A 72,089-nucleotide genomic window follows, 5' to 3' on the forward strand; every position below is an offset into this window, starting at 1 on the left:
CTCCATCCCGATAAACAATTATCCACCACTACTCTCTGGCATCTCCCATCTAGCCACTGTTGAATCCATTTTATTACTCCAGCACTAATACCTAACGACTGAACCTTCTTAACTAACCTTCCATGTGGAACTTTGTCAAAGGCCTTGCTGAAGTCCATATAGACTACATCCACTGCCTTACCCTCGTCAACATTCCTCGTAACTACTTCAAAAAATTCAATAAGGTTTGTCAAACATGACCTTCCACGCACAAATCCATGCTGGCTACTCCTAATCAGATCCTGTCTATCCAGATAATTATAAATACTATCTCTAAGAATACTTTCCATTAATTTACCCACCACTGATGTCAAACTGACAGGTCTATAATTGCCAGGCTTACTTCTAGAACCCTTTTTAAACAATGGAACCACATGAGCAATACGCCAATCCTCCGGCACAATCCCTGTTTCTAATGACATCTGAAAGATCTCCGTCAGAGCTCCTGCTATCTCTACACAAACTTCCCTCAAGGTCCTGGGGAATATCCGGTCAGGACCCGGAGATTTATCCACTTTTAAATTTCTTAAAAGCGCCAGTACTTCCACCTCTTTAATTGTCATAGGTTCCATAACTTCCTTACTTGTTTCCCACACCTTACACCATTCGATATCCTTCTCCTTAGTGAATACCGAAGAGAAGAAATCGTTCAAAATCTCTCCCATCTCCCTCGGCTCCACACATAGCTGACCACCCTGATTCTCTAAGGGACCAATTTTATCCCTCACTATCCTCTTTTTCAGAACTTGTTCTAATTTCCAGAACTTGACAAACTTTTCCTTTTATTCTTGACTAAGTTCTTCACTTCTGTGGGCATGCAAGTTTCTTTTCTATTCCATCTCTGTCCTTCTTAGATACATTACTCTGTGCAAGTAATCTTTTAACACTCTCCCTATATCTGATGTGGATTTACCAAAATAAAAGTTCTTTCCGTTTAACACTTCTTAGTTCCTGCCTAATTCCCTCCTAATTTGCCCTTCTCCTATTTAATGAGACAAATCCTTATCTATAGCTATCTTGAAAGTGAAGGAGTTGTGGTCTCTGTCGCCTAGCTGTTTACCAACTGAGTGGGCAATTACGTGAATAGACTCATTACCCAACACCAGGTAGTAGTACAATCCCATTCGTTTGATAGCACACTTCCTGCTCTACAGTTTTCTTCAAGTGTACTCATTGTCAGAACTCTCCACTGTATCTCCCCGTGTGTAGCTGTCAAAATTTCCCTGAGTAATAGTCCAAGTTATACCACTTTTACCTCCTTCTCTAGCATTTAAACAACTTCAAAAGTCTAGTTGATTAATCACGCGTCCCTGCCCATTTCTCAACCAAGTCTCTGTAGTTTCATGTACTGATCCATGTTTTGTGTTCATCACCTTTACCCATAATATTCCTGACATTCAAATACACACCATTCAAACCATATGTCTCATCATTCCTGTTAATTTGCTTTTACTCTCCATACTTTCAGTGATGTCTATCTTCGTGTTTAATCCTTCACTTACTGACCTGGTGTTCCGATTCCCCGCCCCTTGAAAGACGAGTTTAGACCCTCCTGAGTAGCATTATCAAACCTCCTGGCACCATAATACTTCCACTCCAGTTCAGGTGCATCAGGTTTCTCTTCAAAAGGTCACCCCTTGCCCAGGAAAAAGTTCCAGTAATCCAAGCTTGAAACCCAGCCCCTACACAATCTCCTCTGTCACTCATTCATTTGTGTTATCATCCTATTCCTACATGCACAAGTCCATGGCACCGGGAGTAATCTGGAAAATACTAGCTTGGAGGTCCTTCTCTTCATCCTATATCCTAACTCTATATACTCAGCCTGCAGTACCTCTTCTAATTTTTTTTTTCACAATTACATTGGTGCTAATATGCCTGACGAACTCTGGCTGTTCACTCTTCCCCTTGAGGATATCCTGCAGACAATCCGTTACAGCTGGACCCAAGCACCCGGGAGGCCACACAGAATCCTGGAGTCTCTTTTGCGGCCACAGTATCTCCTGTTTGTACCGCTAACTATCAAGTCACCTATCACTCACGTACTGCCTGACTTTACCCTTCCCTGCCACAGGGGAACCACGTTGGTTTCTTCATCTCATTTTGAACTTCAAGAAATTAACGGAATCAGGTGCAGGCAAAAGTTACCAAAAGTGTTTGTGGACTCGGTCTGACTGCCGAATAGAAAGTGACCATACCGGGTTTCTTCCAGAGACCAAAGGCGAGCTGGATGGTGCATTCGCTGGCCGTGAGATTGTCCTTAGTGTATATGGGAGACAGGAGGAAAGAGGCGATATGAAACAGGGGAGTTGCCGTGACAGACATGTCCTGCAGAGACTCAGTCCAAGTTTGGTCTAGGATGAGGAGCAGCTAGAGACAGTGCCTGATTCCCGGAACAAATCTCAGCGATCCCAGGACCAGTGGAGTTGTCAAATTGTGGCTGAGTCGGAATATCTTACTGGTAAAATAATTATACTCACAAATTGCGGTACTGTCATTGTGTTCTGTCCAAGGTCTGGGAAGGAACTGAGTGGAGCTGGAATTATACCTTACTTATAATTGAACCGATATCCTTTCAGTGAACAATGCAAGTTGGATGGTGTGTTCATGAACCACAAAAGACAGACCGATGTGTACATGGATGACAAAAGGAAAAAAGGCCTCTTTCCGAACTCTATACACTCAATATGTAGGATCTCATCTCTTTTTGTGACAATGACATTGGTGCCAATTTGCACCAGGAACTCTGGATTTTCACTCTTGCCCTTGACAATATACTGCAGCTGCACCTATGCACCCTGGATGAAAGCACCCGTGAGGGAAAACACGATCCTTGTGTCTCTTCTGTGGCCACAGTATCTCCTGCCTGTCTCCACTAACTAGTGAGTAAACTGTCACTTCACACAGTCTGAATTACCCTTCCCTGTAACAGGGGAACCGCCAGGGATTCCTCATCTCATTTTGAAATCCGTAGAATCAGGTATAGGCCAAAGTATCCAAAAGTTTTTTTGTGGACTTAGGCTGACTGCCTGAGAACCTCGTTTAAAAACTGCTACGCTCTAGAAATTGAAGATCACAGAGATCAGGCCCAGTGGCCAAGTCTTGGCTGGTGTAAATGGAAGGTGACCGCACCGGTATCCTTCCAGTGTCCAAAGGCGAGCAGAATGGTGCGTTCACTGGCTGTAAGATACTGTCCGTTGTGTACATGAATAACCGAAGAAAAGAGACGATGTGAGACAGGGGAGTTACAACGGTCTGAGTCAGGGCCATATCCATGATACTTATATCCTTCCCAGAGAGAGCCCGAGTCATGGTCATGGTCTGAATTTCATTGCAAAGACACAGGAATCATTTAGAAATCACCTGAAAGCACGTACCACGGGGCTTAATGACAACCTTTATCGCATTGTTATGAGACTGGCACTATATGATGAATTATTGGCCTCACAGTCTGCCACATAATGATCTTGCTCTTTACTATTTATCTTTCTCTGCAGATGTTGTACATTGTTCTGCATTTTGTTAGTGTTTCCAATTGTACTACCACAATACCCTGCATTATTTTTGACCCAGCATACTAATACACCAACGAGGGAAGGCCTGTCCAGATCTGATATTCTGTAACATTCAAGGGACAATTTTGAGCACGGACTTCGTTGAGTCTTCAGGAACAAGTGATCATAACATTTTTAGTCTCCAAGTACTTTCGGGGAGTATATCAGTAAAAACGACAGCCCTTAGATTGAATTTCCAAAGACGAAGTTTGTGCAGATATGGCAATGACCTCAGAAGGTAAACTGGAAGAAACTGATTGTGATTGTGTCAATTGAGGGACAATGGCATCTATTTAAATAGGTAATATATGTAGTGCAGGAAATGTTCATTCCCAAGGCAAGGAGATGCGAAAGAAAACAATAGATCAACTACATGGCTAAGCAAAGATTTATAAAATATTGAAGAAAAGACAATTAAGTGAGGAATACAGAACAAAATAGTAATACTTTTTAACCATAGGGCATATGCAAATATGTGAAACAAAGTCAAGTGGGGAATTCAGATTGCTGAATTTGCTCAGAAGGATATTTATGATAATATTAAGATTGACAGAGAGATATTGTCAATGCATCATTCACAAAATAAATGTTAAGTTGAAAGTTAAGTGTATTAGGAATGACAGTGGGGTGTGCAATTATGCAGAGGAGGACATAGTGGATACGCTTAACCCTTATTTTCCGAAAGTTTTCACACGCAAACATGTTAAAAATAAAGTTGCTTAAAATGATTCAGAGATCTTAGTAGGTAAGGTCCTGCTTCAGCTGAAAAGGTTGAAAATTAATAAATCTCAGTGTCGGACAACATATGTATACCCAAGGGTACTTAATGAAGTCTATGATTGAAAATACAAACAAACAAAAACAAGGATTTTTCAAAACTCTGTGAAGATTTATGAAATCCTTAAGTACTTGAAATGGGCTTACATTTTCCTGGTATATAGATTTGATGACTGCACTGACCAATTTAACTACTTACCAGTAAGCTGAACGTGCATCGTGGGTAAGATAAGAGAAACATTTATAAACACCGAGTTGTAAAAGCATCTGATGAGAACAGTGTTGCAACAAATGGGAATAAAAGGATCCTTGTCTGGATGATGACAGTGACTTGTGGTGTTCCGCAGGGATTGGTGTTGGGACCATTACTTTTTGTTGTATATAATTGAAATAGATGATGAAATAGATGGATTTGTTGCCAAGCTTTCGATGATCTCAAGAATGGTGGTGGGGCAGGTAGTGTTGAGGAAACAGGTAAGATGCAGAAGCACTCAGACAGATTAGGAGAAATGGCAAGGAATTCGCAAATGAAATATAATATTGGAAAATCGATTGTCATGCCTTTAGGTGGTGGTGATAAATGTGCATACTATTTTCTAAATAAGAAGAAAATCAAAAAATCTCAGAGGCAAAAAGACTTTGGAGTCTTTGTGCGCAACACTCTAAAGGTTAACTTAGAGGATAAGTTGGTGGTGAGGAAGGCAAATGCAATGTGAGCATTCATTTCAGAGGTCTACATTATTAGAGCAGGGATGTGATGCTGAGGCCTCACCTTCAGTACTGTGTACAGTTTTGTGTTCCTCATGTCACAGGATCACATGACAAGACAAAAGAGCAGAAGTGGGCTATTCGGCCCATCGAGTCTGCTCCTCCACTCCACCATGAGCTAAACTATTTTTCCATCTAGTTCCAATTTCCGGCTTTTTTCCCATATCCCTTGATACCCTGACTAATTATATACCTAACAATCTCCTCTTTAAACACCCTCAATGATCGGACCTATACAGTTGTATGTGGCAACGAATTCTATAAATCCACGACCATCTGGATAAAAAAAAACCCATCTTATCTCTGTTTTAAATCGGCACCCTCTAATTCTAAGACTGTGGCCTCTTGTCCTGGACTCACCCACCAACGAAACAGCCTTTCCACATCTATTCAGTCCAACCATTTCAACATTCGAAATGTTTCTATGAGAACCCCTCTCATTCTTCTTTATTCTAATGAATACAGTACAAGAGCCGACAAACGCTCCTCATATGTTAGCCCCTGCATTACAAGAATCATCCTCGAAAATCTTCTCTGAACTCTCTCCAAAATCAGCACATCCCTTCTAAGATAGGGGGCCAAAAACTGCATACAGTCTTCCAAATGAGGTCTCACCAGTGCCCCATAGAGCGTCACCAACAGCTCCTTATCTTATACACAATTCCTCTTGAAATGAATGTCTAGCATTTGCTTCCCTTACTGCCGCACCAACCTGGTGGTTAACCTTCAGGTATCCTGCACGAAGACCCCCAAGTCCCTTTGCATTTCCAATTTTAGATTTTTCTCCCCGTCTAAATAATAATCTGCCTAATTGTTTCTTCTTCCAAAATGTATAACCGCACATTTCTCAACATTGTATCTCATCTGCCATTTCGTTGCCCTCTCTCCTAACTGACCAAGTCTCACTTCAACCGTTCCGTTTTTTCAACACTTCCTGCTCCTCCACCTTTCTTAGTGTCATCCGCAAACTTAGCCACAAAACCATTTAATCCATAATCTAAATCATATACAGTGTAGAAAGAAGCCACCCCAACACCGACCCCTTCGGAACACCGCTAGTAACCGACAACCAAACAGAGCAGGAACCTTTTATGCCCACCCTTTTCTTTCTGCCTATTAGGCAATGCTCCACCCATTCCAATATCTTTCCTGTAATTCCATGGGCTCTCATCTTATTAAGCAACCTGTTATGCGGCACCTAATCGAAGACATTTTGAAAATCCCAATACACAACCTCCACAGCCTCTACCTAATCAATCATATTTGAGATTACCTCAAAAATTTCCAATAGGTTGGTGAGGCAGGATCTTCCCTTCATGAAACCATGCTGGCTTGGGCCTATATTGTCATGCACCTCGAGGCATTTCATAACCTTATCGCTGAGGGTTGACTCCAATAACGTTCCAACTACCGATGTCAGACTAATAAGTCTGTAATTTTATTTTTGCTGCCTCCTTCCTATCTTAAACAGCGGAACTACATTTGCGACCTTCCAGTCATTCAGGACCGTGCCAGAGTATATAGATTCCTAGAAGATCATTTCCATTGCCTCCACAATCTCCAAAGCCACATCTTTCAGAAGGATTTGAGTCTCCTGGAAGACATCACTATCAACATCTAGACAATGCGTTGAAGCCATTACGATGCTAATATAATGTTGGACTATTTCATGCGCTCAGAGCAATATAGAGGTAGAGACATCTCCTTAAGCTGTTTCATTCACTGAGACCACGCCTTGAGAACTGTGTACGATTTTGATATCCATATTTTGTAAGGGATGTGAAGGCATTGGAAAGAGATCAGGGAAGGGCGACTACGCTCATTGCAGGACTGCAGGGTATCATGTATGCATAAAGATTGAAAGAAGTAAATCTATTTGGTCTAAGTTGACATATAATGAGAGGAGATATGATAAAAGAGTTCAGAATTATTAAGGGTTGAGGTAAGTAGGATGCCAACTGCTACTTCAAAATTAATCCATCACCAAAGAAACGTGAAGACTGGTTAAAGGGAGATTTCAGACTAACGTCAGAAAGCAATTCTTTACAGAGTGATTTGCCAGATGCACAATAAACTGAACAACCTCACACAGAAACATAGACTGACAGATAAGGAATGAAACCCACTCTCACACTGTATCGGAGACTGACAGGTACAGAATGAAGCCCACACTCTCAGAATCAGAATTCGAATTAGGTTTATTTTCACCGGCATGTGACGTGCAATGTGTTATCTTTGTAGCAGCAGTTCAATGCAATGCAAAACGGAGAAGAGAGAAATAATAATAATAATAATATAAAGATTATAAAAATAATAATAATGACACCAAATAAAAAGGTAAATCAATTACTGTATAAGTATACTGAATGATTTTTCTTTAAAGTGCAAATCAGAAATACCGTATATTAGAAATAAAGTGAGGTATTGTCGAAAGATATAATGTCCGTTTTAGGAATCGAATGGCAGAGGGGAAGAAGCTGTCCCTCAGGCACTGAATGTGTGACTTCAGGCTTCTGTACCTCCCACCTGATGGGAACAGTCAGAAAGGGGCATGCCATGGGTGCTGGAGGTCCTTAATAATGGACGTTGCCTTTCTGAAACAACACTCCCTAAAGAATTCTTGGGTACTCTGTAGGCTAGTACTCAAGATAGAGCTAACAGGATTCACAGTTTTCTTCCCTCCTTTCAGTCCGGCGCAGTATCACATTGCATCATAGACTGACAGGTACAGTGTGAACCGCACACTCTCACACTGTACCTGACACGAGAACACGAGAAGATACAGGAGGAACACCACAATCCTGAAATCTATACATCAGTTTCTGGCTGTCTTTCTGCCTGCTTGAAGTATCTATTTGCTATTTTTCAGTTTTCCTATCGGCCTCTCTCTCTCTCTCTCTCTCTCTCTCTCTCTCTCTCTCTCTCTCTCTCTCTCTCTCTCTCTCCACCTCCCTAACAATTTACCTCAGGCTTGTCTTTCTCTTGTTCATTTCCAGCCGCCATGCACCTGTTCAACTGCCAATTTTCAGTATAGTATTGTATTATTTAGAAGTCTGCCCATTCCTTTGCAGACTGATATATTTACTCTCGATTTCTTTTGACTTTTGACAGATTTGAGATATCTATTAAAGACAGTAACATCAGCAACATGACACACAAAATGCTGGAGGAACTCAGCAGAGTTCCTTGTGTTGCCCTGCATTGCCAACATCTTCAGATATTCTCGTGTGTGTACATTAGCAACGGGCTCATTTTACCGCTTCCATCCCGATCTCGGTCTCTCTATTGTATCTGTGTTTGTGTATTTCGAATTGTATTGACTTCATTACTTACATCCTTCATATATGTGAGAAGTAAAACTCCTGACGTTATGTCTCTGACTAAATTTGCACTGTACAATTTTTAGTAACTTATAAAAAATAGTATATATAACAGGGCAATCACGACAACATAGAAATATATTTGTGCAATTGTTTCTGTGTGCGTGTGTATGTGTGAGTGTGACTGTCACCAGGAAGAAGCTGAAGGACTGAAAGACAGTTCAAAATGGAAAAACTGCAGGGACAGAGGTAGGGATCGGTCAGTGTAGCTGGTCTCCGTTCAGAGATGAATAATTAGCCAACTAAAAGATTAAATCTGTAAGTGCAGCTGCTCCGTGACAATGCTCAATCTTTGAAGGTAAAACTACCGGCCTATTTCCACCAGGGACGCTGCTGAGGTAATGCCAAAGAATTTTGATTTATTTGTCTCCAATCGCACCAATATTTACAATAGAGACGATGGTATTGAATTAAAGTGTTTGTTCAAGCAACTGTAACTAAGAAAGTTAGTGAAGTGTATAACCGTCTCTCTGGAGACAGATCCTCTGAATAAAGCAGGGCCGCTTTGAATGCATCAGCTGTCTGCTGGAGCTGTGAATACAGGAGCAACAGAAATCACAGATTCTCACTGAAATGGTGTATCCAGTCATCTGGCGGTTTGAAGACGTTTACTATCCTTTTCTTTCAGCCTTTGGAATTCCCGGTAAGCCGCAGTTTCAGCTGTCGTGGGTGGATGTTGAAGTTTAATCCCAGTGTTGTGATTGATTCTGCCGTGGGTTTAAACAATCATATTCCAGTCCCAGAATTCTGCATTTCAGGAATGGAGTGGAAACACCGGGACTCTAGATGCTGGGATTTCTATCCAAAAACAAACCTCTGCAGGAGTTCAGCGCATCGGCCAATTTCAGTGGAACTGAACGGGTCAGATAGCGTTTTTCCAGCAGTTTCTGATTAATAATGAAACTTTCGGCTCTATGCTTTTGGTACTGTAGTAGCTGCACTGCATATGCAGATACTGTGTTTATACAGCACGCGTAACTTACACCAATTGGTCGCTTGCATTTGACATTTGATGGTCTGCATCTGAATGTGAGTGATTGTCTACTTAGGAGCAATAATCAAACCAGCGACTAAGGTAACACTTCAGCAAATGTGAGTAGTTCCGTGATGTAACACGAAACTTGTTAATTTTTAATAAATGTCTGCGATATGACTGAATATAAAGCAGATGATGGACAACACAATGAGTTCGATGCTGAGTCAATTAACACAACCGACGTGGTTCTTCATAGTTATCAATACTGTGAAATGTTTTATATTATATACATCTGACACTGTTACAGACATCTGACTATGGCACCGAGTTTGAATTCCTCTCCCCTGCCTCCCTGTGATGGATTCAGTGGGAGGCGTCATGTCTGTCTGTGAGGTTGTGTCAGACTGCGCAGCATCTGTTGGAATTAGTCGATGTTCTGTTGTAAAGTCAGTGAGGAGCAAATGCTGGAGTAGGAAACAAACTCGGGGAATGCTGGAAACACCGAGAAGCAAGCAGCTTGTATGGAAAGAGAAACCTGTTAACACTCGTGTCAGGGGTCTCTCTGAAACATTTCTGAGGAGAGATACTTTAACTGTTTTCCCACATAATCTGTTTTGCGCGCATGAGCGTTTCCAACATTTCCTGTTTTTGGTCCGTCCTTCGCCTGTTATGACGCTGGCAGGGATCGCCTTGGAAGTTGATGATTGTCTATTGGAAGAATCCCGCCATCAGCATCCGGATTTATTCATTTCATCCAGACGAGACGCGGAAGTTACCGGTAGAAAATGTTCCATCCAGTATTGACTCTGAGGAGGTAGTTATCCAGTTTTAGCTTTCTGCTGCCACTTCACATTTCAGTCATCAGTAAGGAATCCGTATTCAGATCATATTGACTTTATTTTACTATGTAAACTCCTTTTCTGTCTCCGCCAGCTCTGCGCCCTCTCTCGAACCTCCACCGCTAATTACAACAATAAAGTGGAAATATTACAGGATCCACAAAAACTGCTGCATTGGCTTCTACTCAGTATTTTCTCAACTTGCTGTTCCCTGTCTCTCTTCCAGTGAACTTGGTGGCGATTGTGATCCTGTCCCGGGGAAAGTGCGGTCTCTCCAAATGTGTCACTCGTTACCTGGTGGTACGATCTCCTGGTCGTTATCTCCGATCCGCTGCTCAGGGTGACTGCTCTGATTTATTTTCCCCAATCATTCCTGTTCATCACTCCCGTGTGCAGACTCGGTCAATGGTTGGTTTCTGCGAGCACTGTGACCTCAGTCTGGCTGACTGTCGCTTTCACCGTCGATCGGTTTGTGGCTATTTGCTGTGAGAAGCTGAAAACAAAATATTGCACCGAGAGAACGGCGGCTGTGGTTATCGGGACAGTGAGTGTGTTGGCCTGTTTGGAGACTGTCCCATGGAGTTTTGCATTCAGGTCTAGAGAAATAAAGGATGGTATAGCCTGGGGTTGTGTTGCTACAACGAGCTTTACAAGCTCTCCCTCATGGGCGGCATATGAGTTGTTTGACCGCATTTTAACCCCTTGTGTCCCATTCTTTCTGATGTTGCTGTTCAATATTCTGACTGTCAGGCGGATTCTAGCCGCCAGTCGAGCCCGCAGGGGGCTCCGAGGACAAAAGAGTGGAGAGAATGACAAGGACCGGGAGATGGAGAACCGACGCAAATCCATCGTTTTGCTCTTCAGCATAACCGGAAGTTTCATATTGCTGTGGGGACTACTAGTGTTATTTCCTCTCTATCAACGGATTTCAATGAGTTATGTTTTTGATTCTTTTACGGATCCCCTTTACATCACAAATCACACATCGCTAATGCTGCAGAGTCTCAGTTCCTGCACCAACACGTGTATTTACGCCATGACTCAGAGCAAATTCCGAGAGGAGCTAAAGAATGCGGTGAAATATCCACTGAATCGGATTTTGAAACTCATTAAACATTAAAGATAAATGCTGTAACGTATTACAATTCAGCTACCTTCATGCTCCCTATTCTATACCCCCACATCTGAGTAAATGGAAATAATGTGATGAATATAGTTACAATACAGTCACGAGAAAATCTGCATTGGCTCGAGATACAAAACAACACACACAAAATCAGATCCTGATGAAGGGTCTCGGCCAGAAACGTCGACTGATAACTCTTTTCCTCACACAAAATACTGGAGGAACTCAGCAGGTCTGGCAGTATCTATGGAAAAGATTAGACTGTCGACGTTTCGGGCCGAAAACCGTCATCAGAGTCCTTTTAACTGTTTACTCTTTTCCGTTTTGTGTGTGTTACCTTAGAGTTACAAAACAGCTGTTTACAGCTGAACCCGGTATCATCACCGGCTTCACCTTCCCGGAAACTTTGCATTCAATGGGGTTCACTCAGGCCGGCTGGTGGCGCAACCTCAGGAGCGAAGGTTCCCGAGTTCGAAACCAAGTCGGGCCACTCCCGAGCACGCTTTCCATCCGTGCTGGGTTGAGCGTCGAGCTAGGCACTCGGCCTCGTAAAAAGTACAACGGTCGAGTCAGGAACATTCATATCGTGACACGGTTAATACGAAAGGAGACCAATCCCGACACCACGCCCCAGTCAAGAATGGCTGACTATCTGGTGCAACACGCTAAAAAATAGCTATGGAGAATGACATGGAGGACAGCGTGATTAGAAGGGAGGTATGATGAAAGTCTGTAGCGCGTTGATACTAAAGAGGAGGTACTTTTGGGTCTCTCAGACTATTTTGATGGGTAAATCTTTTGGGTTATTTAGTCCTTTGTAATGCGCAGACCATATGCATTTAAATATGATGTTTGAACTGCTGGCACCGGACTGTAAGGACAAAGTTCTTAACAACATCTGACCCATTCTGCAAGCGGAAGGGGAGCGTCTGTCTCTGGTATAAACATGCCCTGCATATGTGACCGCTCAAACAGGTCAGCAGTTGAATACAGGGACAGTGAACTCTACAATATCTAGACCTTCAATAGAGGACACTGACGTATAAATCTCACTGTAGTGTGCAATGAACTCACGGTCCTGTACACACCCAGCACTGCACTCCAACGTTAAACACTTGCACAACAACAATATTTGAAGGATAGAGACCTGTGCAACCCTGATAATGAACTGCTATTCATATCCTCTCCCTCTCACTGGAAATCTCTCAGGATGTAAAAGAGAGTTGATAAAGGAGAACCCTGAGTTATATGTGCTTCAGTTTCTAAAGTTTTTGAAATGGCACCGGCAGAAAGAGGAAAATGAATGCAGACAGCTAACGGAAAGTTGTAAAAGCAACAGAGTAGTGTGTGACTGTAACTTCCCCAATCTTGAATGAGATTATTTTAGTGTTGAGACTCAGATGTGCGGAATTTGTTCGCATCCCACAAAGATTTACCAGCATTTGCGGTGTATACCATGTAAGTTTGTGCAGTCTGAGCATTTCATCTAAAACTTTGATAATGTTAGAAACATAGAAATCTTACAGCAAAATGTAGGCCATTCGGCCCATAAAGATTTGCCGAAAATGTCCTTACCTTAGAACTACCTAGGCTTGCCCATAGCCCTCTATATTTCTAAGATCCATGTGTCCATCCAAGTGTCTCTTAATAGACCATTTCGCTTTCACCACCCCACGGCTGCCGGCAGCCCACTCCATGCACTCACCACACTCTGCGTAAAAAATAAAACGTAACTCTGACATCTCCTCTGACCTACTTTCAAACACGTTCAAACTATGCCCTCTCGTCCTAGCCATTACAGCCCCGAGAAAAAAAACCTCTGAATATCCGCACAATCAATGCCCCTCATTAGCCTGTACACTTCCACCAGGTCTCCTCTCATCCTCCGTCGCTCCAGAAGAAAAGGCCGAGTTCACTCAACCTATGCTCATAACGTATGCCCCCCAGTCCAGGCAACATCCTTGTAAATCTCCTCTACACCTTTTCTACGAGGGGTGATTGATAGGTTTGTGGCCTAAGATAGAAGGAGACAATTTTAGAAAACCTAGCACATTTATTTTTCAACATAATCTACTCCTACCTTAACACACTTAGTCCAGCAATCGTGGAACATACGGATCTTGGACCTCCAGGAAGTTTCCACAGCAGGGATCATTGATAAGTTCTTGGTCTAAGGTAGAAGGAGATGAGTTATTAACTTAAAACATTCTCCATAATCAGTCAAAGAGTTGACCTGCATGTGCATGCAACGAGAGGAACTCAGCAGGTGAGCAGCATCCGTGGAAACGAGCAGTCAACGTTTCGGACCGAAACCCTTCGTCAGCACTGAAGAGAGAGGGGGAAGGGGCCCTATAAAGAAGGTGGCGGAGGGTGGGAAGGAGAAGGCTGGTAGGTGCCAGGTGAAAAACCAGCAACAGGAAATATCAAGGAGTGGGGGAGGGGAAGCATGGAGGGGATAAGCAGGAAAGGTGAAGAAGGAATGTAAGGGGAAAACACTATGGGTAGTAGAAGAATGCGGAATGATTAGAAAGGGGAATAGGCAGCAGGAGGAGCAGGCAGAGTGAAACTGGGATGGAGGAAGGGAGGGGGATAGAATTACCGGAAGTTGGAGAAGTCAATGTTCATGCCAAGGGGCTGGAGTCTAACCAAACGGTATATGAGATGTTGCTCCTCCAACCTGAGTTTGGCATCATCATGGCTGTAGAGGAGGCCGTGCATGGGCATATCCGAATGGGAATGTGACGTAGAGTTGAAGTCGGTGGCAACCGGGAGATGATCCTGTCTGTTGTGGAAGACAGACTTGTCTGTAGGTGCTCGTCGAAGCGGTCCCCCAATCTGCGTCGATCTTCACCGATGAAGATGAAGTACATAGAAGTACCGACTAGAGATGGGGCAGTGTTGGATCTCCTGTTAGGGAATGCGATAGGTCAGCTGACAGATGTATGTGTTGGGGAGCACTTCGGGTCCAGTGATCACAATAGCATTAGCTTCAATATAATTATGGAGAAGGACAGGACTGGACCTAGAGTTGAGATTTTTGATTGGAGAAAGGCTAACTTTGAGGAGATGCGCAGGGATTTAGAGAGAGTGGAATGGGTCAAGTTGTTTTATGGGAAGGATGTAATAGAGAAATGGAGGTCATTTAAGGGTGAAATTATGAGGGTACAGAATCTTTATGTTCCTGTTCGGTTGAAAGGAAAGATTAAAGGTTTGAAAGCGCCATGGTTTTCAAGGGATATTAGAAACTTGGTTCGAAAAAAGAGGGATGTCTACAATAGATATAGGCAGCATGGAGTAAAGGAATTGCTCGAGGAATATAAAGAATGTAAAAGGAAACTTAAGAAAGAGATTAGAAAAGCTAAAAGAAGTTACGAGTTTGGTTTGGCAAATAAGGTGGAAGTAAATCCGAAAGGCTTCTACAGTTATATTAAAAGCAAGAGGATAGTGAGGGATAAAATTGGTCCCTTAGAGAATCAGGGTGGTCAGCTATGTGTGGAGCCGAGGGAGATGGGAGAGATTTTGAACGATTTCTTCTCTTCGGTATTCACTAAGGAGAAGGATATCGAATGGTGTAAGGTGTGGGAAACAAGTAAGGAAGTTATGGAACCTATGACAATTAAAGAGGTGGAAGTACTGGCGCTTTTAAGAAATTTAAAAGTGGATAAATCTCCGGGTCCTGACCGGATATTCCCCAGGACCTTGAGGGAAGTTTGTGTAGAGATAGCAGGAGCTCTGACGGAGATCTTTCAGATGTCATTAGAAACAGGGATTGTGCCGGAGGATTGGCGTATTGCTCATGTGGTTCCATTGTTTAAAAAGGGTTCTAGAAGTAAGCCTGGCAATTATAGACCTGTCAGTTTGACATCAGTGGTGGGTAAATTAATGGAAAGTATTCTTAGAGATAGTATTTATAATTATCTGGATAGACAAGATCTGATTAGGAGTAGCCAGCATGGATTTGTGCGTGGAAGGTCATGTTTGACAAACCTTATTGAATTTTTTGAAGTAGTTACGAGGAATGTTGACGAGGGTAAGGCAGTGGATGTAGTCTATATGGACTTCAGCAAGGCCTTTGACAAAGTTCCACATGGAAGGTTAGTTAAGAAGGTTCAGTCGTTAGGTATTAGTGCTGGAGTAATAAAATGGATTCAACAGTGGCTAGATGGGAGATGCCAGAGAGTAGTGGTGGATAATTGTTTATCGGGATGGAGGCCGGTGACTAGCGGGGTGCCTCAGGGATCTGTTTTGGGCCCAATGTTGTTTGTAATATACATAAATGATCTGGATGATGGGGTGGTAAATTGGATTAGTAAGTATGCTGATGATACTAAGGTAGGAGGTGTTGTGGATAATGAGGTGGGTTTTCAAAGCTTGCAGGGAGATTTATGCCGGTTAGAAGAATGGGCTGAACGTTGGCAGATGGAGTTTAATGCTGAGAAGTGTGAGGTTCTACATTTTGGCAGGAATAATCCAAATAGAACATACAGGGTAAATGGTAGGGCATTGAGGAATGCAGTGGAACAGAGAGATCTAGGAATAACAGTGCATAGTTCCCTGAAGGTGGAGTCTCATGTAGATAGGGTGGTGAAGAAGGCTTTTGGAACGCTGGCCTTTATAAATCAGAGCATTGAGTACAGAAGTTGGGATGTAATGTTAAAATTGTACAAGGCATTGGTAAGGCCAAATTTGGAATATTGTGTACAGTTCTGGTCACCGAATTATAGGAAAGATATCAATAAATTAGAGAGAGTGCAGAGACGATTTACTAGGATGTTACCAGGGTTTCAGCACTTAAGTTACAGAGAAAGGTTGAACAAGTTAGGTCTCTATTCATTGGAGCGTAGAAGGTTGAGGGGGGATTTGATCGAGGTATTTAAAATGTTGAGAGGGATAGATAGAGTTGACGTGAATAGGCTGTTTCCATTGAGAGTAGGGGAGATTCAAACGAGAGGACATGATTTGAGAGTTAGGGGGCAAAAGTTTAAGGGAAACACGAGGGGGTATTTCTTTACTCAGAGAGTGATAGCTGTGTGGAATGAGCTTCCTGTAGAAGTAGTAGAGGCCAGATCAGTTGTGTCATTTAAGGTAAAATTGGATAGGTATATGGATAGGAAAGGAGTGGAGGGTTATGGGCTGAGTGCGGGTAGGTGGGACTAGGTGAGATTAAGAGTTCGGCACGGACTAGGAGGGCCGGAATGGCCTGTTTCCGTGCTGTGATTGTTATATGGTTATATATGTAGAGGAGACCGCACCGGGAGCACCGGGTGCAATAGATGACCCCCAACAGACTCACAAGTGAAGTGGTGCCTCACTTCCCACCCATCCCCCAAATTCTCTGTAGGGTCTCCTTCCCACCTTCTCTCCAACGTGTTGTTTTGACCCCAGCATCTGCAGTGCACTTTGCGCATGTAACGAGAGCTGTATAGCTCATCTCCTTCTACCTTGGATCACGAACTTATCAATCAACCATCTGGGGACCCCTACTGAAGGTCCATGATCCGTAGGCTCCACGACCGCTTGACTAAGTGTATAAATGTAGGAGGGGACTATGTTCAAAAATAAATGTGCCTGGTTTTCTAAAATTGACTCATTCTACCTTAGGCACCAAATTTATCAATCATCCCACGTATGCTATGCACGTCCTTCCTGTAGTGAGGTGACCACAATTGAACACAGCACTCAAAATAGGGTCCGACCAGGGTCGTGTGACGCTGCAACATTACCTCTTGGCACAAACTCAGTACCACGAATGATGAATAACAATGCACTGCATGCCTTCTTAACCACAGAGTCAATCTACAGAGCAATGTTACGGGTCCTAAGGACATGGACCCCAGGATCCCTCTGATTCCCGACACTGCCTAGAGTCTTGCCATTAATACTATACGTATTCTGCCATCATACTTAACCTACCAAAATAAACCACTTTACAGTTATCTGCGTTGAACTACATCTGCTACTTCTCAGCCCAGCTTGGCATTCTATTAATGTGCCGCTGACAGCCTTCCACACTATCCACAACAGGTCCAATCTTTGCATCATCAGCAAATTTACTAACCCATCGCTCCACTTCCTCATTGAAGACACTTAGACAAGACAAGGGAAAGCGGCCAGTGAGTGAGTGGGCCAGTGAAGTAGTGGAGAATTGAGGCTTTGACTCGAGAGATTCTGGCAGGTTTGGCAGTTGGACTGTGCAATCAAGTCAATCAAGATTTGAATAGCTCAGCAGAAAGCCGTTGATGAGACTATCAAGGTTTGAATAGCTCAGACTCAGCAGAAAGCAGCTGATTGGGCAATCAAGGTCAGCTGACCAAGCAGTTTGAAAAGCTGAAACAAATAAATAGAGGGGTAGCTCAAGCGGAGCGGCCTGTGGAAAGCGACCAGTGAGTGAGTGGGCCAGTGAAAGAGTGGCGATTTGAGGCTTTGACTCGAGAGGCTGCGACGAGAAGAAGCGGAGGACGAGCTTGCTCCCAGTTAGTCTTTACAATGCCTCCTGAGGAAGTAATAGGCCTCTCCTGTGAGATGCTGCAGTCTTGGGTTAACTCCCCTCTCCCGCAGAGTCACATCTGCCAGAAGTGCTTGCGGCTGGCGATCTGGAAGACCGTGTGCGGAATCTGGAGCAGCAGCTGGATGACCTTCGACTCATAAGGAAAAATGGTGGCAGGGCCTCTGGCACTGAGTCTGACCCTGTGGTACAGAAGGATGGGACGGAGAAGAGGAGAGCTGTCGTCATTGGAGACTCTATAGTCAGGGGAGCAGACAGGACATTTAGTGGACGTGGGAAGGATACCCGCATGGTTTGTTGCCTCCCGGGTGCCAGCGTCCGGGATGTCTCTGACCGGGTGCATGACATCCTGTTACGGGAGGGAAAGCAACCAGAAGTCGTGATACATGTTTGTACCAACGACATAGGCAGGAAGAGGGATGAGGTCCTGAAGTGTGAGTTTCGGGAACTGGGCAGAAGGCTGAAGAACAGGACCTCAAGGGTGGCGTTCTCAGGATTGCTGCCAGTACTACGTGTTAGTGACGGTAAGAATCGGAGGAGATGACAGTTGAATGCGTGGCTGAGGAGTTGGCGCAGGGGGCAGGGTTTTATATTTTTGGATCATTCGTATCTCTTCTGGGGAAGGTGGGACCTGTACAGATTGGATGGGTTGCACCGGAACGCGAGGAGGAGCAATATCCTTGCTGGCAGGTTTGCTAGCATGGTTCGGGAGTGTTTAAACTAATTTTCAAGGGTGGTGGGACCCGGAGCGATAGAGCAATGAAAGAAGTGTATGGAGTAAAGCTGGATCTAACATATAGAGAGGCTTTGAGGAAAGAGAAGCAGAATAAAGGGTGTAAAGGTAGTAAGGCAGAAGGACTAAAGTGTGTGTACTTAAATGCAAGAAGCATCAGAAACAAAGGTGATGAACTGAGAACTTGGATACATACATGGAATTATGATGTAGTGGCCATTACGGAGACTTGGCTGGCACCAGGGCAGGAATGGATTCTCAATATTCCTGGATTTCAGTGCTTTAAAAGGGATAGCGAGGGAGGGGGGAAAGGGGTGGAAGTTTGGCATTATGGTCAGGGATACTATTACTGCTGCAAAAAAGGTGGGTAATGTAGCAGGATCCTCTTTTGAGTCAGTATGGGTGGAAGTCAGGAACGGGAAGGGAGCAGTTATTCTACTGGGGGTATTCTATTGGACCCTGGTAGCAGCAGAGATACCGAGGAGCAGATTGGGAGGCAGATTTTGGAAAGGTGCACAAATAACAGGGTTGTTATCATGGGTGACTTTAACTTCTCTAATATTGATTGGCACTTGATTAGTTCCAAGGGTTTAGATGGGGCAGAGTTTGTTAAGTGTGTCCAGGATGGATTCCTGTCACAGTATGTTGACAGGCCGACTGGGGGGAATGCCATACTAGATCTAGTATGAACACAAACGAACCAGGTCAGGTCACAGATCTGTCAGTGGGTCTGCATCTGGGGGACAGTGATCACCGCTCCCTGACATTTAGCATTATCATGGAAAAGGATAGAATCAGAGAGGTCAGGAATTTTTTTAATTGGGCAAGGGCAAATGATGAGGCTATAAGGCAAGAACTTGCGGGTATGAATTGCGATGATGTTTTTGCAGGGAAATGTTCTATGGACATGTGGTCGATGTTTAAGGATCAGGATGTTAGGGATAAATTTGTCCTGGTGAAGAAGATAAAGAATTGTGGGGTGAAGGAACCATGGATGACAAGTGAATTGGAAAATTTAGCCAGGTGGAAGACGACAGCATACATGAAGTTTAGGAACCAAGGATCAGATGGGTCTATTGAGGAATATAAGGTAGCAACAAAGGAGCTTAAGAAGGAGTTGAGAAGAGCAAGAAGGGGTCAGGAGAAAGCCTTGGCGAGTAGGGTAAAGGAAAACCCCAAAGCATTCTTCAATTATGTGAATAACAAAAGGATGACAGCAGTAAAGTTAGGACCGATTAGAGATAAAAGTTGGAAGATCTGCCTGGAGACTGTGGAAGTGAGCGATGTCCTCAATGAATACATCTCTTCGGTATTCACCAATGAGAGGGAACATGATGACGGAGAGGCCAATATGAGTGAGGTTGATGTTCTGGAGCATGTTGATATTAATAGAAAGGATGTGTTGGAGTTGTTAAAATACATTAGGACGGATATGTCCCTGGGGCCTGATGGTATATTCCCCAGGTTGCTCCACGAGGCGAGGGAAGAGATTGCTAAGCCTCTGGCTAGGATCTTTATGTCCTCGTTGTCCACGGGAATGGTACCAAAGGATTGGAGGGAAGCGAATGTTGTCCCCTTGTTCCAAAAAGATAGTACGGATAGTCCAGGTAATTCCAACAAAGCTGTAGGAAAAGATTCTTAGAGATAGGATCTATGGGCATTTAGAGAATCATGATCTGATCAGGGACAGTCAGCATGGCTTCGTGAAGGGAACATCGTGCCTAACAAGCCTGATAGAGTTCGTGAAGGAGGTGACCAGGCATAAAGATGAGGGTAGTGCAGTGGATGTGATCTACATGGATTTTAGTAAGGCATTTAACATGGTTCCACACAGTAGGCTTATTCAGGAAGTCAGAAGGCATGGGATCCAGGGAGGTTTGGCCAGCTGGATTCAGAATTGGTTTGCTTGCAGAAGGCAGAGGGTTGTGGTGGAGGGAGCACATTCAGATTGGAGGGTTGTGACTAGTGGTGTCCCTCAATGATCTGTTCTGGGACCACTACTTTTCGTGATTTTTATTAACGACCTGGATGTGGGGGTAGAAGGGTGGTTTGGCAAGTGTGCAGATGACACAAAGGTCGGTTGTGTTTGTGCATAGTGTGGAGGATTGTCGAAGATTGCAGAGAGACATTGATAGGATGCAGAATTAGGCTGAGAAGTGGTAGATGGAATTCAACCCGGAAAACTGTGAGGTGGTACACTTTGGAAGGACAAACTCCAAGGCAGAGTACAAAGTAAATGGCAGGATACTTAGTAGTGTGGAGGAGCAGAGGGATCTGGGGGTACATGTCAACATATCCCTGAAAGTTGCCTCACAGGGACATAGGGTAGTTAAGAAAGCTTATGGAATGTTAGCTTTCATAAGTCGAGGGATAGAATTTAAGAGACGCGATGTAATGATGCAGCTCTATAAAACTCTAGTTAGGCCACACTTGGAGTAATGTGTCCAGTTCTGGTCGCCTCACTATAGGAAGGATGTGGAAGCAGTGGAGAGGGTACAGAGGAGATTTACCAGGATACTGCCTGGTTTAAAGAGTGTGGATTATGATCAGAGATTAAGGGAGCTAGGGCTTTATTCCTTGGAGAGAAGGAGGATGAGAGCAGACATGATAGAGGTGTACAAGATATTAAGAGTGGACAGCCAGCGCCTCTTCTCCAGGGCACCACGGGTCAGTACAACAGGACATGACTTTAAGGTAAGGGGAGGGTATTTTAAAGGGGATATTAGAGCAAGGGTTTTCACTCAGAGTGGTTGGTGTGTGGAATGTACTGCCTGTGTCAGTGGTGGAGGCAAATATACTAGTGAATTTTAAGAGACTACTAGACAGGTATATGGAGGAATTTAAGGTGGGGGTTATATGGGAGGCAGGGTTTGAGGGTCGGCACAACATTGTGGGCCGAAGGGCCTGCAATGTGCTGTACTATTCTATGTTCTATGTTCTACTTATAAAAAAAAATCAGAAAGAGTAGGGGTCCCAGAACAGAGGTGTGAGACACACCACCGGTCAACGGCCTCCTTGCAGAACATGGCCGGTCTACAACCACACTTGGCCTTCTATGGGCAAGCCAATTCTGTATCGACAAAGCAATGTGCTCTTGGATTCCGTGCCTCCTTACTTTCTCAGTAAGCCTTGAATGAACCTTAACAAATGCCTTGCTAAAATCCATATACGCTGCATCGACGTCTGTACCTTCATCAAAGTGTTTTTTCACATGCTCAAAAATTTCAATCCTATTGGTAAGGCACTACCTGCCTTTGACAAAGCCAGGCTGACTATTCCTAATCATATTATGCCTCTCAAAAGGTTCATAAGTCCTGCCTTTTAGGATATTCTCCATCAACTTACCAACCACTGAAGTAAGACTCACTGGTTTATAATTTCCTGGGCTATCTCTACCCCCTTTCTTGAATAAGGGATCAACGTCTGCAAACCTCCAATCCTCCAGAACAGCTCCTGTCTTCATTGATAATGCAAAGATCATCGCAGATGCTCAACAATCTCCACCCTCCCTTGCCACGTAGCCTGAGGTACATCCCGTGCAGTCCCGGTGACTTATCGAACGTGAAGTTTTCTAAAAGCTCCAGCACATTCTTTTCATTAATATCAACATACTCAAGTTTTTAGTCCGCTACAAGTAATCCCAACAATCGCCAGGACCATTTTCCGTACTGAATACAGAAGTAAAGTATCCATTAGGTACTTCTGCCTTCTCCTCCGGTTTCATACTCACGTTTCCACTCTCATACTTGGTTGGTCCTATTGTCTGACGTCTTAGCCTCTTGCTCTTCACATGCTTCTATAAAGCCTTGGGGTTTTCTTTAACCCTGTTCTCCAAGGACTTCACATGGCCCCTTCTGGCTCTGCTAATTTCATTGTTTAGTTCCTTCCTCCTACCGTTAAAATGATACAGATCTCCATCAATACCTAGTTTTAATGAATCTTTCTTAAATCTCCATAGATCTATAGCCCGACGGGTCTGGTTTGGAAGCACCAATGCTCCTGAAAGGAACAACAATTGAAAAGGTGTGGATGCATATATTCCATCTCAGGTAAACCCTTCCCCAGAAATGAGCAAATCTACAACGAGCGTTGTCACAGGAAAGCAGCATCCATCCTCAAGGACCCATTAACCAGGTGTTGCTCGTTTCTCGATGGTATAGCCATGAGGGAGTTGTAGGAAAATCAGGTGTCAAAGCATCATGTACAGAAATACCTATAACCCTTCAAAGATCAGGCCTAGGAATAGATAATTGCACTCAACAGAACAGTAGAACGGTGGACTTCATGGAGGGATTGTCTACAGAGTCTCTGTGGGTAGATATTAGGAACAGGAAGAGGTCAATAACTATATTGTGTGTTGTTTGTAAGTCACCCAATAGTAACAGAGATTTAGAGCAGAAGATATGGAAACAGATCCTGGAAATGTGTAGCAATAACAGAGTTGTCGCGATGGGAGATTTTAATTGCCCAAATATAGATTGGCATCTCCCTAGAGCAAAGGGTTTAGATTCTGAAAAGGGGATGAGTTTTACGGATGTTTGTAGCCATTAGTTGGTTCTTGTAGTTGAATAACAACGGTAGTTTTTCAGATTAAAGGTCTTAGTTAAAGTCTAAGTAGGAATAATGACATATGTAATGTTGATTTTAATAGTAAGTTTTATTTTAGGTTTAGTAGATGTAGCATCAAATCCTTCTCCTTATTTTGCTCCATTAGGGTTAGTAGTTTCTGGTGGGGTAGGTTGTGGTTTGTTGGTTGAATTTGTGAGTACTTTTTTATCTTTAGTTTTGTTTTTGATTTATTTAGGTGGGATGATAGTTGTGCAGCTGAGCCCTATCCTGAGTCGTGGGGAGATTGATCTGTCTTAGTTTATGTGGTTGGGTATTTTGGTATTCTTTTTTGGGTGGGAGCAAATTTTGTGGTTGATTGAAGCTGAGGGGGCTGAGTGGGTGGTGAAGAGTCCATGGAAATAAATATAGTTCGTGGTGATTTTAGTGGGGTGGCGTTATTGTATTCTTGGGGAGGTGGAATGTTAGTTTTGGGGGGTTGAATATTACTTTTAACTTTGTTTGTGGTGTTGGAGTTAACACGGGGGATATCTTGAGGGGCCTTGCGTACAGTTTAGTATAAGAATAAAGTAAGTTTGGTTGATAGGGCGAGAGTTAGGAGGAATAAGATGAGGAATGTTTCATGACACAATATGTAGATAAGTCTACAAGAGAAGAGGCTGTACTTGGTTTGGTATTGGGAAAGGAACCTGGTCAGGTGTCAGATCTCTCAGTGGGAGATCATTTTGGAGATAGTGATCATAATTCTGTCTCCTTTACCATATCATTGGAGAGAGATAGGAACAGACAAGTTAGAAAGGCTTTTAATTGGAGTAACGGGAATTATGAGTCTATCAGGCAGGAAATTGGAAGCTTAAATTGGAAACAGATGTTCTCAAGGAAAAGTACGGAAGAAATCTGGCAAATGTTCAGGAAATATTTTTGTGAAGTTCTGCAATAGCTCCGTTACAAAGAGACAGGTATGTTATGGTAGGGTGCAGGACCCGTGCACCCAAAGCCTGTATTAAATCTGGTCAAGAAGAAAAGAAAAGCCTACAAAAGGTCAGATAAACTAGGTAATGTTAGAGATCTAAGAGATTATAAGGCTAACAGGAAGCAGCTTAAGAAGGAAATTAAGAGAGCCAGAAGGAACCGTGAGAAGGCCTTGCCGGGCAGGATTAAGGAAAACCCCAAGGCATTGCACAAGGATGTGCAGAGCAGGAGGATAAGACGTCAAAGAATTGGACCTATCAAATGTGACAGTTGGTAATGTGTATGGAACCGGAGGAAATAGCACAGGTACTTCATGAATACTTTCTTCAGTATTCACTGTGGAAATGGCTCTTGGTGATAATAGTGACGATTTGCAGCAGATTGAAAAGCTTCAGCATGTAGATAATAAGAAAGTGGATGTGCTGGAGTTTTTGGAAAGCATTAAGTTGGATAAGTTGCCGGGCCTGGATGAGATGTACCCCAGGCTACTGTGGGAGAGAGGGAGGAGATTTCTGAGCCTCTGGTGATGATCTTTGCATCATCAATAGGGACGGGAGGGGATCCAGAGGATTGAAAGGGTGCGAATGTTTTTCCTTTTTTCAAGAAAGGGAGAAGATATAGACCAGAAAATTATAGACCAGTGAGCCTTACCTCAGTGGTTGATAAGTTCATAGAGAAGATCCTGAGAAGAAGGATTTATGAACATTTCAAGGGGGAGAATATGTTTAGGAATAGTCAACATGGCTTTGTCAAGGGCAGGTCGTGGCTTACGAGCCTGTCTGAATTTTTTGAGGATGTGATTACACATATTGGTGAAGGAAGACCAGTAGATGTAGTGCAGATGTAGCAAGGCCTTTGATCAGGTACCCCATTCAAGGTTTATTGCGAAAGTAAAGAGGCATGTGATCCAAGGGGACATGGCTCTGTGGATCCAGAATTGGCTTGCCCACAGAAGGCAAAATGTGTCTGCAGACGGGTCATATTCTACATGGATGTCGGTCACGACAGGAGTGCCTCAGGGTTCCGTTCTGGGATCCTTACTCTTAATGACTTTATATCAATGTCATGGATTAGGAAATGGAGAGTTGGGTTACTAAGTTTGCTGATGACACTAAGGTTGGAGGTGTTGTGGATAGTGTGGAGGGCTGTCAAAGGATACAGCATGACATTGATAGGTTGCAAAATTGGGTTGAGAAGTGGCAGATGTAGTTCAACGAAGATGTGTGAAATGGTTCGTTTTGGAAGGTCAAATATGATGGGAGAATACAGTATTAATGGTAAGAATCTTGACAGTATGGAGGATCAGAGGGAGCCTGGGGTCCGAGTCCATAGGACGCTCAAAACAGCTGTGCCGGTTGACTCAGTGATTAAGAAGGCGTACGGTGTATTGTCTTTCATCAATCGTGGAATTTAATTTAAGAGCCGAGAGGTTATGTGGCAGCTATATAGACCCTGGTCAGACCCCACGTGGAGTACAGTGCTCAGTTTTGGTCACCTCACTACAGGAGGGATGTGGAAGCCATAGACAGAGTGCACCGGAGACCTACAAGGATGTTGCCTGGATTGGGGAGCTTGCCGTATGCAACATCTAACACTTGTCCAAGTGAACATCGATTTGCTTTTCCTTGGCCGACTTCCCCAGTTCATCTCGATCCCACTGTAATCTCACATAATATTCACTGTCCACTCTCCCACTAATGTTGCTGTCATCTGCAGACTCATTAAGACTACCAACAACAATGTCAGAGAAATTCTTAACGTGGATGACAATCGACAATGCCAGCAATTGTTCCCTGTGACCGCCAATGGTCAGAGGCCTCCAACCTGAATAATCAACTATAACTACCAGCTTCTGCCTCCTGCCACCAAACTAACTTTGTGGCGCTGATGTTAGGCAGTATTCATGGACTGTTTGGAAATTTGATAATAGAGAGGAAGAAGTTGTTCTTAAAACATTGAGTGTGCGTTCAGATTCCTGTACATCTTTTCCAATGGTAGTAATTAAAAGACGGCATATCCTGGAAGTTCTATGGGGCGGAGCAGATATGGACCTGACATGGGAGTTTGGAAAGGGAAAGAGAAACCTAACCTATTTAATGCACTGGTGAAGCAGGAGGACTTGGAGATTTGATCAACGGGGGATACGGTCACTCAGAGGAGAACAGGAGCAGCAGTAGCGATGTCTGTGACTGTGATTTACAACGGGAGGAGGGGGGTGGAGACAACGAGAGCTGTAATAACTGGATTACTCCTGATGACACGTGCTGGTGACGACAGGAACAGGAGGACAGCGAAGAAGGATGTGATGGTGAGGAGCTGGTACTCCAGGAAGCGTTCAGGTTTCAAACCACTGAGATCTCTGCGGACAGGCTGCACCTGATTCATACGGGTGAAATATCCCCACGGAAAAAAAATTGATAAAGCAATACAAGAGGATTGAAATGAATGTATTGGTAGGTTGGGATCCAAAGTAAATGGAGAAGCGGTGCCAAACACAAATGTTAAACTGCGCAAGAAAAGCTAACTGGCGAGGCAAAGGGTGCGGAACATCTATGAGATCAGCTGCATTTATTTTATTTATTTTAAGGCTAAAAGCCATACTGTCTATCTATAGATCCATTTAATCCATACATCCACTCATCTATCTTTTGTAACATTATATATTTTTTAAAAACTGCGCTGTACAGCTGCCAGAAAGCAGTACAGTTTACCAGATAAGTTAATTAGAACAAAACTGATTCTAATTCTGGACTGACCTCTCTGTATCTGATGTTTCTCCCTTGATATGAAATCTTCCATAATGAGATGTAGTTTGTTTGCTCTCATGGCCTGTACTGTGCTGTACTGTTCTATGTTCTATTATGGGAGGCAAGGTTTAAGTGTCGGCACAACATAGTGGGCCGAAGGGCCTGCACTGTTCTGTATTGTTCTATGCTCTATATTCTATCTGATTATTTCCATGAATTTCAGTCTAGTGTCAGGAATGTTCAGGTCTCTGAACTTGAATTGCTGTATTTGCACTGGTTATTAACGGTAGAGTGTAGTTTTGGATGTGCACAGATCTATTTTTGCACTAAACAGTGCTGAAAATTTTATAATCTGCATCCTTAAGTTGATGGATTTGGTGATGTAATGTTCACTGTCCTTCTGGACCACTGCTGAAGGTTTCTGATCAGTGCAGTGTGGGGATCGTCTTTGATTCCCTCCAGGGACCCTGCCTCACTGTGCTGCTCAGCTAACAGTGCAGAGGGGTATTGTTGTTTTCTCTCAGTCCATTATAGGGATGTAGGGAAAGTGAGCAGGAGATAGATAGCAGATGCAAGGAGATAGTCACGCTAAGGCTGTAGGAGCTAAATAAGTGGGAAACTGTCAGGGAAGGGATGGGAAGAGCTTAGTTAGTACACAGCACCCTTGTGGCCAACATCCTCAGTAAACGTTATTTCCTTTTGAATGCTATTGAGGCGGGTGACCTGACAAAGAACGACCACGGCGACCGGGTCTCTGGCACTGATTCTGGTTCCGTAGTGCAGAAGGGAGAGAAAAAGATAAGGAATGAGGTAGTCATAGGGAATTCCATAGTGAGGAGAACAAAAAAAGTTGGTTCTGTCAGCCTGATAGAAATACCGGCATGGTGTGTTCCCTCCCGGGTGCCAGGGTACAGAAGATCTCGGATCGTGTGCAGAATGTTCTGAAAATACAGTGCGAACATCCAGGTGTCTTCCTACTCGTTAGTACCAATGACATAGGTAGAAAAAGGCTGGAGCTCCTGAAGAGAGTATTCAGGGAGCTGGGTAGGAAGCTAAAAAGCACGAACACCACGATAGTAATCTCAGGATTGCTGCCTGTGAGACGTGCTAATGAGCGCAGGAATAGCATGATCAGGCATATTAATGCATGGCTGAGAGACTGGTATAGCGGGCAGGGCTTCGGGATCCTGGGTCAACTGGGGCCTATTCTGGGGGGCAGATGCAACATTTATTAAAAGGAAATATTACACCTGAACCAAAAGCAGTCCAATATCCTAGCAGGCAGGTTTAATATAGTTGTTAGGTCGGGTTTAAACTATTTTGGCGGAGGTGGGGGTGAGAGCAGGAGTGATAGGGCTGAGGAAGGAGAAAACAGAAATAGATCAAAGACAGATTGCATCAGAGATTATAGCAAGGACAGGCAGGAGATGAGGCATAATCACAGCAAGTGGGATCAGTTAAGGGCAATAGAGGCGTGGTGCAGTTAAAGCAGAAAGCAAAAATTACTGGACTGAAAGTGTTATATTTGAATGCACCCAGCATTAGAAATAAACTGGACGATCTTGACATTCAGCTAGAGATTGGCAATCATGAGGTTGTGGCTATCTCTGAAACCTGGCTCAAGTATGGCTGCCAACTGGGAGCTGTACGTCCAATGATATACGGCGTATCAGAAAGACAGGTTAGTAGGCAGAGGGAGTGGAATGGCCTTGGGTATAAGCAATAATATTAAATCATTCGAAAGTGATAACATAGATCAGAAGGTGTAGACTCTCTAGGGGTTGAGTTAAGAAATGGCTAAGTTGAACTGACCATAATGGCAGTTGTGTACGGGCCTTCAAACAGCAGCGGGGATGTGGATGACAAATTACAGCAGGGGATAGAAAAGGCCTGTCAGAAGGGCGATGTCATGATAATCTTTGGGGATTTTAATATTAAATTCGATTGGGAAAACGAGGTCAGCAATGGACATCAAGAGAGAGAATTTGTGGAATGTCTAAGAGATGGCTTTTTAGAACAGCCTGTTGTTGAGCCCACTAGAGGATCATCTGTGCTGGATTAGGTGTTGTACAGGGATCCAGAGGTGATAAGAAATTTAGGTTAAGAAACCGTTAGGGAACAGTGATCACAATATGAAAGAATTCATTTTTAAATTTGAGAAGGAGGAACAAAATTTCAATGTGTCGGTAGGTAAGTGGAGTAAAGGAAATGCCTCCGCAATCCCTCCAGCTCCTGACTTCAGATTCAGGTGTTTTGATGTCTATTCGACTAGTTTCCATACCCCACTGCGGTCTGGCACGAACACTCCCCCTAGCCCAAAGGACGAGGCGTTTACTAAGATCTTGATTGGTTTTGTTCAAGTCAAGGAACGACAGTGTTGATGGAGAAATAGTTCTACTGTAAACGATGAGGATGACTTCTCAAAATCTGGACAGAACTCTACCAGCTGGTTTATCATGCGAAGGAAATCAGAGATCGCTAATACATTCATAGGTTATTCAGTATTTCGAAATATTGCCAGGTTGTCGGAGTCTGGTTGCGCTCCATCTGAGGACAGCTGACGGGCAACGAACCTAAGCTCCAAATTTACAAATTGGCATTTATTTCTGTTCAGGGTGAATCCAGCATGTTTCAGTTTCTCCAAGGCAGCTGCCACTTTTTTTTGACATGTTCCTCACTTGAACCTTCAAAGGTGAGTCTATTATCCACGTGGGAAACTACTCCTTCCAATCTCTCCAGAATTTGGTTCATACTTGTTTTAATGATTTCAGGGGCTGATGGGATGCAAAAGAGAGTCTCTTGAAGGCATAGCGGCCATACTGTTTAATAAAGGCTAAAAGCTTCTGTGACTCCATGGATAAACAGAACTGCCAGAAGCTTGAGTTTGCATCTAGTTTGATGTAGAACATCGCTCCACCCAGCATACCCAATGTTTGTTCAACAGAGGGCAGAATAAAGTTCTCCCACCTCACTGCGTTACTAGATGTTATTTGCTCAACATAGATCCTCACTGTCCCATCTGACTTGAGAATGGGAACAATGCTCGCACACCAGTCAGTAGATTATTCTCTCTAACTATGATGTCAAGAGGCTTCCGTTCTCTCAAGTTAAGATTTGAATTTGTTCCTCAATGGAACTAGTATTGCCTCACTATGGTCAGAGAGTTCCTTGTTACTCCTGGTCTCAGCTGGATAAGAAATTCTTCTTTCAGTACACCCATGAACAACTCTGGGCACATCTCCTGCCTCTGAGCATTGTGTAGCGAATGGAGTTTCAGTTTCTCAATGGTTTGTCATCCTAGTCGTGATGGGAAGAGATTCTGAACAATATAGAAATCCTCTTTTAGCTGTTCCTCATTTTTACGGATGAAAACAGTGAACTTGAATTTCACAGAGCTTATGTTTCATAAGCACTTTCATTGTTTGGCTTAGCGTCATGAGTATTTTCTTGTCTAATTCTGTGAAAAGACATTCAGGGTGACTGTGACATCTGCCCCAGTGTCCATGCCTCATTTCACTGTCTCATTTTGCAACTGAATCATAGTAGACCTGTCTTGTCTGTTTGAATCTTCAGTCTCATGACCACCTTCTCATTGCCTGAATTATGATTTTCTACTGAAGAACTTCTTGATGACACTGACTTTTATAAAAGCCAGCCCTATTGCATTGCTGTACTTATGTACACTCCTAAATGCCGTATAATGCTCAGGGGAGTCACGTGATCACATGCTGCCTACACCTGATGTGTAACATTTTTCTTTTCCTGACCAGAGCATCGGTAACCAGGATTCCCTAATCCTGCCAGCAATGACCTGCACTCTAATAGAAATATAGGCCCCTGAACTCTCCCACTCTGATTTTTAGAGGGCTCCTAATTACCACGCATCCCTTAACCTGCAATCAGTCTCTTGCAGTCACCTTTAAACGTTTCTATCTTAAGATTGTCTTCCCCGTATTTTGAACTTTAAAATGTGAACCACAGAGTCGATTCCGGTTAAGTGGGCCACATTGTTACTGTACATTTTGGCCCAATTAACTGAATCTTCATGGAAATATTTTAAAAGGTGTAAAAACGACAAACTACTGATTAACTGAGTAACAAATTATGTATTGAAATGAAACATAAAACAAATTAAAACATTCCCAGTACTGCCAGGCTACAAAGAGATCGCCACACCCTTATTCTTCTGAATGCCGGTGAGTACCAGCCCAGAGTCATCAGTCGGTCCTCATATACTCACTCTTTTATCCCAGGAATCATTATCGTGAACTTCTCTGAACACCCTGACTAGAAGCACATCGTTTTATAGATAGGTGGTCCAAAATTGCGCACAATACTCTAAATGAGGTCTTAAAAGTGAATGCTATTATTGCCTTGGTCTTCTTCACCACCAATTCAAACTGCAAGTTAACCTTTAGGAATCCTGTACCGAGGACTTTCAAGTGCCTTTGCACATCATATTGTTTAATGTTTTCTCCATTTATTTATTCTACTGAACTGGATGACATTACACTTCCCATCTCTGTATTCTGTTACGTCTTCAGTTATTCTCATATTCTGGCTAATCCTTCTGCAACGTCCCTTAGCACTATTTTCCCCTCCACACATCCTCATATTGTCTGCAAACTCATCAATTCTGTCATCGAGATCATTGACATGAAACGTAAAAAGGAGTCCCAACGCAGATCCCTGCAGAACACTACTAGTCACAGGTGGACAAGCAGAACAGTCTCCTTGTATTCCCACTCTTTGCCACCTGCCAAATCAGCCAACGTTAGATCCATGCATTTCTCCCGTAATATCACGAGTTTGTAGTTTGTTAAGCAGATTCATATGCGGGACATTCTCAATACCCTTCTCAAAATTCAAGAAGGCAGCATTCAACAATTTTTTTGTCTATCCTGCTTGTTATTTCTTCAAAGAATTACAACAGAGTTATCCGGCCAGATTTTCCCTTCAGTAACCCATGTTGACTATGGCCAATTTTATCACGTACGCTCCAAACCATATACTTAGCAAACAATCCCAACATCTTCCCCACCACTAATGCCAGACTAAATGGTGTATAGTTTCATTTTGCTGTCCGTCTCCCTGGAAAAGGCGTAACACTTTTGCAATTTTCCAGTCTTCCCAAACATTGCAAAATCTTGTGATACTTGAAAGATCATACTAATGTCTCCACAATCTCTTCATAACCCTGAAGTTCTGAAGAGCTTCTATATGGACTTCAGTAAGGCCTTTGACAAGGTTCCGCACGGAATGTTAGTTAGGAAGGTTCAATCGTTAGGTGTTAATATTGAAGTAGTAAAATGGATTCAACAGTGGCTAAATGGGAGATGCCAGAGAGTAGTGGTGGAGAACTGTTTGTCAGGTTGGAGGCCGGAGACTAGTGTTGTGTCTCAGGGATCTGTATTGGGTGCAGTGTTGTTTGTCATATATATTAATGAGCTTGATGATGGGGTGGTAAATTGGATTAGTATGTATACAGATGATACTAAGGTAGCTGGCGTTGTGGATAATGAAGTAGGTTTTCAAAGCTTGCAGAGAGATTTAGGCCAGTTAGAAGAGTGGGCAGAACGATGGCAGATGGAGTTTAATGCTGATAAGTGTGAGGTGCTACAGTTTGGTAGGAATAATCCAAATAGGACATACATCGTAAATTACGGGGCATTGAATAATGCAGTAGAACAGAGTGATCTAGTATTAATGGTGCATAGTTCCATGAAGGTGGAATCTCATGTGGATAGGGTGGTGAAGAAAGCTTTTGGTATGCTGGCCTTTATAAATCGGAGCATTGAGTATAGGAGTTGGGATGCAATGTTAAAATTGTAAAAGGCATTGCTAAGGCCGAATTCGGAGTACTGTGTACAGTTCTAGTCACTGAGTTATAGGAAAGATGTCAACAAAATAGACAAAGTACAGAGAATATTTACTAGAATGTTACCTGGGTTTCAGCACCTAAGTTATAGGGAAAGGCTGAACAAGTTAGGTCTTTATTCTTTGGAGCGTAGAAGGTTGAGGGGAGACTTGGCAGAGGTATTTCAAATAATGAGGGGGTCGAGTTGACGTGGATCGGCTTTTTCAATTGAGAGTAGGGGAGATTCAAACAAGTGGACATGATTTGAGAGTTAGCGGGCAAAAGTTAAGGGTAACACAAGGGGGAATTTCTTTACTCAGAGAGTGGTAGCTGTGTGGAATGAGCTTCCAGTAGAAGTGGTAGAGGCAGGTTCGGTATTGTCAGTTAAAGTAAAATTGGATAGGTATATGGACAGGAAAGGAATGGGGGGTTATGGGCTGAGTGCGGGCCAGTGGGACTAGGTGAGGATAAGCGTCGGCACGGATTAGAAGGGCGGAGATGGTCTGTTTCCGTGCTGTAATTCTTATATGGTTATAGGTGTACACCATCTGGTCGAAGTGATTTATCTACCTTTACACTTTTCAAACTTCCAATGAGCTTCTATTGAGTAATGGTAACTTTGCACATTTCTGATTCCTGACTCATTTGAACTGTGCTGGGATCCAAAGCAATGGTGCTGCAGATGGGAAAGTTGAAGCAAATTAATTAATTAATTATTCAATCAAGCAACCAATCAATTAATCAATCAGCAATTAATTAATTAATTAATTAATTAATTAGATTGATTGATAGATAGATACATAAATAGATAAATAAAATGAGAGGGTTCAGTATATACGACGGATAGGGCAAGGCAGGGAGTGAGGAAGATCTGATGAAATAAAGTTGATTTATTTAATGTAAGGACAAATAAACTACAGGATAATTTATTACCCTTCAATCATCAGACTCTTGAAACAGAGGGGATACCTTCACTCACTCCAACTCTGAAGACTGAAGGCATCTATTTTATTATTGTTCGTGAAGTATTTTACAATGAGCAGCCATTACCACGGTCAGCGTGAGTCAATACCTTTTACAGGGAATACACTGGGAGCCTCTGACACGATACACGACTATTAAAACAAGTTGTGATCAGATATTTAAATGCAAAGCCCAACAGCCCTCAGTGGACAGTGAAGAGATCAGCGACAGCTGGGGAATGACAGGTGATATCGGCAGCGGAATGAACTCGCCCCTCGTTCGCTGCTGCCGTCCTGGTCACAGAGACTTCACTGGAGACCGAAACTGTTACAGAGGGAAGCGAGGTGATTGTCAGGCACTACCGCTCCATTATGACATGGGCCTCCCTCCCTTTATGCGGGTGGTGTTTTATGAACAGCATGAAGCAAACACTACATTTTTTTTGCTGGAAATCTGATGTGCAGGTGTGGAAAGCTGCTGCATGTAACTCAGTCACTGAAATCACTTTACAGCAACAGAGAGCTTCCCGGAGAAACCAGCTGCCCACATTAGAAAGTGGACTGGCCCAGACCAGATATGGCTGGCTGATTGCATCGGACACCTGTCACAGCAGCAACGATTGAAATGCTTGCTCGCTAATGGTTGACGCATTTTCAGGTCTATTACTGGAAATTCCCTACATAGATTCATTAAGATCTTACTCTGAATAGATTGCTGGTTAATCATTTGTCAGGGGACCAGCAAAGAAATATAATTTGATAATTAATTTAATTTTCAGATAAGCTGAGTGAACGATTGGGTTGCCAATGAAGGTGAATCACATAACATATTATCCACAGGCATCATGGATAATTAAATCTATGAATGGGCTGTTGAAACAACAGGTTTGTCCATTAATACCAATCCACAACATTCTGGCTGGCTGTACTACTCCAAGCCTTGTGCATCCTGAATAACGAACCTTTCCCCCAAGTGTGACCGATGACCAGAATGATCAATGGTGCTTTGGTACCAGAGGAAGAGGCAAACACTGTAGAAGGGTTCCCAGGCGGAAAGGAAATTATGGTTCCACATTCCATGTTGTCTGGTTTCTGGGGGGAGATTGTTTCAAATTGAGATGGTGACAAATACTGGATATCAGTACAGGAAAAAGCCATATGGCGTATTTAAATAGGAAGAACTGACCAAATCAGAATGTTTTTAACGCCTTGCGATCTGGGCTAAGGGCAGGTCCTCTGAAATAATAACATTTCGGAATTTAAAATTGCTTACACCCTATATCTCTGACCCTTCGATGACAACCGGTTTATGGACTTCTGGTTCCCTTCTCTTGAAATCAATATCAGCTCCACGGTCTTGCTGACATTGGGAGATGTTGTTCTGAAGACATCACTCAACCAGATTTTCATTCTCACTCCTATGTGCCGATTCATCGCCACCTTTTATTTGGCCAACAACAGTTATGTTGTATCAATTCCGTGAGGTGCTTTCAGTGCCACAGGTTTGGTCATGCAGCAGCTTTGTACGGGGATAAAATGTTGTGAGGAACATTATTATGGTAATTGTGGAGAAGGAATTATGCTAAAATGTAGTCCTTGTGGAGCGAATCTTATCTCTGTGTATTCAGGGTGTCCTGTATGTAGGAAAGCTATGGAAGTGCAGTGTGTTCTTGTGGAAATGGTCGTTTCATATTCAGAGGTTCTTCAGAACGTACAGAAGATGGTGCCAATGGGATCAGTTAGTATTCTGAATACAGACAGGTTTCAGTCAGCGTGTGAAGTGCATGATTTTATTACAAAGGATTCGTTCATTATTGATTAAGTTTGTCGCTTTCATGGAGATATGGTAAATTGTACAGCATAGACTAAACATAGGACGAAAAATTAAAATTACTTTAAAATCGCTAGAGAAACAGCTAGAGAGAAAATGCTTAACTCTTGAAGTTATTAATGCTTCTTTGCAAGAGGGTAACTAATATTCTGACTTCAAAAATGTGTTGTTAATGTGTTTTAATTCTACAATGAAATGGTGGAAGTTTGCTAGCTAATGGTGCAGAATTTAAAAACAAAATTGAAGATTTACTAAAGGAATTGATGCTACTGCACATGTATACATGAAACCGGGTTGAGATCTGGTCTGCGTGTTAAAATACAAGTTTATGTTGATGTAGGATGTGATTGGAGAGTGGGTAATTGACAAGGAATGGGTACCTTCGTTATCAGATGGATAGCACGTAGAGTTCTGGAGATTGAAGTTGTTTCTCATCACTTGTTGATTCAAGTGCTCATCAAGATGCTTTGTGAACAGCTGGCTACACCACCTGCTCCATGAGTGTGTTCCAGATTATAACGTTCCTCTGGGTGAAGAAAATAATTCTTCCTCATATCTTCTTTAAACCTCTCACTGTTCTGCTGAAACCTCTTACCGCTTGTCTGTCACACCTCTTCCAACATTCAGAGTTATTGAGCACAGAAACAAACCATTTTACCCAGGTCATCCATGCCTACCTGAGGTGATCGCATTTGCCAGAACTTGACCCGTATCCTTTTGTTCCTTTTCCTGTCCTTTTACCAAGCTAAGTGTCTTTAAAATGTTCTAATTGTTTCCCTTTCTATTACTTCCTGAGAACCCGTTCCTCATATTTGCCACTCTCTGTGTGAAAGAATTGTCCATCTCATATCCTTTAAATATTTCCCCTCTCACCTTAAACCCTAGGCCCCCTACTCTGTGACTAATAACGTACACTGACTGCTCACTACCTGTACCAATCTCTAAATTCAATCACCCATCCATCTTGCATCCTTGTGACTCTCTCCAGTGCAATCACATTCATCCGGAAGTGTGCTATCAAAAGTCTGTCATTATTCTAGCCACGCACTGTGAAGGATTGTAGAACAGAGACATCTGGGAATACAGATGCATAATTCCTTCACAAAGGTATAGAGTGTTTTAAAGAAAGCTTTTGATACACAAGCCTTTTCATATATCAAAGTAAAGAAGTTGGGGTGTTGTGTTAAATTTATGTAAGAAATTCGTGACGCCTAATTTAAGGTATTGTGTCCTGTACTAGTCACATATCTGGAGGAAAGTTATCAGTTACAGTAAGATTGAAAGAGTGCAGACAAAATGTACAAGCATGATGCCAGGAGCTCAAGACGTCAGTTGTATGGAAAAGTTGAACAGGTTCGAGCTTTATTCCCTGGAGCACAGGAGAACAAGGTGAGATATGATGGAGGCGATCCTTGCAGACTCTGTGGAAATATAGGGAAAACAGACGGTAACGACGGGTTCTCCCCTATATTTCCATGGTTTCTCAACGGACCTCCAGGATGCTAAAGAAATTATACGATTAATACCACCCACAAATCGATAAGGAAGCTCAAGTCACGGCTTATGAAAGTCAATGCTGACTGACTCATGTCGTCTGGCGTTTACTGGATTGGCGATGAATATGGAACAACCTATATTGACCAGGTGGGTCACATTGTGGAAACCCGAATCAAGGAGCACAGGAGGTGTATCGGCTTGAGTTACCCAGCGAAATCAGCGGTAGTGGAACACTGCATTCGCAATGGCCATAAGTTTGAGTTTGACGGCACAAAACGATTGTTCTGCGCCAGTTGTTTTTGGGACCAGCTGGTAAAGGATGCCGTTGAATTAAAACTAGAGAAGAAAAAAATAACAAAGCCGAAGGTCGAGCAGTAAGTAAGAACTGGAAATCAGTTGTTAGGTGGGAGAGTGAAATCCTGATTGGATGAGGACTAACCAATCAGGAAGTGCTGATCGCCAATTTATAAATACTATCCGATTAGATATACCCAGGAATTATGCCTAAATAGGATGGCAGAGTTTGTCATGGAGACTTCAGTTATAATGAATATCTGTACCCGCTGGGAGACCGAGAAGATTATTCGACCTAAAACTCTTATTAATATAATTATTTTATTGCCATTATTAACAATGCCTTTAATCTTAGTTGCCACTGATAATTTGTGACTTGTGTTGCCCTTTTGATTTATTCTTTCTGTACACTTTTGATGCTATTGAAAGACCTCTCCAGTCATCACTGTTCTGTCCCTGCAACATATTTCCTATTTTTTCAGGCAATCTCTGATTACACGTTGACGTCCAGAGTTCCCTGGATCTGCTGTCCTTGTCCTTCCTACATACAGGCAAACAGTGATGCTGAACTCTCAGTCCCTCACGCTAAAGTGACTCAATGTAGGTTTATCTACAGGTACAATGGCTCATAAATGTATTCAGCCTCACAAATATTTTCATATTTACATCCTTATTTTCTAAGTTTAAAATGTAATGAAATAGTTTTTGGAGCTAATCTACAGAAAATTGTCCATCCTGTCAAATCAAAAGAAAAAAAATCTATAACAAATATTCACGCAAATCTAAAACCAAAATCTTAGAGTCTTAAAAAGAATTCACTCGCTTTGAAATTAAAAAAAGCCATCTTTCCTTAGGTGCAATTTACTGATTTAACTGAATAACTCACCCATTTTGTTGATATTGAAAACTGGAGTATCATTTGTTTTCAATGGATTCTGAATAATCTGTATACCTTTCTTTGGAAGGTCCAAGAGTATGGTAGATTTGCAAATGACCACACCAAACTGAAGATAAAAGAACATACAATGCAAATCAGGGAAATAATCGTAGAGAAGCACAGATTCGAGGAAGGGTACAAGTTCATCCCAAACGCACAGAACATACGTCAGATTTTAGTGCAGCCGAATGTAAGAAGAGTGAAAAAATATGAAGCATGAAACCACTGCCAAATTACCTAGGCCAGGCACCCCGCTAAACGTAGTCACTGGAGAAGAATAGTCTTTGTAAATGAGGCTACTGTGACACTAACATTCACTCTGAGTGACTTGCTGAAATCAATGGCTGCAGCTGGAGATTAATTTCCCGGTTCCAAAATATCTAAGTGTTTTCACAAATAGGGTTTTTGACGAAAAATGGCAAGGTAGAACAGCTGGATAAAAAAAAAATCTTATCCTTGTCCGTAAAGACTTCATAAATCATCACTATGAGGGTACAGTAATTTTTTTTAGGTTTGCATGCTCAAAATTATCCCGGAATTATATACGGAAATTTGAAAACAAAGAGCATATGATTCATAAATAAAGATATTGCATTAAATTGATCAAAATCTAAAGTTGTAATACTCATTTACGTGGACAAAGGATTGGGGACTGAATACTTTCTCAAAGTGCTATACCTTCTCTCTATCCATACTTCCCAAATCCGGTCTATGATAATGAAATTAATGACATTGGTCTTTATTTCCAGACTAAACATATGCCTATACCAGAACAAAATTTGAAACATCCCAAGTTCTGTGCTGACGAGTTCCAAAGTGCTCGTACACTTCCACTTTACCCGCTTCCTGCCCAATATCCAAGGTGACTCTCTATTGACTGGCAGAAAAAGACTCTCCTGGGCGCATTTTTTAAAAAAATTCATTTCCAGCTGTCACTAACAAAGGGAATCTGGTTAGATCTTTCACTTTTTAAAACCTTAAAATACCTCAGCTCTGTTGTCAAACCAATGCCCTCTTGTTTTTAATTATCGCCTTCCCGGTGAAGCAACTATGCTTCACATTACCTAGGCCACTCATGATCGTGTATCACCTCATTCCTCGATCTGCATTCCAGGGAATACGCAACTTCTGTTCAATTAAGGCACCCAATTCCAGTAACATCCTGGCAAATCTGTCCTGCATTCTTTTATAATTTAATACCAACATTTCTACAATGGAATGAAGAAATTTATACAGAATACTCTCAGAAACACTCCAGCCACGTGTTACATAACTGCAACAAAATTCCTTATTCGTTTACTCAGTGCCCTGACTGATGAAGGCGCACGGCCAAACCTAATCTTCATTACGCTATCTACCCGTGACACTGTTTTCATTGAACTATGCACTAACACTCTTAGGCCCCTCTGTTTCACAACACTCCACAAGGCTCCAGCCTTAACAGTATAAACCGTACACTCGTTTCATTTCCCGAATTGCTGTGTTTAATATTATCTGGATTGAAGGACATTTGCGATTCCTCAGCACACACTGCTAGATCACCCCCTTGCACTTTTTCATCGCTACCTACACGATCTACACTGCTGCTTATTTTAGCATCATTTGCAAACTAGGTACGCCTTCTTCTTTCACATCCAAACCATTCATAAAGAGCGCAAAAAAACAAGTTAAACTGAATTGGATTGAGCTGAATTGAATTTAACTTTTTTCACTTTATTTCTTGTATCCTTCACATGAGGAGTACGAACCTTTACGTTACGTCTTCGTCTAAATGTGCAATGTGTAATTAATAATAATAATAATAATAATAATAATAATAATAATAATAATAATAATAATAATAATAATATGTAATAAGTATCCGATAGGATAGTCGATATAGCAAAGAAGTACATTTGTTTCGGCATGAATTAATCATTCTGATGGTCTTGTGGAAGAATCTGACACAGAGCCTGCTCGTCCTGGATTTAAAGCTGTGATGCCCTTTGCCGGATGGTAGCAGCTGGAACAGTTTGTGGTTGGAGTGACTATGGTTCCCAATAATCCTTCTGACCCTTTTTACGCACCTGTCTTTGGAAATGTCTTGAATAGTGGGATTTTCACATTTATAGATATGCTGGGCTGTCCGCACCACACTCTGCAGAGTCCTGCGATTAGGCAAGTACTGCTCCCATACCAGCCAGTGATGAAGCTAATCTTGCCGCTATAGACAGTCCTTCGGAATTGGGAACGTACCAAATTTCAAAGCGTCTGAAGTGAAAGTGGATCTACTGCGATTTTTTTTTCACGACAAATCCAGTATGTACAAACCACGTGAGATCTCCAGTGATGTGTAAGCGTAGAAATTTAAAACTGTTCACTGTCTCAATCCCAGGCGTATTGATGTCAGTAGACGCTGGCCTGTCTTCGTAACTCTTGTAGACCACAAGTAGCTCATCTGAATTTCAACATTGAAGGAGATGTTGTTTTCTTTGCACGACTGTGTCAGGGTGATGAATTCTTCCCTGCAGGAGGTCTCATTATTATTTGAGATTGAGCCAATCAATGTAGTATTCTCGGCAAATTTAATGAGCAGTTTGGAGCTTTGGAGGGCAACACAGACATGGTAATATAACGAGTAAAGTAGGGGGCTTAGGACACAGCCCTGAGGATCGTTTGAGGCCCAGAGGGGCGGAGGCGAGGGAGCCCACACTTACCACTTGCCGGCGAACTGACAGGAAGTCCAAGATCCAGTTGCATGAGGCAGGATGAAGGCCAAGGTCTCTGAGTTTCTTGTCAAGCCCGGAATGAATTACAGCTCTGAAAGCTGAACTGTAGTACAAGAACAGCAGTCTCACATAAGCAACCTTCTGCAGGTCTGTAAGGACGCCATGTAGAGCTGTGGCTATTGCGTCATCTGTCGATCAGTTCCGTCGGTAGGCGAGTTATACAAGATCCAGTGTGGGTGACAGCATGATTCATTTGTAGTCTTGGACCAGCCTATCAAAACATTTGCTTATTATTGAGGTGCATGTGACAGGACGCCAGACATTCAGACATGTTACCTTGGTCTTTTGAAGTACAACACAATGATGGATGCTTTCTAGCAGAAGGGCAGTCGACACTGGGAGAGGGAGAGATTTAAAATGTCTTTAAGTACACCTGCCAGTTGTGCAGCTGAAAGCATGAGAACCCGCCCTGGGATGCTGACCGATCCCGCAGTCCTGCCACTGTCCACTCGTTGGAAACACTTGCGTACATATGCCTGTGAGATGACCAAGGTGCAGGGCACTTCGGCGGCACTCCTCGAGGGCTCAGTGTTGGCGGCATCGAAGCGAGTGGTAAAGAGATTTTGCTCATGCGGGAGAGAGGCAGTACAATTGCGCTGAGCTTTAAAGTCTGCGATATCGTGCAAACCTTGCTATAAGCTGCGTGAGTTGTTTGTACCGAGTTTTGCCTGGATCTTGCCCCGGTATTATCATTTCGCCTCCTTGCTGATTGCGCGTAGATCATAGCTTCATTCCTTGAGTTCCTGTTGGTTATCGGCGGCATCATCTATGTTTTGCGCCTGCAAGTGCAGCACGCATTGAAATGTTGTTCCAGCTTTGGATAGATTTTGACCTATTTGGTGTGGGGGAGGGGGTGGTCAACGTCCTTGATGCACTTTCGGATGTAGCTTCTGGTCGCTTCTGTGAACTCAGAGACATCCTCATCACGGAAGACATTTCCGTTGAGGTCATCAAAGCATGGAGAACGATTGTTTGGGTCAAAGGTGGACGGTTTTAATTATGGCTGCCTCTTGTTTCAGCTTCCGTCTGTACATGGGCAGAAACAAGATGGAGGAGGGACTTCCCAAACGACGGACAGAGGAGCGCTTTGTAAGAATTGCAGAAGGAAGAGTAGCAGTGGTCGATTATGTTATCTCCCCATGTGCTCACCTGGATGTGTTGACAAATCTTCAGCGAGGCTTTAGACAGCGACGCTCCACTGAAGTCTCCGGCGACAATGAAAGAGGCCTCTGGGTGTGCAGTCTCCAGGGTGCTGATAGTCTCGTGTAGTTCTCTGAGAGCCAGGTCAGTATCAACCTGCGGCGGAATATACAAAGCTGCAATGATAAAAGCCGTGAACTCCCTAGGAAGCCAGAAAGCTCTACACAGCAGCACAAATTACTCCAGTTCCGGGGAACAAAAGGATTTGTGAGCAAGCTTATTCCAAGCATTATTGATCATGAAGTACACCCGACCTCCCTTATCCTTTCCAGGAAAGTATTTAAACCATTCCGACCGGAGCAGGGAGAACTCAAAGGGCTCCACGGCGTGACCCTGAGTCTCCTCTGCTAGCTAGATCACCACACAGACAAAACGTCTTATTCCTTTCTTTCTCGCTGATAGGACATTCTGGCTCTCATAGTTCGCACAACTTGTTATCCATGGGCTGAACGTTTGCCAGGAGTATGCAAGTAAGCGGCGGCCGATTAGCACGCCGTCTCAAACCTACCTGGACGCCGGGCCTTCTCCCTCGACTCCGGTGCCGTTTCCGATATAGCAACGGAATAATAAATGATCGCGTATGCAGGGCTTGTCAGTGTAGAAATGCTGCACGTAGAGGGTAATTACTGTTTTCCTGATATTCCAAAGACTCAGTCGATCATATCTAATATGACTATCGACTTCTTGAGCAAGAAATACGGAGGAAATTACTGAAATGGGCGTTGGTTCTGAGCATGCGATGCGGCTGCCTTACGCAGCGCCGCTTGGATTTAGTGTCCCAGAACTGATCCCTGTGACATATCCTGTCTGAGACGCAACCTTCAAGTATCATCCTCGACTGAGGAAATTGTGAATCCAATCAGCTCCCACCCTCTCGATCCCATTCAATCTACCCTGTTAGACTCATCTTTCATGTGTAAATTTGTCAACAGCCTTGTTAAAATCCATACAGAGAACAGCCCTCATGCTACTTGCATTTATGGTATCAGTTGCCTCCTTCCAATAATCTCAGACATTTGTCAGACGTCCCCTCAGACACACAGTCATATTGACTGTCCCTGTCTCTCCAAATATAGGTGGATGGTCTCCCTCAGAAAACAGGCTGATAGTTTTCTGGCTTGTTATTTATTTTCAAACAGTGATAACAGTTCAGCCACCGTCTAGTTGTCAAAATCTCACCTGTGCACGGACATAGAGCAAAACTGTCAAAGGGCATCTGCAAGATGTTCCCCATTTTCCCTCATCGCTAAGCCCAGCCCACGCCAGTTCCCGTGTGCTCCAAGATATCACTGCTGATCCAGTTCAAAACTATTTATCTGCAGTGTATATCTGCCTCTTTCCTCAGTCTCAGTATCTCTCATTAACCACGGTTTTTGAAACCTGCCAGCCTTGTCCTTCTCCCTTACAGGATCATGCCGGTCCTGAGCTCCTGACATCAGGCTTTTGAAATCCTCCCACTTGGCAGCTCCACCTTTACTGTAAACAATCTTGCCCTGTGAACCACAACAAGATCCCATTTGATAGCTCCAAACTGTGCTGCCACCCTGTTCAGAAAGTTAACCTGTTAATGGACAACATTCTTCTCCATAAGCATTTATAAACAATAAGAATTCAGTTCATTATAGACAAAGTGCTCACGGACTGACACTTGCGCCACTTAACCTACCTCATTTCTTAGGAGAAGGTCCACTGTTTTACACTCTCTAATTTGAAGACAAATGTTGGACAAATTTCGCAAATTGGTACTAACTTGCACCAAGAGCCCTTGAGAACGTTCAACATCCACTCTGACAATTCCTGACCCTGGTACTCAGCAGACAGTACATCATGCCGGGATCGATTTCGCAGCCACCGAACTCTGAGTTTTCTCTCAATTACATTTCTGTCTGATCTCTTCCTCACCTGCAGGGCATCAGAGCCACTCTCTTGCCAGAAGCCTGGCTGCAACTGTTGTCATCTGGAAGTTTATACTGCATCAGTATTCAAAAAGTGTACATGTTGTGAATGGAGCGGCTACTGGGGGCCATCCACTATCCGACTTCTCCCGTTGTCTCCCCTGGTTCTCACAAAACTTATCAGCATCCTGTATCTTAGGTGTAACCACCTCACTAATATTTTGATCTCCAACTCCATTGCCTTCACATGGTCAATCAAGAGTTGGAGCTGGTGAAGTTCCCTCATGTGAAGTTATCGGGGGCACAGACCGACTCCCTGATTTCCCACATCCTGAGGCATAACTGCAATTTCAGCTTCTCCAAATAGGTTGAGACATTCTGACGAAAGGAACTGTCAATTTCGACATCTCAGAGTACTACGCCCCATTTGCCATTTCGCTGCCCAAGCAAATTTTTGTGTCAACAATATAGTCATGGTTTGTTTCTACAGCCCGTTTAAAAAAGGGGAACAGTGTTAACATATCTCAAGTACCTTGGAACAGGATGAGCAATCAAAAGTAGACTACAACGATCTTTGTGAAGGTCCCAGCAATCTACTTTCTTGCTTCATTCTTTCGAAAGCTTGGGATATGTTCCATCCAGTACTGATGATTTATCTGCTTAGTTTTTGAGAGTCCCGACTCTCCCACCAGCTCGTTATCAACGTGCTGTGTAATATCAGCGTATCCTGTCTCAACATTTATTTTCTTTTCTCTCCATCACACTCTGCTTGCTGAATACTGATATTAAATATTCATTTGGTCCGCTGTCCTCTTTCTCTGGCTCCTTTCCCTCCTCTGCCGTTGAGTTGTCCTATCTTCCTACCTTCTCCGTGGTACCTCTTTTGTTTTTTATAATGTTTTTAGAAAGTGCCTTGTGTTCTCTCCGGGATTACTCAACAAAATCATTCCCACACCCAAAAAACAGTTGGCATTGCTGATTCTGACTCATTTGCTTATTGCTACACATTTATCGAGGGTCTTGTCTAACTTCCACTTCCTAGACTTTTCCGAGTACGGCCGCTGCCGTAGTGGCGTCAGCTCTGATTTTCTTGGCTGCATTCCAGGTCCTGCATTCGAATATGACCAGGTTCCAAACAACAGGAAGCATTATCTGCACAGACAACTCGACGGCACTCAACAACAACAAAAACATCAAACTTTCCTTGTGGTTCGTTTTTCTTTTTCACTGCATTTGCAACATCTCTGATAATCCAGTATTCTCAGACCTTTCATCCTTGTCTTACCCCGCCACAGAAAACGTTTGACTTCTGAACCATTTGACCTAGCAGCAAAATCCACACATTTTCTGCGTTTAAAAAAGCACCTAAGTCATACCAACCCCATATATTGTTCTCCAATTAATTTTAAGATTATGCAATTTCCACTGGGTAAAATTCTTTGGTGTCCACTCTATTTATTCCCCCAAATTTAGCCAAAGCTATCTTACTCTCTCTAGGTTGGTACAACTGAAATAACATCCCGAGCTTTCGTTTCTCGCACAATGTACTGACAATTTTCCTTCCGTCTAGTGTCTTCATTTTCAGTATTTTCTCCTGTTGTTTTAAATCAGCACATGTAGCCTACACCCGACCATTGCTCAGATTTATCGCTGATGTTACGAATATACATCTGGATACCTTTAGTTAATCTACCGGGATGAAGATGTTTATCACAGTCAGATATTAAAGTTATCATTACCTTGAAATTCACAGCATCTTCTACCCCGATCCTGCTGCTCTTACCGCAGGACCCTCCTCATTCAAACCCTTTCCTTCCGAAGCATGTTCCTTTCATTTCTTGCCAAAATTCATTCCATACTATCACCTAACTTCACATCTAAATTTCACATCATCGGCTCCGATCAGTTACATTACAGGTGGTGCAAATTGCCAGCACCCGTCACTGTCGCCCCAACACTCTCCAGTCGCCTCCCCATCTCCCGGTGACCGCTCGCCTTCCAGAACCCAGATCGGATTGCCATGCCTAGGTGTCCCCTGGATCTCTCCGCTCCACCACCTCAATTTACCGCTTCTGGCCCGGGAACTCCGCATTTCCGCCTGCTTTTAAGCCGCTGCTGCCGATGAAAGAGAGAATGGGACTGCGCATGTCTTCAGCTGTACTCTGTCAATCAGTTATCAGGGCAGAGCCTCACAGCGCATGCGTCGACTGTCACCACTGAGCGAAGCTCAGCCAGACCTTCTCCCAATTCACTTTATTGGACTCTGAACGGAGGTTTTGTGGACTGCAGGAGGGCAGAATGGCTATAAACTCGGAATTAAACTTGTATTGTTCTCTGCAAAGTGTCTCAGGTGTCCCTTTGCCTGTCTTCTCCACACAGTCAGGCAGCCGCACTGAAGGAGACGTGCGGGAGATGATAACTCACAGCAATAGTGCCGGTTTAATGTGTTCGGAGTAACGGATTCGATCACTGAGTGTAACTCCGATCGGCGGTTTGATACAGACTCGCTGAGGGAATCTCTGGGGGAAGATGTTGAACCCAACGTAGATGTTCTCGGGAAACTCTCCCGTTCCAGGCTCACTGCAGACTTGTTCCACAGTCTCAATGATCTCTTCAACACCATTTTTCCTTTTCAGCTCAAAAACTCTACATCCAGTTAGTATTTTAAGCAGGAAATGGTCTCCCCATTGGGGAACTGAACTCCGGTCTCCCACGTGGCGGACGCGGATACTAACCACTAAACTAACGAGGATACACAAGGATATGGATCTGTCACACGGATTTCAGGGTAGAGGAGAGCTCACAGAGTCACACGGACGTGTGTTTGTTGAGTGTAGAGCTGGCGATTTTTATTCATCCCCTTCTCACTGTGTGACTGGAGGGATCTCAGGATTCTTTAGCGATTTAGTCAAATACTGTGTTCAACGACTGGGTAAAGGAAGGGCTTCCATTAGCGTGTGGTTGAAAGGACAATTATAATCAGGGTTTGTTTATCCATTTGGTGATGTGCGGGGCAGGACCCCAATAGTAGCTTTTCGACTCCGTTCTAACTCAGTCTGATTCCTGGAGTATGCTCGCTGTGGGTTGTATAACTCCGGTCTGTTGGGGAAGGCGACATTAATTTAAAGGAAAAGGACCTGCAGCAGAGTGAGGAATGATCCGACAGACAGCAGCTCGGGTTCTGATCGAGTCAGATTGAGCTATGCTATAGTGTTGAGCATAGCTGCCTTCCAAGCAGTTGACGCGGGTTCGATTCCCGGCCATCGCAGGTTGTACTGTTTTAGACTACATTACAATTAAATCTGTTACATAGACACGATCTACACAGAACTCCAAGGGCCGAGTAATCGACTCAAGCTAATTCACGCTGTGAATGTAAATTGATTCATTAATTATCATTCACTGTGTCGTGGATCAGTGATGGAATTTACTTCCCTCAGGAGATTCCCGTTGAATCCTGTTCTGACTGTATTCCAGATTCTTCAAGAATGGACACTTCACGGGAGGAATCTCAGGATTTGTAAAGCGTTGCCCGGACGTTGCCTGATTGAAGCGTTTGAGCTTGTTTGCCTTCATTGGAATGTCAGAGCCTGAAAGGAAACTTGACCGAATTATGAGGTAGAAAATTCTGAGAGACATTGATTGGGCAGATCGTCAGACTTGGTTTCCCGAGGTAAACATTTCAAATTCTAGATTAATAAATTTCAGGTCGGAGTGTGAGAGAGTTTAAGATGTGCGTGTCACGCTTTTAGACGGAGTGGGGTTGGTGCTTGGAACGGGCTGCCAGGTTCAGAGACGGAAGTGTGTACAATGTTCTTGGATAGGCACATGAATATGTTAGTGTGGAGCGACATGGCTGGAGGCACAAAGAGAAAATCGCAGATGATGGGGATCCAAGCAACACAGAAAATGTTGGAGGAACTCAGCAGGCCAGGCAGTATCTGTGAGTAAACAAAATACAGCGGACGTTTCGGTCCCAGTCCCTTCATCCGGACTGGAGAAAAAAAAAACAAACGACAAGGAATCAGAGTTAGACGGTGAGGGGAGGGGAGGAAGAAGCTCGAGTTGATAGGTGAAACCGAAGGGTGGTGGGGATGGGGTGGCTTTGTAAATTAAAGACCAGAGACTTTGATTGGTGAAAGAGATACAGGGCTGGGAGACAGGGACGTAGAGAAAGCCATTGCGGAGAGAAAAGGGGTGGAACACAAGAGGGAGGTGACAGGCAGTTAACAGCTAAGGTCAAAGAGGGAAAAGAGAATGGGGTTTTGTAAAGGAGGGGGCATTAATGGAGGTTCGAGAAATCGATGTTCATGCCATCAGGTTGGAGGCTACCCAGATGGAATACAATGTGTTGCTCTTCCACCCTGAGTGTGGCTTCATCGCGACAATACTGGAGGCCATGGGCCGTTATGGCGGAATTAGAATGGGAAGAGGAATTAAAATGGGTGTCCACTGGGAGATCTCGCTTGTTGTGACGGACGGAATGTAGGTGCTCAGTGACGTGCTCTCCCAATCTGTGTCAGTTCTCACCGATGTACAGGAGGCCACACCGGACAAACTGGATACAGTAGATGATCCTAAAAGACTCACAGCTGAAGTGTCACCTTACTTGGAAGGATTTCTTGGGGCTCTGAATGGTAATGAAGGCGGATGTGTAGGGGCACTTGTTTCACTTGCAAGGATAAGTGCCAGGAGGGCGAACGCACATGGGATTCACATGGGATCCCAGCAGAAAGTACGGGGGGTGAAGGAAAGATGTGTTTGGTGGTGGGATCCCGCCGGAGATGGCGGACGTTGCAGAGAATGTTATGCGGGAAGCGGAGGCTGGGGGGGGGGGGGCGGGGGGTTGGGGGGGGAGCAAGGTGAGGTCAAGACGAACCCTACCCTGGTGGAGGGAGCGAGGATGGGATGAGGGGAGACGTGAGAACAATGGAAGAGATTCTGTTGACGGCAGGTTTGAAGGTGGAAGAAGGGAAGCCCCTTTCTTTGAAAAATAAAACACGATATCTCCTATGCTCTTGAATGAAATGCCTTATCCTGAGAGCAGATGCGGCGGAGACGGAGAAATTGAGACAAGGAGCTGGCATTTTTAGAAGTAACGGGGAGGGAAAAGGTACAGTCTCGATAGGTCTGAGAGTCTGTGTGGTTATAATAGACATCAGTAGATACGCTGCCTTCAGAGATAGCGACAGAGAGATCGGGAGAAGGGTTGTCGGATATGAGCCAGGTAAACTTTTGGGCAGGGTGGACGTTGCCGGCAAGGCTGATGAAGTGACGAGTTTCAAACGGGTGCAGAAAGAAGTAGCAATGCCGTCATTTATGTGGTGTAGGAAAAGTTAGGGAGCGATACCAGTGTAGGCTTGGAACATAGACTGTTCCACGTAGCCGACAGAAAGGCAGGCACAGCTGGGACTCATACCAGTGTCTATGGCTATGCCTTGTGTTTAAAGAAAGTGGGAGGACAAGGTCCGCCAGACGGAGGTGAATGGTGGTAGCGGGGAGCTGGTAGGGTCTGGTATCCAGATGGAAGCGGAGAGCTTTGAGACCTTCCTGGTGCGGGGAGGGGGTTTGCTGGACTTGTATAGGGATTGGTCATCCATAGTGAAAATAAAATTATCCCACATAATATGTGGGATGAAACCTATTAGACTCCAACTGAATGATAGAAGACCCAAAATTAAATCAAAACTACAACATTAAACCCGGCAATTCCGTTACTTCCAAGGATATCGCTCGAGGTAACGCACACTTATGGTCAAAGAGAAACGGATCTTACACACTCCTGACAGAAAGATATCATGCGCCCCGGGTATTCTCTCTTGCCCCTTCTTCTACCCGGCTCAGGGTACAAGACAGCACATACTACAGGCTCATGGATAGGTTCAGCTCCGCTGTTATGTCTGTTGAAAGGTGCTCGAGTACAATAAGATGGACCCTTGACATCACAATCTACCGGTTATGATGCGGTACCTGATTCTTTACCCTCAATGTGCTTTCCCTGTCGCAGTTACATTTTGTTCTGCATTATGTTATTGCTTAACATTGTTCTCTCTCAATACACCGTGTAATATTTTGATCTCTATGAACAGTGTGAAAGAGAAGTTTTTCATTGTATCTCGGTACGTGACAAAAAGCGATTTCAATTCCCACTGAACGTGATGGAGCAGTAGCAGGGAACGCGGGTTTCCGGGCAGCGGAGCGTTTCCCAGCGGGCAATATAACACACAGCAAAAGGTGCTGGATCACTAGCGTCCCTGGTTGGGCTCGAAAAACCAACCTTTCGGTTAATAGCGGAACACGCTTACCGATTGCGCCACAGACACAAGGTGAAAAGGCTTCAATAATTGGTCAATTCCGGCGTTGGAAGATGGTGGCTAACGATGCTGTGACCCGGCTTTTCACAGTCTGCATGAATGGTTTGTACCAGAGGGTGACGGACAATATAAAACAGAAAACGCTGGAACCACATATTTGTCAGATTTAGAAGGTGAAAAAAATGGGTTCCCAGTGCATCGCCAAAACATCCGGTCACGTGTACACACTCCTCAAAGAAGAACATTTTACGTGTCCAGGCATGGATGATGACAGCACCGATCCCGGGGTCAGAGAAACAGCACTGTTCCTGAAAGAAAAGTTGAAACTGCCGGAAATCTCGGCAGGTTAGGCAGTGTCTGTGGAAGGGGGAAAGAGAGTTCACGTTTCAGGTCGATGACCTTTCACAGCTCTGAGCTCGCAGTTAGACGAAAGGAGTCTCACGGAGTCTCTGCAGGGTGGCCTGCGATGGGTGAAGACACCAATTCCACTCGCCCCCTCCTGTTTGACTCTCAACTGGAAACCTTAAATCAAGCGCAGCAACAGCCTTTGTTTAACATTTAAAATGTGGCAGAGGCGGATGAAGCAAATATTTCCGGAAACATTGTTCTCTGTCACCGCGTGTTACGCTGATTAACTCTGAGATACAGAGTCGCTGAGGGGAGATTTCCCGAAGCTGGTCACAAATTCCCTTCCTATCTGGTGACTCTCCCTTCACGGGGTGACTCTCTCTTCCCGAGGTCACTGCAGATGGATTGTTCCACATCCCCAAAAAAAACGATCTACCGGAAACTCTGATTTAACCTCTTTAAGCTTTTTCAATTTACTTTGAAAATTCGAGTTGCAATTACGTTTAATATGGAAACAGCAAAATCATTTGCCTATTGGGGGTATTAACCCAGTCTTCCCCGTAGGAGACAGTGATACTAACCACTAAACTAACAAGAAACGAAAGCGGAAGTGTGATGTGACATTCGGATGTCCGAGCACAGGACACTTTAAATAGTCACCCGATGTTTGTTAATTGACTCTGGCACCGGTTCTTTCACACATACTCTTCTTCCTGTGTGACGGGAGAGACCTCGGAATCCGGCCTGATTGTGTTGGGCTGAGGAACATTTATCAACAGGTTTTAACTGATGCAGCAAAATCTTTTCCAGATTTTGCACTTTGCCCGCACTGGAAAGTCTGGCTCTATTTCTACTCCCTAAATATAGGCAGACAGTGACTTCAGCACTATCAGTAGAGAGGACCAAAAAGGTATGGACAAGTCAGCTTTGAACTGTATTCAGGGATTAGATGAATACATTCTCATCTTTGATTCTCATTGGGTACGCCACAGTTGTCACTGACTTCATTAAAGCCTGTGTGTGGATGCGTGTGTGCCTACGAAACCATGCTGTACATACCGGAAACATAAGTCTCGGATAAAGCAGAAACGCCCTTCTTGGAAAATCGCACACATGTAATTTCAACTTTTTCTTCAACTGAAAGCCAGTAGATGTCCTTGTCTACGCATAATGTGATAGGTCGCGGTTTTAAAACGCACTGACATGTGATGAATAATGTGATGAAGGATGGTTTCGATCCATGGACATCGGGGTTATGGGCCCATCCCTGTTCCTCTACGACACTCTTCTACACAGAGTCATTGGAATTGCTGTGCAATGAATGTCTGCAAAGTTTTTGTTTGAATTTCCCCACTGATGCAGCAAGGGTCCATTCTAAATTCCCTTATATCTTACAGTCTGATCCCGCGCTTCAACGACGTAAATAGGCTCTAGCGTATAAACATTTCTTCATCTGGAGTTTTCCATACAGTTTTCAAAAAATAGTGGAGAATCCGGGGATTGAACCCGGGACTTCATACATGCGAAGCATGCGCTCTCCCATGTCAATTTATGATGACATTTTCCATCTGATCCCATAAGACCATAAGCTATAGGAACAGAATTCGGCTCTGTGGCCCATCAATTGTGCGCCGCCATTTGATCATGCGTGATCCAGTGTTCACTTCCTCAGCCCCAGTCCACAGTCCTCTCCCATAACCTTTGATGCCGTGTCCAAACATATCAAGCTCTGCCTTAAATACCCCCAACGACCTGGCCTCCCAGTTGCCTGTGGTGATGCATTACACAAATTCACCTCCCTCTGGATAAATATATTTCTCCGATTGTCTGTTTTAAATGGACGTCCCTCTAGCCTGAGACTATGACTCTGACCTTTGACTACTCCACCGTAGGGAATATGCTTTCCACATCAACTCTGTCTAGGCCTTTCAACATTCGAAAAAATTCAATGAGATCCCACCTCATCCTTCTAAATTCCAGTGAGGAGAGACCCGGAGCTATCACAAGATCCTCATATGATAGCCCTTTCATTGCTGGAGTCATCGTTGTGAACATCCTCTCCCATCCTCTCCAATGCCAGCACATCTTTTCTAAGATGAGGAGCCCGAGACTGTTCACAATACTTCCCCTTAAGGAAACCAACAGTATCAATAAACGAAAAGCTGCACACAAACAACATGACAAACAACCAATGTGAAAATATGTAAATTAATAATGTATAAACAAACAAACAAGTAAATAAATAAATAGATTGATAGATAGATAGCAGGAATAACATAGCAATTATATATGTGAGGACTGGGCCTGTAAGCCGCGGCATTTCTTAGCTACCCTTAAAAGCATCTCTTCCATTTCACGCACGTCTACATTTAAACCATCCTCCCCCCCCCTAACAGCGATAGGGTTCCCCTTGTCCTTACCTATCATCCCACCAGCTTACGCCTCCTGTGTACAATTCTCTGTAACCTCCACCATCTCCAATTGTATCTTACCACCAGGCACATCTTTCTCCCAACCTGCTTCCCCCAACTCTCTGCTCCCGCAGGGGTTGCTCCCTATGCTATTTCATTGTCCATTCATCCGTCGCCACAGATCCCCTTCCTGGTACTTAACCTTGTAAGTGGAACAAGTGATTCACCTGCTCTCCACTTCCTCCCTCACTACAATTCAGGGCCTCAAACAGTCATTCCAGGTGAGGCGACACAGCATCTGTGAATCTGCTGCGGCCATATACTGTGTTCAGTGCTCCCAGTGTGGCCCCCTGTGACACCCGACATAGATTTGGAGTCAGTCCGCCAGAAGAAGCGAGATCTCAAAGTGGTCACCCATTTTAATTCCTCTTCTCATTCTCATTCGGATATATCAATCCATGGCTTGCTCTACTGTCGCGATGAGGCCACTCCCAGGTAGGAGGAACAACACCTTATATTCCGTCTCCATAGCCTCCAATCTAATGGCAAGAACATTGCTTTCTTGAAATTCCGGTAATACCACCTTCACTAGTCCCCTTCCCCTTTTTATTCATGCCTACCCATCGTCTTCCTCTAGAGCTCCTGCCTTCTTTTCTTTCTGCCATGGCGTTCTGTTCCCATATAACAGACTCCCTTTTTTCCAGCCGTCTATGGCTGTCATAAACCAACTTCCCAGATATTTACTTCACTCCTCTCCCTCCCGGTTTCACCAGCCACCTTGCGTTTATCTCCCCTACTCCAACATTAAATCTCTCTTAGCGCGGTGCCCGTGTCCTAATGTAAGGTATCATACGTTGTTTAGACAGTCGATAGGAAGCGTGAGACTATTTCGCTCGCTCATCGCGATCTCAAAGTTTTTCTGCTATTGGGTCAATTTTAACACGGGGCCCGGTAAATTGAAAAGACAGGGTGTTGGTCAGGACGAGAGACTGTTTTTCTTGATCTACACGATGGCCATCTCCATGACGTTAAGCTGTGAAAATTCCCTCGACTGCTGTGAATCGTGCCCATTAATATGATGAATAGATAAGTGAGGCTTTGGGCCTACTTCGGACTGTTCCGGAGTTTGGATCCCAGGACTCAATTTTCTTTCGGAATACCGTTGTCTGCTTCAATTGTTTGCATGATTTGTTCAGATGGACAATTGATCGAACGTAAGGTTTTTTTTTCTTTCATAAATAATGACGTTTTCACCCACACTGGGGAGTCATTACGTTCCACCCCGTAGTCCCACTGAGTTCTCAATCCTGTCCCCATGATTGAGTGAATGTCGGAAGTCCTTGATGAACCAACAGCTCTCCTTTTCTCCGTGTGAACGGAACTCGCGACTTTGATGAACAAATAAGGATTTGTTTTCCGCATTGCAAGTCTTCTCTCTAACAATTCCTCCAACGGGATTTACGTATTAAAAAGTGAGGTAGTGTTTATGGATTCAATGTTCATTTAGGAATTGCATGGCAGAGGGGAAGAAGCTGCTGCTGAATTGCTGAGTATGTGCCTTCAGGTTTCTGTACTTCATTCCTAGCAATAAGATGGCATGTCCTGAAGGATGGGACAACGTGGAGCTAACTAAATTTGCAACTTCTTGTAGCCTCATTTGGTTCCTTGCTATTGTACCTCCCCGTACCAGACAGCGATGCAGCCTGTCTGAATGTTCTCCACGGTACCCTTATAGAGATTTTCGAGTCTCTTAGTTGACAAAGCAAATATGTTCAAATTCAATTTAAAGAAGCCGCTGTGTTTTCATTGCCATAGACCGTCACAGATCATGAAACCAAGGAACTTGAAATTACTCTCTCCCCTGACTTCTGATCTCTCTGTGAGATTTGGTTCGTTTTCCAACTTCTTATCCTTGTAATTATTTACAGCTTCTTCATTCTTTCTATTAGTTTGAAAATAGCGATGGGAATGCCAAGTCCACAGTTCAGCGATCTGTTCTGGAGAAAAGTCATTTATTGTGGATTTGAGAGCATCTAGAAAATGTGGATTGAGAGAGTCTGAATGAAGGAAAATGGACAAATGACAAGTGTCCAGGAGAAGTCTGATCCTGCCAGGGTGAAGGTTAAGCTGGTATGTTTTCGAAATGTTGGCTAACGAGAGATATAGAGGCTCTAGTCAATAACAAAAGAAGCATATCCTGGGTGTAGGAGGTCACGATCAGGTAAATAAGTTGATAACAACAGAAGTGTTAAATAAAATTCTTAAGAGGGAATTGAGAAGGACAAAGCAAGTCATGGATCTGGCAGGTCAGTAAAATACCGAGAGTTTCTATAGTTAGATTAAGAGTAAAAATGTCTCCAGGGAGAGTGAGATCCCATAGAAATCAGAAGGATTTCATGTGTTTTCAGCCCAGGGAATGGTTGCGATTACTATTCAATTAAGGAGCATTTCTCCTTCGTGTTTGCTGAGGAAGAAAATCATGTTTGCTTCAAAGATAATGGAAACAAGTGGTGTTGCTTTGGAGGACGTTAATATTACTTGGGAACAGTTATTTTTAGCCTCACGGTGCGTTAAGGTGAGTGAAACCTCAGGGAATAATCGGATAATTTTTGAAGGCCAGAAAGAAATCGTGGAGGCCCCGCTAAATATATTTGCTTCATCATTAACCACTAAGGGCTATCCCAAAAACTGGAGAGTGGCTAAGGTTTTTTTATTGTCTACAAGATCTGTCACCGTTAAACCAGAGAACTATAGGCCAGTTAGCCTGATATCAGTGGTAGGGAAGCTACTGGAGCAGTTTCTGATGGACAGGACCAACCAGCAATTTGATAGACAATACCTGATTAGTACGTGTCAACATGGCTTTGTGTGGAGGAAATTGTGGTTGATAAATCTTTCAGAGATTTCTGAAGAAGCAAATAAAACTGTTTTTTTTTTCTCAGAATGGATTTTGGTGATTAGTCAGGTCCTGCAGGAGGCAGACATGGGAGCCATGATATTCGTTATTTTAATAAATGATTTACATACAAATGCACGAGAATTGATTCGGTAAGTTAAGACATTTTGTTGATAATGAAGAAGGTAATCATAGAATACAGGGAGATCCTAATCATTTGGGGAAGAGGGTCACACAGTGGCAAGTGGATTACAATACAGGTATGCATTTTCTGAGGAGGCTGATAAGAGCTGGACTATGCATATCCATACTCATATCATTCTACGCATGCAAAATAGGCTCGAGATCATTAACAAAATATTTTTTTATTAACAAAAAAAAAGCTACAAGAATAATCCAGGCAAAACCTTTTCGCTTTTTACATTCAAAAATTAGAGCAGTGTTCTGTTACATTACAACACATTAATCAGTCTTAATGTTACCACTCATGTTACAGTCTGGGGTGTATTATAGCTGCAATAGTTGAGGGGCTTCCTCATCCGACTGATCCATTCCGTCCCTGAATTTAAAACAACACCACCTTGCGCTCCTTCAGCAACACCAAGCCCTTGCTGTGGCAGCATGAAGTTTCAGTGCGTCAGAGAAGATTTACTCCTGCTGCCTAAAATGTGACAGTGAAGGCCAGGCGGCAGTTATCTGGTGTGCTGATACGCTGGATGTTATCATACAGCACTTTATGGTAACTAGCTCCACCATTGTCTGCTCCTTCCCATCTAGAATACATTATGCTGCTTCTCTGTGGTCGCTGCATAGTCACAAACAAAGTGCTGTTGTTTCCTTTTATACACAGCGCGCTGAACTGCCAGAGTAAGGGAGAAGGATGGAAGATGAGAGACAGTCAGAATGATGGACTGCAGAGAGCTGCTGCTCATCTTCCAGCTCCGTCTGCCCTTGAATATAACCGCAAATTTCCAAAAGGTATACCCACAACAGAACTGAATCACAACACTCCATCAAACTCTTTCGCACACCGGATCAATACTGTAGGATTTCCTGGCTTCATTGCAACCAACAAATTACAAGACATAATTTTCCATTTTTGCAAACAAACATTTGAGGAGCCAGCTGAAAGTGATGTAATTCCCTCCTCGGGGCCGAGTACAGTGCAGCTCTCCCTCTTCACACACAGCATCTGGTGGGTGAGGGTGAAGATGGTCTCAGTGTGAAACAGTTAGGGTACCAGGTAGTTATGGGGAAATGAAAATATCGTTACAGGAAGCAGCCGAATATACAAGCAGATCTGGTTTTCGAGAGCCTTCTAAGGGGCAGTTAAAGGGATTCAGGGAGCTAAATTCAGACTGGATCCTCACTGAATACAAAGATAACATTCATTGTTCAAACAGGTGATTAGAAAAGTCCAAAAAGGTGGATAGTCGCAAGTAATTTACATTTAAATAAAGAAATGGAGAATAAATAGGGAGTGGGCAGGTCCATTCAAACTTTTATGAAGAAAGTTGTGGTTGAAGTCTGAGCAAGTGGTTGAGGTACTAAATGAGTACTTTGCGTCAGTATTTACCGAGGAGAAGGAAATGGTGGACAGTGAAAACAGAGGGGGGCATGTTAATGTTGAGATTTAAAATCAGGTAGTGGTGCGTATCCTGAAAAGCATTACGGTGGATTAGACCCGAGGGCCCGATGGGGATTTCAGATGGATCTCTGAGGCGTCACCAGCAACAGTCAATGTCCTGCAGAACTGGAGAGTGGGATTGTTGTGCCTTTGTTCAACAAGGGAAATAGGGATAATCCAGGTAATATTAGGCCAGTGAGCCTCAGGTTAGAGGTAGGGAAATTATTGAAGAGGGTACCGAGGGACATGATATATGCACATTTGGAAAGGCAGGTCCTGCTCTGCTTGGGGACAGGTAGCATGGCTTCGTGTGGGCAGGTCATCCCTAACAAACTGGACTGAGTTTATTGAGGAGGTGAAGTAGTTAGTTGATCTGTTATCATCTTCAGCCCTGACAAACACGTTTTTCTCATCTTCAACTATTATCGCTGCATTTGACTTACTGTTAACATTGATGTGGGCTATTTGACTTGTACTTTATCAAAACGGTCCGAATCCAGGCTGACACAGTTTTGCCTCACAGACTTCTACTTTATTTCAGCGTTAGCCTCGGAGGAATGACAGAAAACTCACACTTACTGTGAGATAACTCACCATCTACCAGGGAGTTTCAAAATTTCAGACTCTCTGTGTGTAAAATAAAGCTGCCTTTTCAACTCCTTGTCCCTATAATTTCCTCCAGCTATCTTATAGGTATATCCCCTCGTGTTAGCCATTGCCACCCTGGCCAAAAGTTGCTGTGTGTCTACGTTATCCATTTTTTTCTCTCTCTCCTGTGTACCGAAATCAAGTCTGCTCCCATTCTCCTTTGCTCCGGAGAGAAAAGCCGTTGCATGCTGACATTTTACTCATAATATATATTCTCTAATCAAGGCAGAATCTTGGAAAATACGCCCTCCATCTTCCATAAAACAATGAACTGTGAAACCGAGCAGCCTCAATTTAACCCTCGCGTAATCATAGGACAGCTTACAATGACCAATTAATCTACTAATTTTGGACATGGGAGAAACGCCGCACGCATCACGGGGAGGACGTTCAACTTCCTGCAGTGGAAGCCGGAATTGAACTCCGAATTCCCATGCCACGAACTGGAATAGCGTCAGGCTAACCAATCCGCTCCATGGTGCCCGAATCTGAAACTTACTAAGCAAGAGATACACTTCCTATTTCAAGTCATTTACAAAAATCAGAAAGAGCAGGGCTCCCGATCAGACCTCTTAGAAACGCTCCATCTGCTGCTGGTCCCTTACTCTCTGGGCAAGATAATTACAAATTCTGGTAGCCAAGTTTCCATTGATCCCATAACTCCTCAGTTTCTGGATTAGTCCTTCATGGGGACTCTTGTCAAACCCCTCTCTTAATTCCATATATACAGCAACCACCGCTCTACCCTTATGAATTTATTTTGTCACCCTCTCAAAAAAAATCATTTAGGTGCGTACGGCACAACTTGCCTTCACAGAACCATATGGTTGTCGTTACTGATGCTTTTGCAAATGCTCATCATTCCTATCTCTAAGAATCCTCCCCAATCGTTCAGCCTCCTTTAATACAAGAGTCACTGTTTAAAAATTCGCTGGATTATCCCTATCAGCTATCGTCTTTCTTGATAAAATTTATATTTAGAGTTTATATTTAGACGCTACCCGCTCTAGGTGAGCTCGAGTTTACTCTGCGGACCAACCAGTGAAGGGCAAGGTCCTGACTAAAGGACTCATGGGAGGATTCTTCATTTCGGCCGCCTCTCCAGCGGGTAATTCTGAATACAAACTGCTGCTCCTCTCGTCATCCTTCTGATTATATACTGTGGCATGCAAGCGTTTAGGCATCCCTTGTCAAAATTTATGTTAGTGTGAATATTTAAGTGAGTAGAAGATGTACTCCAAAAGTTAAAAAGTTAAAGACGAAATATTCATTTCAATATTTTAAGCAATTATATTTTAAGCAATAATTAAGTGAATTATTTATGTCGTACAATGTAGAGTGAAAAAAAGGAAAGGAGCGCCGTGCAAAAGTGGAGGCACCGCAGTAGATTTGAGCTTCAGATAATTATACCAAGGTCTCAGACCCTAATTAGCTAGTTAGTGATATGGCTTATTCACAGTCATTGTTAGGAATGGCCAGGTGATGCAAATTTTTATAAATACCCTGACCCTCAAACCTTTTACCAACAATCAGCTGCCATGGGCCCCTCTAAGGAGCCGCCTAGCAATCTGAAAATTTGAAATAAATAAGGTCCACAATACAAGAGAGAGATGTATGAAGTTAGCAGAGCATTTTCATGTAGCCGTTTCCTCAGTCCTTAATGTAATCAAGCAATGGCAGTTAACAGGAACGGTGGAGGTCAACTTGAGGTCTGGAGGACCAAGAAAAAGTTCCGAGAGAAATGCTCGTAGGATTGCTGGAAAGGCAAATCAAACGCCCCGTTTGACTGCAAAATACCTTCAGGAAGATTTAACATACTCTGGAGTGGAAGTGCACTGCTCTACTGTGCAGCGACACCTGCACAAATATGACCTTCATTGAAGATTCATCAGAACAAACCCTTTCCTGCAGCCTCACCACAAATTTCAGCGTCAGTAGTTTGCAGAGGATCACCTAAACATGCCAGATACATTTTGGAAATAAGTCCTGTGGACTGACTGATGAAATTTAAAATTGAACATTTTGGCCGTATGTTTGGAGAAAAAAGAGTTCAGAATTACATGAAAAGATTACCTCTCCAACTGTTAAGCACGTGGGTGGATCGATCATGCTTTGGGCTTGTGTTACAGTTAGTGGCACTGGGAATATTTCACTGGTAGAGGGAAGAATGAATTCAATTAAATACCAGCAAATTCTGGAAGCAAACATCACACCGTCTGTAAAAAAGCTGAAGATGAAAAGAGGATGGCTTTCTACAACAGGATAATGATCCTAAACACACCTCAAAATCCGCAGTGGACTTCCTCAAGATGCGCACGCTGTAGGTTTTGCCATGACCCTCACAGTCCCCCGACCTAAACATCATCGAAAATCTGTGGATAGATCTCAAAAGAGCAGTGCATGCAAGACGACCCAAGAATCTCACAGGACTAGAAACGTTTGGCAAGGAAGATGGGCGAAAATCCACCAAACAAAAATTGAAAGACAATTAGCTGGCTACAATAATCATTTACAAGCTCTGATACTTGCCAAAGGGGGTGTTACTAAGTACTGACCATGCAGGGTGCCCGAACTTTTGCTTCGAGCCCTTTTCCTTTATTTTTTATTTTGAAACTGTAAATGATTGAAATTTTAAAAAAAGTAATTTTGCTTAAAATATTAGAGAACTGTGTCACCTTTCACTTATGGCTTTTGGAAATCAGGCCATCTTTTACTCGCTTAGCTATTCAGAGTAACAGAAATTTTGAGCAAATTTGCCTAAACTTTGCATGCCACTGCAAATAATAATTTTCCCGTTCGTGTCTATTTCGATCCTCCAGCTTTCCGTTTGTGTGATTCAAAAATTAACCTCGCCGTTGTTCCGTTAATTGCGATGTGTCTCCTTCTGTTTTTGCAGTCGCTCAGATGTTCTCTTAGAAAATGTGATTTAACATCAACATCACCCTCTCTCTTTACCTTCTGTCCCCGTCTCTCCGCCCCTCGGCTCTCTCTCTCTCTCTCTCTCTCTCTCTCTCTCTCTCTCTCTCTCTCTCTCTCTCTCTCTCTCTCTCTCACACACACACACACACACACAATCACACACATACACACACACCCACACACACACGCACACACAATCGTACACAGCGCTATAGGTCAGAGGTTAAGGCAGTTTGCCGTCAGTTGTGTAACAGTTTAAAGCCTGTTACTGGAAGATAGTTCATGGTGGCAGAGAAAAAGTGGGCCTACGGGTAGAGCAAGAGGATAAAGCAAGGGGCCGGTTATGACGGGATAACGAGCGATTGCGAAAGACGAAAACAAGCTCCAAGTTCAGGCAGTTTTCACAGAACCAGGAAGCAGGGGCAACAGTTTCGATTCGTGCTTCCATTTAACAAAACGGGACGTGAGGTGCAAAGCGGATTTCTCTGGGATGGGGAGGCCAGTGATGCCTTCGGTGTGAGCTGTAAACAACTGTTTGTAACTCAGAGGCAACAGACACAAAATGGAAACAGGAATAAGCAGTTGCAAGGACTGATGAATGGTCTCGGCTTGAATCGTCAACGGTATAACCTTTTCCATCGATGTTGCCTGGTATGCTGAGTTCCTCCAGCATTTTGTGTTAGGAAAAGAGTAAACAGTCGACGTTTCGATCCGAGACTCTTCATCAGGATATGATTACGTGTGTGTTGTTTTGTATTTCGAATATTTGCAGATTTTCTCCTCTTTGTTTTGTAAATCTGTTCATCACATTGTTTCCGTTTACCAACAAGTGGGAGATAGAATAGGGAGCATGAAGACAGGTGAATTGTAATACTTCACAGCATTTATTTTTAACGTTTCATGAGTTTTAAAATCCGATTCAGTGGGTATTTCACCGCATTCTTCAGTTCATCACGGAATTTCCTCTGAGTCAGGGCGTAAATACACGTGTTGGTGCAGGAACTGAGAACTTGCAACATTTCCGATGTGTGTTTTGTGATGTAAAGTGGATCCGTGACAGAATAAACAAAACTCATTGAAATCCGTCTGTAGATATGAAATACCACGTATGCTCCCCACAACAATATGAAACTACCCGTTATGCTGAAGAGCAAAACAATGGATTTGCGTCGGTTGTCCATCTCCCGGTCCTTGTCATTCTCTCCACTCTTTTGTCCCCGGAGCCCCCTGCGGGCTCGACTGGCCGCTAGAATCCGCCTGACAGTCAGAAAATTGAACGGCAAAATCAGAAAGAATGGGACAAAAGGGGTTAAAATGAGGTCAAACATCTCAAATGCCACCCATGAGGGAGAGTTTTTGAAGCTCGATGTAAGAACACAACCCCAGGGAACACCATCAATTATTACTTTAGGCCCGTACACAAAGCCCCAGGGGACAGTCACCGAACAGACCAGCACACTCACTGTCCCGATAACCACAGCCGCCGATCTCTCGGTGCAATATTTTGTTTTCAGCTTCTCACAGCAAATAGCCACAAATCGATCGATGGTGAAAGCGACAGTCAGCCAGACTGAGGTTGCAGTGCTCGCAGACATCAACCATAGAACGAGTCTGCACACAGGAGTGATGTCCAGGAATGATCTGGGAAAATAAATCGGAGCAGTCCACCCCAGCAGCGGATCGGAGATAACGACCAGGAGATCAGCCGCTGCCATTCCCACCAGGTAGCGAGTGACACATTTGGAGAGACCGCACTTTCCCCGGGACAGGATCACAATCGCCACCAAGTTCGCTGGAAGAGAGACAGGAAACAGCAAGTTCAGAAAATATTGAGCAGAAGCCAATGTAACAGTTTGAGGGGATCTTGTAATATTTCCACTCTATTGTTATATTTAGCGGTGGGAGGATCGAGAGAGGGCACAGAGCTGGCGGAGACAGAGAAGGAGTTTGCACAGTAAAATAAAGTCAATATGACCTGCATACGGATTCCTTACTGATCAGCAAAACGTGAAGTGGCAGTTGAAAGCTAAAACTGAGTAACTACCTCATCAGAGTCAGTCCTGGATAGGACATTTTTTACCGGCGCGGAATCGGCGTCTCGTCTCGATGAAATGAATAAATCCGGAGGTTGATGGCGGAATTCTGCTATTAGACTATCATGAACCTCCATAACGATCCCTGTCAGAGACAGAACAGCCGAATAACCGAACAAAAACGGGAAATGCTGGAAACACTCAACCGGGCAAAACAGAATATGTGGATAAACAATTATGTACCTCTCCTCGGAACATTTCTCAGAGAGACCCCTGACTCGAGTGTTAACTGGTTTCTCTTCCCATACAAGCTTCCTGGGGCTCTGTGATTCCAGAATTCCCCATGAAATTTGTTTCATGTTCCAGCATTTATCACTTCACTGACTGTACAGCAGAATATTGACTGATTCCAACAGATACAGCCCAGTCTGACACAACCTCACAGACAGATATGATGCCTCCCGCTGAATCCACCACAGAGAAGCTGGGGAGAGGAATTCAAAGTCCAGCAGCAAATTCGGTGCCGTAGCCAGATGTCTGTAACAATGTCAGATGTAGTTAGAATAGAACACTTTTCAGAGTATTGGTAATATGAAGCACAGCATCTGATTAATTAACTTAGCAACGACTTCCTTCTGCTTTGCATCCAGTCATATCGCAGATGTTTATTAAACATCCATAACAGTTTCGTCTTACAACAAGGAACTCCTCATATGTGCTGAAGTTTTGCTACTAGGCAATACTTCATTGTTGCACCAAACTCTGAAAACCGCTCACATAGAAATGCCGACAATCATCCTTATTAACAAAATATTTGCAAATGCAGTTCAGCTCCTACAAGACCAAAAGCTCAGAGACAGGAACATCCCCTTGTTGATCACAAACCGTTACTTGACTCGCTCAGTTCCACAGAAATTGGCCGATCGCGGAATTTCTGCAGTGGTCTGCTATTTGATCCAAATCCCAGAATCTTCAGTCCCGGTGTTTCCATTCCATTCCTGAATTGCGGAATACTGGGACTGGAATGTGAGAGTTTAAACCAGCAGCACAATCAATCACAACATTGGAATTAAACTTCAACATCCGCCGACGACAGCTGACACTGTGGCTTACCGGGAATTCCAAAGGCTGAAATAAAAGGATAGTAAACGTCTTCTATCCGCCAGATGACTGGATACACCATTTCAGTGGAATCTGTGATTTCTGTTGCTCCTGTATTCAGAGCTCCGGTAGACAGCTGATGCATTCCAAACAGCCCTGATTTATACAGAGGATCTGTCTCCAGATATACCGTTATACACCTCACTAACTTTCTTAGTTACAGTTGATTGAACAAACACTTTAATTCAATACCATTGTCTCTAATTTAAATATTGGAGTGATTGGAGACAAATACTTCAAAACTCTTTGGCATTACCTCTGCAGTGCCTCTGGTGGAAATAAACCTGTAGATTTAATTTCAAAGACTGAGCTTTGTCATGGAGCAGCTACACTTACAGATTTCATCCTTTTGTTGGCTAATTATTCATCTCTAAACGGAGACCAGCGATACTGACCGATCCCTTCCTCTGTCCCTGCAGTTTCCCATTTGAACTGTCCTTCAGTCCTTCAGCTTCTTCCTGGTCACACACACACACACACTCACACACACACACACACACTCACACACACGCACGCACACACACACACACACACACACTCACACACGCACACGCACACGCACACGCACACACACACACACACACACACACACACACACACGCAGCACAGAAACAAATGCACAAATGTATTTCTATGTTATAGTGAATGTCCTGTTGTACCTACTATTTATTATAATTTATTATAAATTACACATTGCTCATTTAGACAGAGACATAACGTAAAGAATTTTAATGCTCGTTTATATGAAGGATATGAAGTCAATAGAATTCGAAATACACAAACACTGTTTCGAATAAAAATACAATGGAGAGACCGACATTAGGATGGAAACGGTAAAATGAGCACATTGCTAATGTACATACACGAGAATATCTCAAGATGTTGGGAATCCAGGGCAACACAAGGAACCCTGCTAAGTTCCTCCAGCATTTTGTGTGTCATGTTGCTGATGTAACAGTCTTTAATGGGTATCTCAAATCTGTGAAAGGTATAAAGAAATCGAGAATAAATATTTCAATTTGCAAAGGAATGGGCAGACTGTTAAATAGTATAAAACAAATATTGGAAATTGGCAGGTGAATAGGTGCATGGCGGCTGGAAATGAACGAGAGGAAGAAACATGTGAAGTAAATTGTTAAAAATAAGACCAGGAGAGAGAGAGTGAGAATGAGAGTGAGAGTGAGACCGATAGTCAAACTGACAAATAGATAGGTGTAACAGGCAGAAAGACAGCCAGAAACAGATGCATAGATTGCAGGATTGTGACGTTCCTCCTGTATCTCCTAGTCTCTGATACAGTCTGAGAGTGTGGGGTTCATTCTGTACCTGTCAGTCTATGATACAGTGTATTATTGCACAGGACTGATAGAAGTGCAGAAGGCTGTAAATCTTGTCAGCTCTATCTTTAGCACTAGCCTAATAAATACCTAGGAGATCTTTAGCGAACGTTGTCTCAGAAAGGCAGCGTCCATTATTCAGGATTTCCAGCACCAAGGGCATGCTCATTTCTCACTGTTCCCATCAGGTAGGAGGTATAGAAGCCTGAAGTCAAACATTCAGTGATTGAGGGACAGTTTCTTCCCCTCTGCCATTCGATTCCTGAATGGACATTGAATCTTTGGACAATAACTCACTTTTTTAACATACAGTATTTCTGATGCTGCACGTTTTTTAATCATTCAATATACCTATACTGTATTGATATACATTTTTTATTTAATATCATTATTATTTTTATATTATTTATTACAATTATTTACTTTTTCTCTTCTCGATTATGTATTGCATGGAGATAAGTTAACAAATTCCACGTCACATGCCGGTGAAAATTCTGATTCTGAGAGATATGGGGTTCATTCTTTACCTGTCATTCTATGCCTCTGTGTGAGAGTGTTAAGTTCATTGTGTACCTGTAAAGAATTGCTTTCTGATATTAGTTTGAAATGTCCCTTCAACTAGCCAACACGTTTCCTCGTTGATGGATTAATTTTGATGTAGCAGTTGGCATCGTACTTAACTCTGCCCTTAATGATTCTGAACACTTCTGTTTTATCTCCTCACATCATATGTCAACTTGGGGCACATAGATTTAATTCACTCTATCTTTCTGCATAGCTCACACCCTGCAGTGCTAATTGAGAGAAGTCGCCCTTCTCTGATCTCTTTCCAGTGCCTTCACATCCCTTACAAATATGGAGATCAGAATTGTACACAGTTCTCAAGGCGTGGCCTCATAAGTACAGGAAACTGATGAATGAGACGTCTCTAGCTCTGAACTCCTGGGAGCGCATTATATAGCCCAACATTATATTAGCCTTCCTAATTGCTTCAGTGAATTGCCAAGATGTTGATACTGATGTCTTCCTGGAGACTCAAATCATTCTCATACAATGCACTTTCTTATTCAAGACCCCCATTGCATATTTATGTCTAATACTTCTATTTCCATATGTAATATTTTACATTTACTTACATTAAATTTCATCTGTCAGTTATCTGCCCACATCAGAATTTTGTTTAGATCTACCTGCATTGATTTTGCTGCCTAAATGTTATTAACCCATCTCTCTAACTTTGTGTCACCTGCAAACTGAACTAGTTTATTAGTTCTGTGCTTATCCAAATCATTAATGTAATTAAAAACAGCAGCAGCCCCAAAACTGATTCTTGTGGAACCCCACTTTTAACATCTTCCGGGTGTGAAAATGATCCTCTCACCATAACTCTTTCCTTTCTGTTTTTAAGCCAATTCTGCACACATTCGCACCCCATACCCTGAATCCCTACCTCCTGTAATTTGAATATTAACCTCTTCTGAGGTACATTCTCAAACTACTCTGAAGCCCGAGTAAATAACATCACCTCCTTATTGTTACCATAAATTTTAGTTTCCTCTTCATAGTCCTGCAACATATTAGCAAAACATGATTTACGCTTTCTGAACCCATGCTGCCTTCCTGCCACAGAAGACAATAAAAATATAAGACATAGGAGCAGAACTAGGCAATTTGGCCGAGCGAGTCGGCTCCAACATTCAATTATGGCTGATCCTTTCTTTCTCCTGCTCAAACCCATTTCCAAGCCTTTTCCCCCATTTGCTTTGATGCTGTTTCCAAACAAGAACTTTCCAATCTGTACCTTAAATACACTCAACAACCTGGCCTCCACAGACGTACGTGGCAAAAAAAATCGACAGATTCACCACCCTCTAGTTAAGGAAATATCTCCACTTCTCTGTTTTGCATTGACACCCCTCTCTCCTGAGTCTGTACCCTCTTGTTCTGGACTCTCTCACCATTGGAAACATCCTTTTCACATCTACTCTGTCAATGAGAACGTCCCTTATCCTTCTAAATTCCAGTGAGTACAGACCCAGAGTCATCAAATGTTCTTCGTATGTCAGGAGCGGACATGGAATGGACCCAAGTGCAGGGCGCAGGCACTGAAGTACTAGCGGTAGGACAGAATGGGGATGCCATGGCATGCAAGGGGTAAACAGGCGGGGCTGGATCTCGGAGGTCAGGCGAGACAGGAGGATCCCAGAGTTCAGGCGAGGCGGGAGGATCCCAGAGTTCAGGCAGGGCAGAGAGTCCTCAGGGCGGGCAACATGAATCCTGGGCAGGGCCGCTTCCCAGGCGGAAACAAGGAGGCCTGGGCAAGGCGCGGACACCTGGGCAGGTGCGGGGCAAAAACCATCAGAGGTGCGGGGCAGGAAGGTGCAGAACCACCTGAGGGATAACGGCGACGGCCTGACTTACCTAGCGGAGGCAAGGGACAGGCTGGGTCCAGGGTGAGCAGCAGAACTACCGTGATACACCGGTAGATTGGGAAAGGCAACCGACCGCGGGACAACGCGAGCAAGGCAAATAAGGTAGAACAACAGGACCAGTGCATACGAGAGAAGCAGGGGAACAAGACCAACCGGACAGAACAGTTACAGAGCTGGATTCAGAGCCGGCGGAGCAGGTTCAGAGCAAGTTAAACCGGCTTCGCAGCAGGACGACCACCCAACTAGGCTCAGTCCCCGAACCCCTTATAAACACCTGCCCCCTAATAGGCGACCTTAAGGTGTACCTCCTTAAGCCAAGATGATCCAATGGCTCCGGGTGACAGGAGGGCTGGCTGCAAGGCCCGGATTCCAGAGTCAACGGACCGGAGCAAGACCCGGGTGGGCTCCGGACCGGACCCCACATCGTATGATAAGCTTTTCATTCCTGTAATCATACTTATTAACCTCTTCGGGACCCCTCCAATGCCAGCATATTGCTTCTGAGATGAGGAGCAAATGGTACACAATACTCAAGGTGAGACTTCAGCATCATATTCAGTATTCTAGATCTCTGAAATGATTGCTCACATTGAATTTGCCTTTCTCACCACCCCTCAACCAGGTTAATCTACAGGGTGTTGCGCACAATGACTCTGAGGTTCCTTTGGCTTTCAGATTTTTGGATTTTCTCCCCTTTTTGAAAATAGTCTGCACATTTATCACCACTACCAAAATGATCGGCAATGCATTTTCCAATATTGCTTTTTGTTTACCACTTCCTTGCCCTTTCTAGGTGCTTCTGATCATACCTGTTTCCTCAACACTATTTGCCCCTCCACCAACTTTCATATCATTTGCAAACTTGACAACAAATCCATCTTTTTCATCATCTAAATCATTTATATACAGCAAAATGTACTGGTCCCAACACCACTAGTCAATGGCATCATCCAGACAAGGATCCTTTTACTCCCACTTGCTGCAACTCTGTTCTTATCAGGTGCTTTTCCAACTCGGTGTTTATTAATGTTTCTCTTATCTTACCCACGATACATGTTAAGCTTACTGGTAAACTTAACGGTAAGCTTAATGCTAAGCTTACAGGTAAGTAATTAAAAGGGTCAGTGCCGTCACCCCTCTTATAAAACTTTAGCCCATTTCAAGTCCTTAAAGACTTCTTCAATCTTCACAGATTTCTGAAAAATTCTTATTATGTATTTGTATTTTTAATTATAGACTTCCTTAAGAACCCTTCGATATATGTTGTCCAATACTGAGATTTATTAACTTCCAAATTTTCAGCTGAAGTAGGACCTTACTTACGAAGATCTCTGAATCAGCTTAAGCAAATTTAATGTTTACATCTTTGCAGGTGATCACTTTAGCAAAATAAGAACTAAGAGAATTTGCTATGCCCTCCTCTGCATAATTTAACACACCACTGTTATTCGTAATGCCCTTAACTTTCTACTTTGCATGTTTTTACGACTAAAGTATTGACAAAATCTTTTAGAGTCAATCTTAATATTATCAGCAATATTCTTCTAAATCTGCTTTTGGCTATTTGGATTTTCCACTTGACTATAGCTCTTCTACGTTCATGTGCCCATGGTTAAAATATATTACCATTTTTTTCTGTATTCCTTACTTAACAGTCAATTCTTCAATATTTTGTATATCTCTTTGCTCATCCATGTAGTGTCACGAGGTGGGGACAAGGGTGCTGGGAGAGGACCCACAAGCAGGCCACAAACACGACTTTCTTAGGTACAATAAAATAGCGTTTATTACTCGCTACCCAGAAAAAGGTAAAACCAGGGAGGACAAAGAAGAACAAGAACTTCGGACTAGGGGACTAGGGACTTCGATCGCCGCGGACCTGGGAGTTGGAAACAGGGAACTGCGATCGCAGCGGCCATGATTTGGACAGCGGGAACATGGACAGCCGCGGACCTTGGACTTGGACAGTGGGAACGTGGATCGTCGCGGCCATGACTGGGACCCTGAGGACTGGGGACAGCCGCGGCCCTTGGACTTGGAGACTGGGATCCATGGATCGCCGCAGCCGGGAACGTGGAACCTGGATCGTCGCGGATCCGGGACTAGGAGACTAGGACCTTGATACACCGCAGCCAGTAACGTGGACACCAAAACACAGGACAAGGAACCTTGAGCCAGGACTCCTTCAGAAATGGCGTCGAGCCGGGGCTCTTCTTCAAAGGGCCAGACACGGACACAGGGCATGAACATTGAGCCAGGACTCCGACTTCCACTCAGGCACCCGCCGGGACTTTTCAAGGGGTAGACATGGGCAAGGGGCATGAACGTCGAGCCAGGACTCCGCCTGTCTTGTATGAAACCACGCCTGATGTGGTAACCGCAGGAAAGTTAAATATCTCAGTCCCAGGTTGAGCATTAGCAATGTCAGACTCCCCGCCACCAGAGGAATTCAACTTACGAAATATCTCCTGTTTCTTTGACTTCACCATTGGGGAATTATGTTCCAGTTTAGTGAAGAACGCTGGTGAATAGCTAAAGGTTCCTGGTAATCTCGAGTCACTCCTTGCAGCAGAATCTGGGGCACGACCTCTTCGCGCTAGCAACGGCATCGGAAGCCATTCATTAGTTGGGGGCAGCCTCTGTTCGATAGGCTCTTCTTCCCTTTCCCTTCGCTGAGGAGCCTGGAATACACTCTGGCGCCGGAAGGCGAATTGCTGGTAGTCCGATGCGGGCTGGATGACTCTGGCTTGTCGTAGCAGCGGCGACTTGCGAAGGCTTCTTAACACTCTCGCCCCGAACGGCTAAAGCCAGGGGCTAAGAAGCTGCCGGTTCGGGTCGAGGGTAGATTACCTTGATTGCCAAGCTCAAGGGACGCGTGAAACGGAATTAGAAGGGAACAAGGAGTCAATGGTGCGGATTGCAACCTAACTAAATTTAAAGGGGAACCGATCTGGACCATGACAAGTAGTCGATCTATAGTTGTTTTTTTTTTTGCATTTCCGGACCTTGGGTATGAACATTTCCTGCACTAGTTGTATTACCTATTTAAATTTTTGCAACTATCTGTCAAATTACAGAATGTCAAGCAGTTCCATCCAGTTTGCCTTCTGAGGTCTTTGCTGCACATGCACAAACTATTGTCTTTGTGAAATTCAATCTAAGGGCTTTCATTTCTCTGCTATACTCCCCCAAAGTACTTCGAGACCAACAAGGTTATGAACACTTGTTCCTGAAGGGTCAACAGCTTCCGACCTCAAAATTGTGTTTTCAATGTTACAGAATATCAGGTCTGGACAGGCCTCCTGTTTTGTTGGTGTATTAGCATACTGGGTTAAAGATAATGCAGTGTATTGAGGTAGTACAAGTTGAAACATTAACAAAATACGAAGAAAGTATAACAGCTGCAGAGAAATGTAAATCATAAGGTGCAAGCTCATTATGTGGCACCTTATGAATACGATCAATGTTGTCAATAAGCCCCGTGGTACGTGTTTTGAGAGTGATTTCTAAATGTTCCTGTGTCTTTGCAATGTAATTCAGAACATGACCATGAACTCGGGCTTTCTCTGGGAAGGACAGAATTGTCATACTCATAACACGGACCCTGACCATGGTAACTCCCCTGTCTCACATCGACTCTTTTCTTCGTTTACTCATGTAGAAAAATGACAGTATCTTAGAGCCAGTGAACGCACCAACTAGCTCGCCTTTGGTCTCTGGAATGAAACCGGTGCGGTCAC

At 43.5% G+C, this 72,089-nt stretch overlaps 1 pseudogene; it reads left to right on the forward strand.

Annotated features, from left to right (window-relative positions):
* The first annotated feature begins 23,320 nt into the window (after positions 1–23,320).
* LOC140717537 (NADH-ubiquinone oxidoreductase chain 6-like) lies at positions 23,321–23,820 on the forward strand (annotated as a pseudogene).
* The last annotated feature ends 48,269 nt before the right edge of the window (positions 23,821–72,089 follow it).

The sequence above is a fragment of the Hemitrygon akajei genome, chromosome 28 (genome assembly GCF_048418815.1).
Source record: "Hemitrygon akajei chromosome 28, sHemAka1.3, whole genome shotgun sequence".
NCBI classification, from domain to species: Eukaryota; Metazoa; Chordata; class Chondrichthyes; order Myliobatiformes; family Dasyatidae; genus Hemitrygon; species Hemitrygon akajei.